Here is a 72,089-nt window from a genome sequence, read left to right on the forward strand (position 1 = left end):
GGCTCGAAGGAGCCCTGAGGAGGACGGGCTCGGGCCCTTCCCCTGCCGGCCGGCGTCTCGGGGGAAATACCAGCGAGGAAACAGAACGAAGCACCCCGTGGCCAAACCGGCACCTGAACACCCGGAGCTGAGCTTCACAGCAGAGGGAGCCGGGGCCCTCCTCTCTCGCCTCCTCTCCCCTCTGCCTTCGTGTCCCCTCCGTTGCTTTGCTTCTAAGGGTTCTTTGATTCTTGAACTCAGGTCTCTCCCTCTCGGGCAGGTGCTCGCTGTGCTGTGACAGCCGTGGCCGTCATCCCGCCTCACCTGCCAGCACTCGGTGGCCAGCGGCTTCGGGCAGAGCCCCCACCACCCGCCCACTTTTCAGCTGCATCTTCCTTACCCCCCACCCCCCCACCCCACCCCCAAGCTCCAGGGCTTGGCTTTCCTATTCTATCGTTCTTTGTTGGTTTCATTTTGTCTTGTACACTCATTTCCCCTCTTCCCCCTTCTAATTCCATTTGCCAGAACAACTGGAGTAATTGGAGAATAATAGGACTCACCTAATTAAAAAAAAAGAAAGTCTAGGCAATGGGATCCTAAACTATTATCTGGGACGCCACAGGTGCATTTATGATCTTGTTCCTAGACGGCTCCGCAGTTCTGATGCTTGTGTAGGGCGGGAAGTTCGTCCTCAGCTTGTCCTAAGGCCCGTGGGCAGTAAGCCGGGAGGGGGTAGCTCTCCGCCGTGACAGTTCCTACCTGTACCCGCTAGCCCACAGCCCCTTGTTCAAGCAAGAGCGAGTCCCCGGGAGATGCTAGTGACCCCGAGAGAGGGTGAAACGGGCCACGCCGAGTCAAGTCACAGTGAAGACAGGGCACAGGCGGAACAGAGCAGCGTGATGCACAGAGGGGTCCGAGCCTGACTCCTCTGGGAAGCAGAGGTGGGGGGTCTGGCTTTGCCTTGGCAGGAGACAGAGGTTCTGGAGCCCAGGAGAGATGCTGCTGTCACCTTTCGTGGCTCACAGCGGGTCAGCCACTCAAGCTCAAGAAAGGAAATCACTTCTCCATGGCCACCAGGAGGAGGAGGTGCCTGGCCTGGAACCCGCCTTAATCTGCTTCTCAGGGCAACTTCCTTCCAAATATATGACTTCAGGCTTCTCTTGGTTTGGAGGGGCTGGCGAGGGCTCCTAAGCAGTGCTCACGGAGGCCCCCTGGGCCAGTGCCCACCATATCCAGCCAGCCTGGCGGGTCAGGCCAATGCTCAGAGCGATGTCCTTGTGCCTGGCAGTGCTGAGGACCACCGACGACGTACTTGGGTGTTCAAGTGATGCTGGGGGCCAAGTCGGGAACCTTGCCCTGCGGGGCGTGTGCTCCAGCCCTCGGAGCTGTCTCCCTGGTCCTCTCTGCGCCTCGTTCAGGCCACCTGCAGGGGCGTCCGTTTCTGCTTCCTGCAGAAGGAAGCTGTGTGTGTCAGTTCTGCTTCCTCCACGCATTTGGGAAACATCGACTCAAGCCTGCTGTGTACCCGCGATTGCTTTGTGGGGGAAGCCGAAGGGGAACACGAGGTCTCTACTCTCAGGAAGCGTGTAGACACGCTGTCAAGAGAAGACAGGCGAGGGCTGGAGCAATAGCACAGTGGGGAGGGCGTTTGCCTTGCACGCGGCCGACCCGGGTTCGATTCCCAGCATCCCATATGGTCCCCTGAGCACGACCAGGGGTGATTCCTGAGTGCAGAGCCAGGAGTGACCCCTGAGCGTTGCTGGGTGTGACCCAAAAAGAAAAAAAAAAAAGAGAAGACAGGCGTGTCTGCAGATCACTGTCCCCTCATTCCTGCTTCGGATGGGGGGGAGCTGGTCCTTGTTTCACGGTGACCCCTGACAAAGTGGCTCTTTCCTTTGCAAGAACAGCCTCATCCGAGGACCAGACGCAGATGAAACAGGGGGGGGTGGTCCCGCTTTGACTTGTGGATTTTGACTTTCAGCTTGACGATTCTGTTGAGTGCCTTAAAAGATGGCTCCCTCTTTCCTCCACCGTAAGCTCTGCAAGCCCAACCTATGCGCAGAAAATCCAGCTGTGGCCTCCCGATTTCTCGCTTCATTGCTGGGAGTAAAGACTCAGCAATCTCTTGCTCAGCTGACAGCCCAGCCGGTGGCACCTGAGGCCACTTCCAGGCCAGCTCAGCGATTCTGCAGCTGCAGTGGCCGCCTCGCATTAGTCAAAGTCAGAGGCTTCCTGGGCACCCTCCTCCTCTTCCTCCTCCTCCTCTTTCTCCTCCTCCTCTTCCTCCTCCTCCTCCTCCTCCTCCTCCTCCTCTTCCTCCTCCTGTTACTCCTCCTCCTCCTCTCCCCCCTCCTCCTCCTCCTCCTCTTCCTCCTCCTGTTACTCCTCCTCCTCCTCTCCCCCCTCCTCCTCCTCCTCCTTCTCCTCTTACTCCTCCTCCTCCTCCTTCTCCTCTCCCCCCTTCTCCTCCTCCTCCTTCTCCTCTTACTCCTCCTCCTCCTCCTCCTCCCTTCCCGTGCTGCTGGGAAAAGGATCTTCTGTGCAGCAGGATAGAACAATTCTCTCTGGCTCCTGCCCCTATAGCTTTGATTCGGTGGTGTTACAAGGCTAAGCCCATCTGCGTGGAATCCAGACACGATTCTTTGGCTCCCGGTTACACTCTCAGCAGTTTTTAGGAGCCTGGTCCATCTGTCATGCCCCTAGCTGACACTCACGAAGGCGTCATGTTCTAGGGGCACCAGCACCGAGTGCTTCTGTAGAAGAAGACGAAGATGAAGAGGATTGCCTGAAGATGGATCCCACGTCCTCACGCCTGGGAAGCGGGTGCCCTACCTGCTCCCGTGCTGACCTGCCACTCTGGAGATGGGCGGAGACGGAGAACAGGAGGGGTCGAGGGGTGCCTTTCCTGCAACCTGCGCCAGCCCCAGGAAGCGGCTCGCAAACCCCTCAAAGTGTCTGAGGAGGACACGCCCGGTGGGTTTGCATCTCGCAGATTCTACAATGGCAAGTGAACAGGCGACCCCTGGGCTCCGGAGCTCTTAAAATATCCCAGTGCAGGAAACCCGTCTAGATTCTGCCCGAGTCTGCCTCCGTGCTTTAGGCGGGCACGCTCCGTCCGGCTCCCTGTCTGTACAGATTCCAGTAACCCTGCGGCCCCTCTTGGAAATAAACAATGGCCTCCCTGTCCCTGACTTGCTCTCACACAACGAGGTCCGGAGAGTGGGGGGTCTCCACACGGCCGCTGACGCAGTTCTCTGTGTCCTGTAATCCGGGAGCTCTTATCCTTTCGCTTATCACAGCTTTTTCTCCCAGGGTGCTGTAAGTCAGTCATTCATCCACCCGCCTATTCATTCACTGCTATGAATAAATGCTTATTAAAAGCCCTTGACATGCCAGGGGCTATGCATCCCAGCATCCATCCTGTTTTGAAAGGCGGATGGTTCAGGGGATTAATTTTTATGCCTTTTGATTTCCTATTCGAGTGACTTAGCTGTGATAAAGTTCACAAAGGAGGAAGCTTTCCAGGAAAGGTGGTTTCTTTCCTGTTCATGGTCCTAGACCTTAAACTGTCTTCTGAGCTACAGTGTCAGACACCACTGTTGGAGAAACCTGGTTTATTTGTATGGAAAAATCTCCTTCTTCACCACTTACCAAGGAACAAAAAGGACAGAAATGATTCTAAGAAAGATAAAGTCTAATTTCTATCTTAAGTCATGTATCTAGGCACATTCCTCTGGGCTACAAAACCATAAACAATGTTGCTGTCAGTTTCTGGAATAAGATCGAGGTTGTGGCTGTTACATTAACTAGCAGGAAATTTCTATGTAGATTAAAATATATTTGAAGCGTGTAGAATAGAGTCTGCCAAATAATTTGCATCGATGATGAAAAAATGAGAACTTTTATATGTAGCAATTGAATTTAAATATGGATCTATCAAAGCCTGTATTAGCACAAAAATACTCAGTGTTTTTTTCCTCTATGACTTTACTTCGTTAAGATATATTTTTACTGCAAATTTCTATTGAATCTATATTTCCAATGTGCAAAATGCACATTGCAATGAAAGTGATAGAGTAGGTTATGACTCCGATGTCAGGACATGGGATGAAGGAGCCAGCGGACAGTGACCGTCTGAGACCTCTTCCAAGGAGAGGAATATGAGTTCTCGCCCACACCCCTCTTCCCTTTCCCAATTCCCATCTGATCCCTCTGTGAGGGCACTGACAGTGGACTCAAGGTAGAAGGAAGAGCAGGGCAGAGTTAAATGCATGGAGGGTCAAAATGTTATCCTGGGGCTGGAGCGATAGCACAGCTGGGAGGACATTTACTTTGTGCACGGCTGACCCAGATTCAATCCTTGGCATCCCATATGGTCTCCCTAGCATCGCCAGGAGTAATTCCTGAGTGCAGAGCCAGGAGTAACCCCTGAGCATTGTCAGGTGTGACCCAAAAAAAAAGCAAAAAAAGTTCTACCACGTAATATCTAAGATATATAGGATATATAAAGTGGGTAGATCTTTTTAAAAAATAATAACCCAACACTAAAAAAATAGGGAGAATCAATAAATAAAAACCTCCTCAGAAAAGAAATACAAATGGTCAAAAGGTATAGGAAAAAAGGCTCTATATCATAATAGTGCAAGCCATCAGGAAAATCAAATAAAAAACAATAATGAGATATCATTTAACACCAGTGGTACTCATCAAAAATAACAACCAGTGTTGACATGGATGGGAAGGGGTGAGGAAAGAGATCCTCATTTACTTCTGGTGGGAATGTTGACTTGTTCTGTCTTTTTGGAAGACAGTATGGTTATTTCTCAAAAAAAAAAATAAAAAGGAAGTGAGCTTCCTTCACTGTATCACTGTCGTCCTGTTGTTCGTCAATTTACTTGAGCAGGCACCAGTAACGTCTCTATTACACTCAGCCCTGAGATTTTAGCAGCCCCTCCTTACTCGTCTTTCCCAACGATTCCACTCCTGGGAATATAACTCAAGGACCCAAAAACACAATGCAGAAAAGACGTCTGCACCCCTATGTTCATTGCACGACAAGTCACAATCATCAGAATCTGGAAACACCTGTGTCCTCAAATAGATGATTGGATAAAGAAGCTGTGGTATAATGGAATACTACTCAGTGATAAGGAAAGATGAAGTCATACAATTGGGAGGTACACGGGTGGATCTGGAGAGTATCACGCTGAGTGAAATGAGTCAGAGAGAGAGGATCAGTCACAGAATGATCTCACTAATCTGTGTGAAATAAAACAGTAGGGGAATAGCTAACGACTGAAGGCAATGAAACTGGACAGCAGAACTGGTCCTCAGTGGGGAGTCCCTTGGGTGGAGGGCTGGGGGAGGTGGATAGGTCAGGGAAAGGACCTCGACGACAATGACCATGGGGAAGTGGTCACTCTGGACAAGGACTAACTGCTTGAAGGAGATAAAGTGACCTGTGTGCGAGCTATTAGGAGCAGTATAGTGAATCCTAGTGCCTAAAGCGGGGGCTGGGCTGGGGGAACAAAAAGAATATACTGACTGCCAGGGATGCAGGCCAGGAGTAGCAGGGAAACTGGTGGAGGGAAGAAGACATTGCTGAACAAATGGGTGTTGGAACATTCACTGTATCACTGTCATCCCGTTCTTCATCCATTTGTTTGAGTGGGCGCCATTCATCCCTGTCACATGCTAGTGTAGCCAGATAGCATATTTGGTGCTCTTTCAGGGTCAGGGGAATGATACCCATCATTGTTACTGTTTTTGGCATATCGAATATGCCATGGGGAGCTTGCCAGGCTCTGCCATGCGGGCAGGATACTCTCAGTAGCTTGCCGTGTTCACTGAGAGGGAGAACTAGACAATAAGAGGTCTCCCGGGAGCTTTGTTTTATAGTCTCTGGATCTTGGCTGTTGATGGGATTACACAGCGCTGGGGGGGGGCGTGGGGAGCAGTTTGTGGGTGTGGCTGCCAAGCTACTGGAAAATGGGGGATCTGGGTGGAGGAGGCCCAGTCCCTATCTGAGCAGGCTTGGAGATCTCAGCCCCGGGTCCCGCACACCTGGGTTCCTCTGCTGGTTCCTTCATGCGTGAGGCTCATCCAATTGTGGAGAGTGACCTTGAGCATGGCTGTGGCTGGGTTCTGGAGGTCTTCAGCTGCTGGGGCTCTGCTTGGGGTGGGAAACTCAACCTGCCTGGCTCCGAGGGGCCCAGGTGAAGATAGCCTGGCATGGGGGCAGGAGACTCTGCGTCGCTCTCTTCCAGGAGCTTTTTTTTTTTTTGCCTAAAATAAAAATTAAAAATAAGTAGAATAAAATACATTTTGCATATAGGTCCTAAAGTAACCCCAAATATCTGTGTATGTGGTCACTCACATACGATCCACTCACGGCCTCTGTATTGAACAGCAAGTCACAAGTACCCACACCCACAGATGTTTCCAAGTTCTGATAGCTCTGAAGGCCTTGGGGTTCCTGTGCTCAAGCATTCGGAGGATTTCCAGATAAGATGAGCCCTGAGCAGTTGGTGGGTCCTAGGAGCACTTGACAGTGAGAAGAGATAGCAGATGTCCCCAAATAAAGGGACAATACCACCTCTGGGTCTTTAGGTTGCCTCCTCCAGAAAAGTATATTTTTGCAGGGCAGGGGGTGTCTCTGCTGGGACAGAGCTGACATCCTGCAGTGCTGGCACCGTGTTTACAAAGTGTCGGGCGATGTCCAGTGCCCTGAGTGTGGCTTTCTTTGCCTGTCCGGCTAGAGCTCATGAGCTGGGAGGGGCACGTGAGCCCGGCACCTCCCGATCCGGGCCCTCACCTGGCTGTTCACCCCTGATGCTGCTTCCTGTGGCAAAGCTTTGGCCTGGGCACACGTGAGGCTGTTCCTAGCAGGGCTGGTCTGAAGAAGCTGCAGCCGGCGCCCATACAGATTAGAGTCTGAGCAAGTCTCCTCAGTCTTTTCAGAAAACCATTACTTGGCTCACTGCAAGCTAATTGCATTTGTTCAGTCATTGTGAAAATGGATGCAGATGGGGCGAGGGAGTGCAGAAACACCCCACTGTTAAATCAGAAATAAAGCCTCTTGCTCAGGAGACACCGGGGCCCGGGATGAGCTTTCCTCCAAGAAGTAGGAAATTGCTCAGTAAATTTCTCTTTTCTGCTTAAGTGACTCTTTTAATTAATTTTTACTGACCTACACCTTCGTTCACACAACAGGTGTGAGCATAGAGAGGCCTGGGCTTGCTGGAAGCACCTTGCACAGCCACACAGAGGAGACCAGGGAGGCAATTTGCTCGTCTTATCGTCCAGGACAGAGTTTTGTCACTTGGGGACAATCTGAAAGTGGGGCAATGAGACACAGAGACCATCTACCCCTTGTTTTTTTTAAAATTTTTTTTATCTGCTCTTGTGATAAAGGCTGCATTGGGCAGGGTCGGGGAGTGGGGTGGGATGTCTGTGTGTGCTATGTTCATACCCGGCGATACCCAGGGCTTACTCCTGGCAGTGTCTGGGGACCATATGGCAGTGCTGGGCATCAAATCTGGGCCTCTTGAATGCAAAGTACTTCACTGAGATAGCCCTTCAGCTCCCAGTAGTTTAATTTTTATTTATTTTATTTTCTGATTTAAATGAGTGCATTATTTTATGCTTTAATGTCAGCGGCCAGGATTTATGTTACTGTTAATAAAAGGGTTTGATACCTACATGGTTCTAACAGAGCATCTCTCCACCCTACCCCTCAATCGACCAATAGCTTTCCTTTAAAATAAAAGACCACAATTACTCTTTTATTTGTAATTAAATTTTTTTTTTTTGGTCTGGAGGCCACCTCTGGAAGTGCTCAGAACTTACCCCTGGTTTTGGGCTCAGGGCTCAGCAATGTTTGGAGATGAACCAGGACCCAGCACGTCCAAGCCAAACTCCTTCACCCTGTACTATCTCTCTGTTCCACAGCACTGGATTTAATAGCCAAGGAATGAAAGCAACTTGTAGAGAGAAGTGAATGGTGGACTGAATGGGGGTGGGGCAATGGAGAGATGCTGGCCAAAGGGTATAACCTTGCCACCAGGAGGGGAGTTCTGAGTGTCGGATGCAGTTCAGTGGAGTAGTTAACAGCCCTGTAAAGTTGACTTGAAGGCTAGAACACAGTCGCTCTTGTATCTTGAATGTGTGTGTGTTTCACAGCTGTAGAATGAAAAAACCAGAGAATAGACATTATCTGGTGATGACAAACCCTTAGTCCTGGATGACAGATCTCAGATTATCAAGACGTGGGAGGGATGATGAGGTGGATGCAGGGACCGGGCTGGAGAGCCTTAGGCACTTTGGCCACGGTGCATACAGCAGTTGCACGTCAAACCCATTACATGAATACTAGTGTAAGTTTTCTACCCAAACTAAAATTTTAAAGGAGGTCACCATAAAAAAAACGGGAATTATGTGACTTGATATAGGTGTTCTTCATCAGTGACAGGATGATAATCATATTGCATTGTAGATGTTTATAAGATCAACACAGCATGCGTTGTACTCAGCAAAGTGACACCATGTTTTATATTAATTTTATCATAATGGAGTCTTCTGTAACTGCCCATAGCAGAAGAGAATATTTGGACTATGATGTGTGTAGGGGCAATTAGTGATTGATTGAGAAAATCCACACTTTCCAGTGCTAATACTAGACATATTAAAATGAATTGCTCTCTCTCTCTCTCTCTCTCTCTCTCCCAGCACCAAGAAAAGCTGTACATGGCATGGCAGACACATGTGCCCATGTACACATGCACATGTCACATGCATGAGCCTATTTGATTGATAGGCTTGGTCTTGAACTGTTAACCAATGGTCAGCATCACAGATACTCAAGACCAAAACATCATTGAAAGACTCAGGCCAAATTCTCTCTTGAGATGGGCAGATCTGAAAATGTCTGTTGTGTATCATAATTTGAAAACGATGGGTTTTGTCCTGTTGGCCATCTGAGACAGAGAGCCCCGAAGTTTCTGGAATGAAATGGAGATTTCTCTCATTATTTATGCTTTTCAGAATTTTAATGTTCTGTGAGGGTGATGACAGACTCCCAATCACAGCGCCTCTAAAAATTCTCATTCTTGCCGGGTAGCAAGGCCCATCTGCTTCCAGACTGCGAGGGCGCTGCTGACACTTTATTAAGCTGTTGTTTTACTAAGATTGCAGTTATCTAAAGTGACACTTCCCCTCCACGCCAGCTTCCCCGGCACAGTCACCGTAACTACTTCTTATTGGGAAATGGCGTGTGGCAGTTCCTTTGCTCGATGAATACCGGAGTCAATATTTTTGCTTTATTTTAAAGCATCACAGCACGTGGCTGCGTATCTTGGATGCTCGGATTTTCTTCCTCTCTCAGGGCTTTTCTCCCCCGCCGGGAGAGGGACTGCAGCGTGCGTTTCTACTTCTTACAGGAGAGAGAAGGGAGGAAATCCTTCTGAGGGTTGATGGAAAGACCTCTGTTGATGGTGACCTGCATCCTCCTGTATGGGGACCCCCCAACACAGGAGTCTGGACCCCACCTCTGGACTTCAGTGGAGAAAACTCGCTCCCGAGGGAGTCAGTTCCCAGAGTGACTCAGGTGCTTCTCTGTACATTATTTTTAAGGTTTGTGGAACTATGTTAATTGATTTTAATAGCAATTAAACTTTTTTCAAGGGTGTTATAATAACATTGTGTTTTAAAAAAATTTATGTATACATATATATTTTAATGAATCACTGTGGGGTACAGTTACAGACTTACAAACTTTCGTGTTTATGTTTCGGTCATACAATGACCGAGTACCCATCCCTCTACCAGTGCCCATTCTCCACCACCAATGATCTCGGTATCCCTCCCACCCCTCCACTCCATCCCTCCACCCACCCCGCCTCTGTGGCAGGGCATTCCCTTTTGCTCTCTCTCTCCTTGTGGGTGTTGTGGTTTACAGTACATTATTAACATTGAACAGTATGAGAGTGAGAGAGAGTGTCCAAAGGAGAAGCCTGAGAGAATGTGGCACACTCCGGCATGGATTCAGCAAAACCAACAGGTCTATTGAGAATGGATTATCCTGAAGCCCAAATAGCTCCTAGGCAGAGAGTTCATATCTAACTGGGCGCGAGGTTTACATGGCGGCACTGGAACGTTTTTGCGTCAGCCCAGTGCCTGCAGGTTGGAGAGGCAGAGTCTTCCCGAGGTGGTGACCCTTGGTGTTGAGCCTGCAGGCTCAGGCTTCAAGGGCCAGAAGATTTCCGATACCCGCATCCCTACCCATGTGCTCCAGTTCTCCCGGGCCTCTCTTGGGGGGAGGGAATTAAAAGAAGGTTAGAGGACACGAGCAGGGAAGGTGGAAGGATGGACCTACAATTGCTCTTTGTTTTTTTTTTTTCTGTTTTGTTTTTGGGCCAACCCAATGGTTCTCAGGGATTACTCGTGGTTCTGTGCTCAGTCCTGGCGATGCTTGGGGGCCGTGTGCAGTGCTGGGGATTGAACCACGGTCTGTCCTGTGCAAGGCAGTGCCTCAGCAAACCTCAGTACATTTGCCTTTTTGACCCAGTTCCACAGGCTCCGAAGTCGCTCCAGGTCAGCCACAGGACAAGATGTATTTTTTTTTAATTTACATTTATTTCTTTATTTTGGTTTGGGGACCATACCTGGAAGTGCTCAGGATTTACATCCAGCCTTGTGCTCTGAGATCCCTCCTGGAAATGTTGGGGAACTACAGGTGGTGTCGGGCCTTAGAACCGGGGGTGACCTCATGCAAGGCATGTGCCTGACCTTCACAGCACAAGACTTCAGAGGAGTGAAAGGTCTTTCTTTCTGCACACCTGGTACCTGCATTTATTTTGGCTGGAGCCATTTAATTTAGACTCATGCAGACTTAAAAGCTTGAGATCTGGTTTTACTGAGATCTGGGGTTTATTAAGAAGTAAACTATCCCGTTTCAAGGGAGGGAAACAAAGGCTGTCCAGAGAGAAAGGGGAAATAGGAAAGATTTCAGGTTTGGAGGGATTTCAGTTAAACATGGGGATTTAACCAAATTTCCTTAATCCGGCTCTTTTATTGAGGCTCACAGTGAAAATGTCTTGCATAGAGAGTTCCGTGCAGATATTTCACCAGAATGGGTCACGACCAATGCCTCCTGGCGGGTCACAGAGCTGCTTAGCAGAGAAAGTGGGTCTTGGACCAGCTTTCTTGATTGGCAGCCCCTTAAACCACCTCCTTTCTGATGTCCACCAGGAAAATAAAGACAAAGGCTTATTTTTGCCAACTTCTGCAAGAGGACAGTTCAATGGGGATGGGGCAGGGGGCTTGAGGCACTGGGGACCCTCACCAACGGACTGGGGCCAACCCTCGCCGCTTCTTCCTACAGATTCCTTCCCGCCTGAAGATTCTGAGCCAGCGACTCCTCTGGGAATTCATGCCACCCTATTTGCAAAATTTCAAGTCTCCAGTGCCTTTTAACTCTGATCTAAAGTTGATGGATTTGGGGATAGGCTATCTGGGTTCTGTTTTTTGTTTCTTTTTTTTTTTTTAGGGATATTTGTCTCCTATTTGTCTTTTCCCCCTTGCAATCCTTGCTTTCTTTGCCCCCCCTTTTTACTTAAGCACCATAGTTTACAAACTTGTTCATGATGCATTTGTTACAATATTCACTATTCTAATACCAATCCCACCACCAGTGTAACCTACCCCCCACCACTGTCCCCATGTCCCCAACCACCCCCTATGCCTCACCCTTAGCAGGTACAAAATAATTTATATTGTTACAACTTAAATGGCGAATGCAATTATCAAAAAATACTTCAGCAGAAGAAAATCTGTGTAAATTCTTTTATCTCACCGTAGGAACGCTTTCTGAGGCTTCCCTAGGCTGTCACTGCTAGCTGAGCCTTCTGTGTTGGCGTTTCTGAGCCTTCTGTGTCCATGCTTTTGTGTATTGAGCTCAGTCGGCTTTGGCGTTACCTTCCCATCTAGTTTGCTGTGCTCCTACTGGGATGGGGAGGACGGAGGAGTCGGGCAGCCGCACATGAGGCCATGCGTGCCAGAAACTCCGGAATATTGAACTGGGCAGTGAGTTTAATGGCAGCAGTTGTGGCTGCCTGGGCTTCTGGAAGTATGCGGGGGGGGGGGGGGGGAGGTGGGGGAGGCTCCTCCCCTCTATCCCGAGAAGACCCCAGAGTTCTCAGACCTGCATCTCTGAGGTTTGCAGCTGCTCGGCAGCTCTGCAGAGCTCGGTTGCGAGGCAGTGGAGTCAGGCCGTTGGCACGGCAGCAGCTGTGAGGGTGTGAGCACAGCTGTGGGATCCAGCAGGGCGGGCACTTGGCCCACCCCCCTCCCGAGGGCACCCCAGAGCCTCAGCCCGGAGCCCTCCATATATCTGGGAATTTTTGCGGCTAGTTGATCTCTCCCGAGATTTAATCATGTGCCTGTACAGCTGGTCTGAGAAATGAGCTTACACGGCAGCAGTTTTGGGACGTTGGTGTGGCTGGCAGGGGGCTTACCTTCTTTATCCTTGTCTCTAAGGTTTGTCTGTTGAGTTCCAGTTTTCACAGTCAGGTGGAATCTATCGCCTTTGAACGTTCCCCGCTGGTCTCCTTTGAGCAGTAAAAGACATCCGATAAAATAGTCATCAAAAGAAGACATCGTCATGAAAGAAGACATCAAACAAAATAGTGGAGACTCCTCGCCAGTGCCACAGAAGGAGAGCCCTAGCTGCCCCCCGTGGAGGGTAATGAGAGGGCCAGGTGGGCATCTCTCTCTCAGCCATCACGGTGACGAGAGGCCCTTCACTCCAGTCTCTCCACCTCCCAATGGCAAGAGCTCCAATAAGTAACTCCCTCGGTCATGAAAGTAAAATAAATAGCCCAAATGGGGCCTCAGGGTTAAAAGTGCTCTTCGCCGTTCCCTATCAGGCTACCGGACTGTACATTTTCATTCTCTGCATATCTCAAAGGTCTGCTGGAAAAAAGAAAGATGAAATCTAACATGGGTTTAATTTTAGAAAACAAATTAATTCTTTTAGAACTCATGTTCTTAAAAAACTGAGATAGCTAATCCTTTCAAGCATGGGAGAACGGTCCTGTTTCTGCATACCTGGGTTGCTCACTGCCCGCTTCGAGTGCTACTGTAAAAAAAAATTTTTTTTAAATTTTTTAACTAGTGAGTCACAGTGAGGGTACAGTTACAGATTCAAATATTTCGTGCTTGTTTTTCCCTCATGCAGTGTTCGGGAGCCCATCCCTCCACCAGTGTCCATTCTCCACCACCAATGAACCCAGTATCCCTCCTGCCCCCCAATCCCATCCCCCCACCCCACCCCGCCTCTGTAGGTAGGGCATTCCAATTTGTTCTCTCTCTCTCTCCTTTTGGGTGTTGTGGTCTGCAATAGGGGTATTGAGTGGCCATCATGTTCGGTCACTAGTCCACTTTCAGTGAGCATTTCCCTTACCATGCGGGATCTCCACTCACAATATACTTGGTGTTTCCTTCTCCATTTGGTATGACTTTCCCCCAGCGTGTGAGGCCAACTTCCAAGCTATGGAGTCAACCTCCTGGTATTGTATACTACTATTCTTGGGTACTAGTCTCCTACTCTGTTAGCCCCTGGCCCTTTGATGGCCGCCGTGCATTGAGAAAACGGATAGTGCTGGGAGATGGACAGTCAATTATGAGGACAACAAGTCAGAGGACAGACAAGTTGTTTTTTGTCCTTACTGACTTTTTTTTTCAGGGCTCCCAGGATAGGATGGATCAATGAGTCCCTCAAACCAGGAGTGTGGTGGGGTAGGCAGCTGCAGTGCCTGACCCAGAAACACACCAAAAATGTGTTCACCTTGCATCTAAATTGCTAGAATCCTCCTATTATGTCCCGCCCCTTTTCATTTTATTTTATTTCATTTTATTTTTGTTTTTATTTTATTGAATCACGGTGAAAAAAAATACAAAGCTTTCAGGTTTAAGTCTAAGTCATATACTGATTAAACCCCTATCCCTTCACCAGTGCACATGTTTCACCACCAAGAACCCCAATATACCCCCTCCCACTCACCCCCCACCTAAGTAGCTAATGATCTTCACTTTATTTCTCCCTATGCTTTGAATACATTCAGTATTTCAATAGAGAACTCACTATTATTGTTTGGAATTTTCCCCCAACAATCAGGCCTGCTGAAAAGGCATCATTTAATAATTTCTTTTCATTGCTGAGAGTGAAGACTCTACGAGGGTTCTGGATTTTGGATTTTGGATTTCTGGGTTTTGTATTTCTGATATTTTAGCTCAGTTCACAGTCTAGATGCATGTCTGTAAGAAGCCGCTCTGGGTGCCAAAATGGGTTAGAAGACCTCTCGGATCATAGTCTTTAGGAGCAGAGGGTCCGTTTTGCTCGCGGCAGCTCCAGATCTTATCTGGGCGGAGGGCGTGCCAATAACGCCCCCCATCCCATGATCACCTATGAGCCATGTCACTGCAAACTCATACCTCTGGGTTGGGGGGTCTTAGAAGGTGGCTCTTGCCACGTGGATGTTGTTGCCGCCACCATTTTCCCAGCAGAAAAACAGGGCAGAGAGGGAAAATCCCTCCCCGGGCGGCACAAGGTTGTAGCACAGCTCACAGTCTAGATGCATTTCTGTAAGAAGCCGCTGTGGGTGCCAAAATGGGCTAGAAGACCTCTCAGATCATAGTCTCTAGGAGCAGAGGGTCCCCCTTTTCATTTTAGAGCTGAGGCCACTGAGATGCAAGTTGGTTCGGATCCTGGGGGCCTGACTCCACCCCACCGTCTCCTGGGCAGGGTTATGACTCTGGTTTGGGCTCTGAGAGGCTTTGTGGTGCTGTGACCTTCAACCAGGGGAAGGGTGTTGCCCTTTTCCACCTTCCGTAGCCACTTGGCAATGTCTAGAGATATTTTTATTATGGCTGACTTTGTTCAAGGCCAGGGAGGTTATTGAACGGCACAAGCAGTACAGCAGAAGAGCTAAGAGCTGCCCTGCTCCAAAGGCCTGCAGGGCTGAGCCCTAGAAACCCCACTCTAGAAGACTTGCTAGCTTTTCAACTGGCAAGACTTGGATTCACGGCCTAGACCTCGTATTCTCCGGCTTTCCAGGCAGGTTAATGAAACTCTGGGAGCCTCAGTTTTCTCTTCTGTAAAAAGTGCTTCATAATGGTGCCCCTGGCTCTCGATTAAATAAGACATAGCACACAAAGAGACAGAGAAGAATTGCAGACCCAGGCTGGAGGCAGCTCTGAACTAGGCTCGCAAGTTGCAAGGACCTAATTCCTGAAATTAAGGTGAGATGATGGGTGGGAGTGTCTGCAAGTTCATCTCCCCACCACATCCCACAAGAACCAGAAATTCGCCTATTAAGCGGAGTTCTCACTGGGGCAGCCTGGCCACCCCAACCACATTAGGCCAATAGCCCAGTACCCCCTACTCCGGCTAACACTACACCCAAACACAAAAGCAACGGTGGATGCTAGAATCCAAAGTGCAAAGGTTACAATGATAAAGCAACAGAGAAACCCACCGGGCTTAGAGAGTGAAGTTGCTAGCCCACCGGACCCCACCAGTAATGATGAGCTCTAACACCTCTTTGATAAGGAATCTAGAATGGAGCTGTTAAAGATGCATAAGGAGATCAAAGGAAACAAGGGAACACACTGTCAATCAAATACAAGGGGACATGAGACAGAAATGAGGAGAAGGCAAAGACAGCACAGAAAGCAGAGGGATGCTCAAGCAGCCGGTGTGCAGGGTGTCAGCCACAGCCGCTGACACAATCTGCAACAAGGACGTGGATGTCCAGATGCATCACTGTGTGTGTATCAGTCAGTTCAGATTAGAGCGGGAACATCCGTGTGGTAGGTAGGCAGTTCCGCTTCCGGTACTTGAACAGGGACAGCCAAAATGACTTGGAAATCCCTTGAAGACATTCATTGTCTCTTTTTCCATCCTGTTCTCAGGATCTATCACAGGATCCTCCTAAATGATGAGTGAATAAGTGATTGAATGGGGGAAATCAGAGGAATTTCTAGAAACTTCTAGAGAGGGCGCTCCTTAAATCAGAACAATGGTAACATAACAATAATTAATGGCATGACTATTTAAAGAATAAGCACAGGGTCTTTGTGTATGAATGGTCTGAGTGAGATTCATGACTGATTTACATAACTAGTAGATTCCATTTGGTTTCTAACTGCCAGGATGAGGCTTCTGGGGTAAAAAGTGGTCCAACACAACACCTTAAACACACACTCTGATTTCTTCTTATCAAGGTTATAGAAGATTACTGACATCCTATTATTCTAAAGAAAAACTCTAGAGACTAATAGTAGACTAATGAATACCGGATTAGTAAATACGGACACTACCACTGATGCAGCAATCTTACTCCTGGGCATCAACTCGAAGAATACAAAGACACTGATTTGAAAACATTCGCACACCTGTTGCAGGATTAGTCACAGTTGACAGGCTCTAGAAACATCCCAAGTGCCTGAGGACAGCTGGGTGGACAAAGCAATTGTGATATACTTATTCATTAAGGATTACTACTTGAAATGAGAAAAGATGAAATCTTGCTTTTCTGCGACAACAGACTTAGGACAAGCTAAGTGAAATAAGTAAAAAGGAGAACTATACATGCCGGATGGTCTCGCTTATGTAGGGATCATTGAGTGGGGGAAAGAAACAAAGCAGAAGAGTAATAACACAAAGGAAACAAAGCCGTGGGCTCTGAGGACAGCAAGGGTCCTTTGGCGAGTGGTTGGGGTTATCGTCACTTTGGGGGTGGATACTGTAGGGTGACATCAGAGCCCTGAACATTGTCAACATTTGCACTTTTGTAAATCAACGCTGCTTCACCAAAAACCAGTGACTTGTGTTCTAAAAAATACAGATAAGGAAGACTCAAGAAGGTCATCTCTGCTGACCTTTATACCAGCTATCCACACGTCACTTGCACCAGATCATCTAAACAGTCCTAACACAAGAGCTAAGCTTGGGTAGACCTGGCCCCTGCCCTGCCCTGCCCTGCCCTGCCCTCCCCTCCCCTCCCCTCCCCTCCCCTCCCCTCCCCTCCCGTCCCCTCCCCTCCCCTCCCCTCCCCTCCCCTCCCCTCCCCTCCCGTCCCCTCCCCTCCCCTCCCCTCCCCTCCCCTCCCCTCCCCTCCCCTCCCCTTCCCTTCCCTTCCCTTCCCTTTCCTTCCCTTCCCTTTCCTCCTCTTTCATTGGTTCTTATTGTTTTGGGGGCCACACTTGGTGATGCTCAGGGCTTATTCCCAGCTCTGCACTCAAGAATATCTCTGGCGGTGCCCAGGGGACCACTGTGCTATCGCTCCAGCCCTAGTGTCACCTACTTTTTAAAATTTCTCTTTTTGTTTCTTGAAAACACTAGAAACCTGCCTTGAGGCGTGGTGCCCACGTTGAAGCTGCAGTGTGAGATCTCTGATGTTATTCGTGGAGATGTGTGTGGAGCTTCTTAAGCCGTTTTGTTCTTGCCTTTGTCCCAACATGAAGATTCGCTTTCTGCAGTGTGCAGCTGAGCTGGGGGCACTCAGAGCCGGCCCCTGCAGTGTGGGCAGTGGCGTCCAGGAGCAAGCCAGAGCTGCGTCCACCCAAAGCCTCTCCTCTTCCTATGAGCCACGCTCAGGACCCAAGATTCCTTCTTGTATTATTAAATAGACAAAGATATCCAAAGCCACCTTGAAACACACCTTAGAAGACTCACTGAATTCTTCAAATAATTCAGTGCCTATTTTCATAGGTATGAATATAAATTATACACATTGTGCATATAATGATATATCAATATATTGCATGCTCTATATTTATAAAACACGTAACACTGGTGTATAGAGTGCAACTCTAAGCTTATGCTATTAAATAGCTGCCTCTAAAGCATGCAACTAGATTATAGCAAAATAGCTATGTCATTTTCCATTTTTTAAGTATAAAATTGGTGTAAACTAATATTTCCTTTGTACCATTTAAATACATCTGGTTTTGGTAAAGGAACCAAGCATAAAACATTTACCCCATTATAACTGTTTTCAGAAAGTATTTTTAATTTCAGCAAGTTTTGTTACTTGTTGCAAGACTATTAACACAGCTGACCTTTTGTGTCTGTGCAATATAGTTTTTTGGGTCCTCTTATTAACTTGTAAGCCCTGATAATGGTCAATTATTTGCACAGCAACAGAAGAAAATTGAAGATACGGGCTAAGACTGGATTGATTGTGGACTGTTGTACTAGATTGCAACTATCCAATACCTGTTCTTTGGAGGTTATATACAAGGCCCAAGGAATTACTACCTAGTGTGCAATCTGTGATCACTGAATGCTCGCTGTATATCTGTCTCTGCTGCCAAGTCATGTTTACAGTACTCGATTACATGCAAAAAAAAAAAGTAAAAAGGGGCTGGAGAAATAGCACAGTGGGTAGGGCGTTTGCCTTGCACGCGGCCAACCTGGGTTCGATTCCCAGCATCCCATATGGTCCCCTGAGCACCGCCAGGGGTAATTTCTGAGTGCAGAGCCAGGAGTGACCCTTGTGCATCAGCCAAGTGTGACCCAAAAAGCAAAAAAAAAAAAAAGTTAAAAAATTGTGTAATGCTTTCTGTACCTTGAATTTTTTTCCTAGTTCCATGTATTGAACACTGCAAGCTTTTTATGTAGCTCATGGCCAACTTCCAGCCCACATCTCCTTTTTCTTTTGGGGGTGGTGGTGATCATACCCAGCGATGCACAGGGGTTACTCCTTCTGGCTCTGCATTCAGGAGTTATCCCTGGCGGTGCTCAGGGGACCATATGGGATGCTGGGAATCTAATTCAGGTTGGCCGAGTGCAAGGCAAATGCCCTCCCCGCTGTGCTATTGCTCCAGTCCCACCACCTTTCCTTTTTATTTATCTATTTCTTTGAAATTCCAATCATACTTTTTAATTATTTTTGCTTTTAAATGAACTTTAGGAATTGAATGATGGGTGAGTATTTGGGATGCATGCCAAGTGCGTACCTGACCTGGCTTCTATCCCTGGCACCACACGGTCCCCTGAGCATCACCAGAGTCAGCCCTCCAGACCTGTCTGTCCCACAAAATTTTAGGTCCCAGGCATCAGCCCAGCCGCAGCCACTTGCACTAAACTGTCTCTGGGGTTGCCTGGGAATGGCGGGGCGACCCCTGGGGTCTCTGAGCACTGCCTGGAGGAAAGGCCTCTGAAAATATGTTATTTTTTAAAGTTTTAATTTTTTAATATATATATTTAATGAATCACCGTGAGATACAGTTACAAATTTACAACCTTTCGTGGTTATGTTTCAGTCCTACAATGATCGAGTGTCTGTCCTCCACCAGTGCCTGTTCTCCACCACCAACGTTCCCAGCATCCCTCCCACAACCCTCCCTTCCCCCCATCCCGCACCTCTGTGGCAGGCACATTTCTTTTTACTCTCTCTCTCTCTCTCTCTTTGGGTGTTCGCAATACGGGTACTAAGTGGCCATCATGTTTGGTTCATAGTCTACTTTCAGCACACATCCCCCACACTGAGAGCACCCTCCAAGCATCATTCACTTAGTGGTCCCTTCTCCATCTGAGCTGTCCCTTCTCCATCTTTTCCACCAACATGTGAGTGTGAGGCCAGCTTCCAAGCCGTGGAGCGACCCTCCTGGCCCTTATCTCTACTATCCTTGGGTGTTAGTCTCCCATTCTGTTACTTTATATTCCACAAATGAGTGCAGTCATTCTATGTCTGTCTCTCTCTTTCTTTGACTCATTTCATTAGACAGGATACTCTCCATGTTGATCCACTTATATGCAAATTTCATGACTTCATCTTTTCTAACAGCTGCATCGTATTTCATTGTATAGATGTACCAGAGTTTCTTTAGCCAGTCATCTGTTCTCAGGCACTCAGGTTTTGAAAATATGTTTTTAAACATTTCTAATTTTATTCACTGCCTTACAATGCTGTTCACACTGTCCTCCTCGGTGTCCACTTTGGGAGTGGCCCAAAAACAAAGGCATCCTTTATTCTACTGGACGTCTCTACTTTTCATATTAGTTAGTTGTACTTTTTAAGAACATGGCTAGGCAGGATGCTTTAATGACTGCCCGGATGTGGCAATGGATGAAGGCTCAGCTTTGAGCTGTGTTTCTCCGCCTCTTGACCTCATTTGCTTCCTGTGTCCACCTGCTTGTCCTACCAGTTGGCCCCAAGTCCCCTGCCAGGGCCCCTCACTTATGTGATCTTCACCCGTGACCCCCTTGGGATCCCCTGGGCCATGCTGGTCTGGACCTATGCAGTGGATGGAGCACATTCCATGGGCCGAGAGCAGGAGGAGAGCGACTTGAGGGTGGGATGGGCAGGAGAGGTGGCACGCAAGGTGGCCGGGCGATGACGCCATGCAGTCTGCTCACTGCGTGCAGAGACGTCCCAGGGGAGACATCGCTGGAGAGCCCTGGAGGGACATTTTGTTTCAGGAGGCAGCGGCAGAAAGCTCTTGTCAGAGCTGTGAGCTTGATGGAAATTCCCTCCTGAGAGCAGTGGATCCTTGACACAGCGTAGTCAAGGGACCAGGAGTCCTGGGAAGGAGAATTCTGGGATGGAGAGTGAAGAAAGGTGCAGAGTGGACAGGGCAGCTCCTGAATCTGTGGAGGGGAGAGTGAAGTGGATACCAACACCACTGAATAGATAGGAGACAGGAGAGAAGGAAGGAAGGAAGGAAGGAAGGAAGGAAGGAAGGAAGGAAGGAAGGAAGGAAGGAAGGAAGGAAGGAAGGAAGGGAGGGAGGGAGGAAGAAAGGACTATGGACTTTTAAACATCTTATGACATCAGTCCAGGCTCTCATTGAGTTGGGAGATAGATGGTCATTCCCAAGAGCCCAGTCCTCCCAATGGCGGCCCCAGGTCCAAGTTGGACAAAAGCCGTTTGGATCTTTATATACAAAAGCACTAAGTTTCTGAATTTTAAGCCTTAATATTTAAACAGACTGATCTTTCCTAGTTGTTAAAACACAAGCTCTAGTTCATAACATGAATGATCTCTCAGGATGAATGCCATTAGGGCAATATGGCGGTTTAATTTGCTTCCTCCCTGATGATTTATGACTTAGAACAGATAGGAAAGTAGGGTATCATAACAAACACTTGAAGGCCAAGGATAAAATGTGTTAATAATTAGTAACAGCCAGGAGCAAAGTTAATTCTCAGTGGGCTCATAATGCCAGCTATTTAATGCAAATTAACAAATGGTATTTTTATGCAAAGGATTTGAAAGCTAATATTCTAATTTCCCAAGTAAGATCAATAATTCAACAAACAATAATGTGTTGGTGGAAGGGAATTTAGAACTAGAGTGATAACTTTATTTTGGAGATAAGTGAAGTTTATATTTGTGAATCCGAAATTAGACTCAATAAGCATTAGGTGCCACGTGTATTGGAAGGAAGACCTCATAAAAATGAAAGGTGCAAGTGATCACTGATCACAACGCGATAAAATTGTCTTACAACAGGAGATAATGAGGCAATCTCTTCCATTTCTTTGAAGGATTATGAAGGATAATTCTGAATTAAAATGGTGTTGTTCTGAATCCTCGGATCGTGTGCTTTATAGTCTGATAAATGGAAAATAAAGCAGCATTTCAATTTCTGGCACCCAGTCGCTCTGGGTGAATAATGTAATTGGGAAGGACAAAGGCACTATCCTTAAATTCAGACGGTGACCTCACTGTGACCAGAAGTGACTTTTTCGGGGGGGGGGCACGAGCAGTGCTCAGGAGCCCACCCTAGCTCTATTGTTAGGAACCAGCCTGGTAGTGTTTGGTGATGGGGGGCGTCGCTTAGGCAATGTTGGGATTTAAACTCTGTTCAGAGCCACAGCCACGTGCTAATCAAGCACTGTAAGCTTTGTGCCCTCTCTCTCTGACCCCGTGATTTTCTTGTTGTGGCTGGTGTGTATGAGGTGGTAGAACGTAAACAAAAATGCCAATCTAAGAACGTTGATCTGTACGGGCTTTTTGAAGAAGACAGCTATTTCTCTGCTTTCTTTGTTTCTTAAACCTCTCACGTAGGGCGGTTCCCTTAGCCCCACCGGGTAGATGAGGGAACGGGGGTGGGGGGGAAACAAAGATTGCGCAGGGCGGTATAATTCACCAGGACAACACCCCTTTGGAGACCCCATGAGCATTGCTGTATGTGGAGTAATTCTGTCACCCCCTTTCGTTGCTCCCTCGGGAGGCGGGGGGTCTGCATCCTGACCCCTGTCACGGCTGCTACAGACAAATGAGCAGCGTTCCAGTTCATGCTTCAGTGTTCCAAAGTGGGTTTGGATCCCCTGGCTGTCTGAGCATCTGTTCGCAGTCTCGGGTTCTGAATTTGTTCTTCAGCAGACAGACTTTCAAATTCTTCAACAAACTTGGTCTCCCTCCTTCCTTTGTGACGAGCTCTCTGCTCGTACCCACATTCTTCCTTCTCTTACCCGGGTATTTGTTTCTCTCTCGTGCAGAGACCTAGGTTCTTCGATGCCCAGGAAAGAGAAATGTGTAGGAGCCGAACTCTTCTTCCCACACTAGATTGAGGGAAGGAGCTAGAGGGGTGAGGGGAGAAGGGTGCCATGGCTGAGAACAAGGGAGGCTGCCCGGGACTCCTGAATGACTCACCAAAGAGAACAACGACAGGTTTTAAAAATATGTATTTCTAATTATTTTTTTAATGAAGTCACCATGAGATACAGTTACAAGCTTTCATGTTTGAATTACAATCATACAGTGATCAGACACCCATCCCTCCACCAGCGCACACTCCCCACCACCCATGTCCGCAGTATATTCCCCCTCTTCCCCACCCTCCCCCTGCCTCCATGGCAGACAATTTTCCCCATACCCTCTCTCTACTTTTGGGCATTATGGTTTGCAACACAGATACTGAGAGGTTATCGTGTTTGGTTCTTTATCTACTTTCAGCACACATCTCCCATCCCGAGCGATCCCTCCAACCATCATTGACTTAGTGATCCCTTCTCTATCCCAGCTGCCTTCTCCCCCAGCACATGAGACAGGCTGCCAGCTATGGGGCAATCGTCCTGGCCCTGTAACAATGACAGTTCTCGAAGGCCCAGAGGCTCATGGGAGCATGTACAGTCTCTGCAGCCCAGTTCAATGTGACTGCATCCTTGTGGGTGTCTGGCGATGCAGCTATGCACAGCCCCAAAGAGATGGGGTACATGTGGCTCACTGTCACGGGGGTTTTGTTAGCGTCTGACCCCAAGGATGTTCCTGGTTAAGGATGAGAGGTGGGGGTGGCCTTGCTGATACACTAAAAGCAGGATACAGGACTGGAGTGATAGTACAGCGGGCAGGGCATCTGCCTTATAATTCCCTAGCATCCCATATGGTCCCCCAAGCACCAGGAGTAATTCCTGAATTACTCCAGGAGCAACCCCTGAATATCGCTGGGTGTGACCCAAAAAGCAAAAAAAAATAATTCAAAGTAGGATACAGTAGTCATCAGTTTTCGTGTAAGCAGGCAGCTGCTTCCTCAGGGTTCAGCTCGAGAGAGTAGCTGTATCTGCACAAGGGAATGTTTTCTCATGGGGACGGGGAGTGGTAGATCTCTTGGTCTCTGTTCTATCTCAATTCCAGTTAAAGAGAAAAGCACTGACACTTAAAAAAATTCAAATTGTTGTTTAGGTAGTGTGACACACATTTTTCTGAAAGGAAACATGCATATGTAGAAAAATTCTGTAGAACAAAATGTCAACACTGAAACTTCAGCATCCATGTAAAACCTGCCCCTGTCACAAGACAGGAAGTCACCAAGTCTCAGCATTTGGTCATCCCTCATAGACTCTTTTAGTCACCATTTCCACGAGAGGCAATTTCTGATCTGGCCTTTATGATCTGGCCCGTGAACAAAATACTCTTGCTCAACAATAAGTTTGGAAATTTAATTTATGTTGTAGGACATCATTCAAATTCACTGGTTCCTCATTATGACAATGATAGTTGGAAATTATCATTCTGGGCAAGACCTGAGTACTGAAAGGAGGTAAAGTGATATGCACGATACTCTTTCAGTAACAGTATTGCAAACCACAGTTCCTAAAATGAAAATAAAGAGAGAGATAAAAGAAAAGTCTGCCATAGGGACCAGAGTGATAGCGCAGTGGGTAGGGCGTTTGCCTGGCACGCGGCCCACCTGGGTTCAATTCCCAGCATCCCATATGGTCCCCTGAACACTGCCAGGAGTACTTCCTGAGTGAAAAGCCAGGAGGAACCCCTGTGCATCGCCGGGTGTGGCCCAAAAAGCAAAAAAAAAAAAGTTTGCCATAGATGTGAGCTTTGGGGCTTCGGCAGGGGGAGGAGGAGGTAGGCAGGTGATTGGGAGGAAAACTGGGACATTGGTGGTAGGAAATGAACGCCAATGAACATTATATGACTGAAACCTAATCACGAACAACTTTTTAACTGTATATCTCATGGTGATTCAATAAAAAAGAAAAAAAATTCACTGGTTCCTAATATGCCGTCATGAGAACTTTATTATTCTATCATCATATCACTATTACATAGCACTGTATCACTGTCATCCCATTGTTCATCAATTTGCTCAAGTGGGCACCAGTAACGTCTCCATTGTGAGACTTGTTGTTACTGTGTTTGGCATATCGAATATGCCACAGGTAGCTTGCCAGGCTCTGTTGTGCAGGTGGGATACTCTCGATAGCTTGCCGGGCTCTCTGAGAGGGATGGAGAGTCAGCCACATGCAAGGCAAACACGCTACCTGCTGTGCTATTGCTTCAGCTATCACTGTTACATACAAAGCAACATTTCATTATGTTATCACATATAGAATAGATGCTCTTCAGTAATTATCTAATCTACAAAGAATGGGCATTCGGGTGATTTCCAGATTTTGACTCTTACTAACAGGCTTAATCTGAGTATCTTATTAGTTGTTTTGGCAAATACAAATCTCAAGTTTCTATTGAGTAATGTGACCTAATTTTTATATCTTGACATCGTTCTACTGTCAGATATGAAAATACAAAATAATGTAATGCTCCATTTATATATCATGTTAACAATCTAATATCATAATTCCAAGACAATCTAGCTCTCTAAGAGCAAATGTACTTGGTTTTAATTCATAAATTTAAAATTGGTCATCACTCGGATTGGAGCTCAACTTAAGTCATGTTTAGCAAATATTTTCTTTTTTTTTCTTTTTCTTTTTATTTATTTTTAATTTTATTATTATTTTTTATCTTATTATTGAATCACCATGAGACAAAGTTACAGACTTACAGGTTTTCATGCTTACGTTTCAGTCATACAATGATCGAGTGCCCATCCCTCCACCAGTGCCCATTCTCCACCACCAATGGTCCCAGCATCCCTCCCACAACCCCCACCCTGTCCCCTTCACCCCACCCTGCCTCTGTGGCAGGGCATTCCCATTTGCTCTCTCTCTCCTTTTGGGTGTTGTGGTTTGTTACAGAGGTATTAAGTTGGCATCTTGTTTGGTCTATAGTCTATTTTCAGCCTGTATCTCCCATCCCTAGTGGGCCCGCCTAGCACCCTTTGCTTGGTGATCACTTCTCTATCAGAGCTGCTTCTTCACCTAGCATGTGAAGTCAGCTTCCAAGCTGTGGAGTACTCCTCTTGATTCTTATTTCTACTATTCTTGGGTGTTAGTCTCCCATTCTGTTACTTCATATTCCACAAATGAGTGCAGTCTTCCTATGTCTGTCCCTCTCTTTCTGACTCATTTGACTTAACATGATACTTTCCATGTTGATCCACCTCTACATGCAGATTCCATGACTTCATCTTTTCTAACAGCTGCATAGTATTCCATTGTGTAGATGTACCAAAGTTTCTTTAGCCAGTCATCTGTTCTCGGGCACTTGGATTTTTTCCAGATTCTGGCTATTGTGAACAGTGCTGCAATGAACATGTAGGTGCAGATGTCACTTTTACTATACTTTTTTGCATCTCCGGGATATATTCCCAGAAGTGGTATTGCTGGGTCAAATGGGAGCTCAATTTCTAATTTTTTGAGAAGCGTCTATACTGTTTTCCAAAAGGGCTGAACCAGTCAGCATTCCCACCAGCAGTGAAGGAGAGTCCCTTTCTCCCCACATCCGTGCCAACACCGGTCACTTTTGTTCTTTTGGATCTGGGCCAGTCTCTGTGGTGTGAGATGGTAGCTCACTGTTGTTTTGATCTACATCTCCCTGATGATTAGTGATGAGGAGCGTTTTTTCATGTGTCTTTTAGCCATTCAGATTTCTTCCTTAGCAAATATTTTCTTAAAATGTAACAATTATTAATATTTCATTATGTGAAATACATTTCTTTTCTTTCATTTGTTGGTTAGTTTATTTGGGGGCACACACACAACAGTGTTCAGAGATTATTCCTGACTCTGTGCTCAGGAATCACTCTTGGCAGACTCAGGGGACCACATGAGGTGCTAGGGATAAAATCCTGATGGGCTGTATGCAAGGCACGTGCCCTGCCTATTGTATTCTCTCTCCACCCCACATTTCTTTACCTTTTTTAAAATTAATTTTTGTTTTGGTTTACAATACTATTAGTAATGTTTTCTCACAGACATAATTCTTTTTTTTTGAAGTAAACAGATTTTATTTAGAGGCTTTTTGAGGGGAGGAGGAAGGGATTAGAGAGAGGGAAAAGTAATAGTAACGCGCTCAAGAGAGAACGTGGGCTTCTCCAAGGGTGGAGAGAGCTCTACACACACCCTAGCACTAGACCCCAAAGCATGAAAGTACACATCTCAAGAGGGAGATGCGGGCAACACATGTGCTCGGGCACCGCATGTGCTTGGCCACGAGGGTGCAAGCAGCACATGGGCTCAGGCAGCATATGCGCTCACAGACATAATTCTAACACCATACCCAACACTAATGCACCCGTCTCTCTCCCCAAGAACTCAAGGCCTCCTCCCTCTTAACCTCCACCCTCCAGCTCTGGGGAGCATCACTACCAGCTGTGTGGATCAGTTCTCCCCTTATGTTGCCTTTGGATTTTTATTGCTACATCACCATGTGTCTTTAAGTCCCACACATGCAAGAGATGACCCTGTATCTGTCCCTTTTATTCTGTCTGACTTCACTCAGCCCCAGGTCCTCTAGTTACAGGTAGTCATTGTAAATTGTTGTTGTAAATCCAATCTCTACTGCTGTACATTGCACGGTTTCGTTCTTTATTAGAGCTGCATAGTATTCCGATGTGTGTGTGTATATATGTATACATTGATATCACAGCAATATATATTATATAGTGATATATACATATATAATAATACTTATAATGATATATATATGAAAAATATATTTCAAATTCAATGTATAGTCATCAAACCCTGTAGGAGCTACATTTACTTATACAAATCAAAAGGTCATGAAAATTTGGCAAATGTGTCTTTCATGTTCGTGTCTTTTTTATTGTTTATTTGTGATTTGGCAATGTTCAGGACTAGTTCCTGGATCTTGGTGATTCATAAGTGGTGCCAGGGATACAAGCTGAGTTGGGGCTATACAAGGTAAACATCTAACCTGCTATATTATTCTCTTAGCCCATAAATGGGCAGAATTATCTAGACAAAAAAATTCCCAAAGAACGATCCTCTACAATAACAAACTTTGTTATCAGGTCTGAGTTTGTGATACTTTGATACAATGTGCGATTTGTTTCAGAAGTAATTTTTGACTCTGTGATTTCAAATGATCTAATTTACATGTGTCACTGGCTAGATGACTATCCCTAGTTACAGATAAATGCAGGCTATAGAAGTTCCCCCCCCCCAATTATTAAAACAAAAAGGTGCAGACAGTGAGGTATGTTCAAACACTTAAGCAATCATGCTCAAAGACTCCTGAGCAGTTGGCACGTGGAGGCCGTGACACGGGCCTTAGAGAGCAGTACTAGGATTCGTTGTTCACCACAGGACAGTCCGTCTTCTGCTCCCTCCCACCCTCAGCCCCATCCTCTGCTACAGAACATCACGCAGATTTACAGCCTTGAACATCACGCAGATTTACAGCCTTGAATTTCATCGTTTCTGACCCTTCCCACTGAACATCTGTTTTATGTATTCTGATGTTGTCATCATCCCGACAGATTGAATTTTATTTGCAGTGATATCATAATGACCCCACTGATGCAAAGAGGGAGCAGTAGTGGAGTAACTTATGTCATCGATATCTGAGAACATGTGAAAAGCAAGAACAGAAGGCATGGCTCTGTAGGGGAACCTGCTGAAGTTGAAATTGACAGTTGTGATAACACAACTCTAAAATATGGCATAAATTTGGGCATCGAGTAGTATTCCACTGTGTACATGTACTATGTATATACCGTTGTTTTTTTTTTTCATCCAGTCATATGTTCAACCATTGGGTTGTTTCCAGATTTTGGCCATTGTGAATAGTGCTGCAATGAACATGAGAGAGCAAATGTCTGAACAGAGGTTTGGGATCCTCGGGGCAGATGTCAAGAAGTGAACTTGATGGGTCATAATAAACCATACTGAGCTCTAAGAAAAGATAAAATCATGGAATATTCTGCTACGTAGCTGATCTGACACTCCATGGGGAGTCTCATAGAGTGTCAGCGGGAGTGTCTGATAGTAGTTGAGTGCAGTTGGAATGAGAGGGGCAGAGAATGGTCTCTCACATGCCGGGTATAAAGAAACACCGTCGGGGAATAACAAATGCCCAAAGGCAGCAGAAACTGAAAAGTGGTCTTCAGTGGGAAGTTTACCATGGTGGTGGTGGTAGGAGTATGGGGGGTGGTGGATGGTGGGACACGGGGACAGTGGCGGGGGGGGGGCAGGGGGCAGGCATCCTGGGGGAGGATGTGGTGCTTATGCAGGAAACCAAACCACTCACAGCATTTCAACCACAGTTTCTAAAATCTAATGAGGGGCTGGAGCGATAACACAGCAGGTAGGGCGTTTGCCTTGCACGCGGCTGACCTGGGTTCGATTCCCAGCATCCCATATGGTCCCCTGAGCACCGCCAGGAGTGATTCCTGAGTGCAGAGCCAGGAGTAACCCCTGGGCATCGCGGGATGTGACCCAAAAAGCAAAAAAATAAAATAAAATAAAAAATAAAATAAAATCTAATGAAGTTTTTAAAATGTCTAATTGGGCCAGGTACTAAGGTGGATTCTGGATTCCACCTGCTCCGAATCCTTCTTCAGAGGGAGCTGTCAGGGACTTCTCACTCAGGAAAACAGATGCCCGTCTCTCTGGAAAGAGAGAGCCGTGGGGGCCGGAGCGACAGTACAGCAGGTAGGGCATCTGCCTTGCATCAGCCGACCCGGGTTCGATTCCTGGGATCGTCCCATATGGCCCCCTGAACACCGCCAGGAGTAATTCCTGAGTGCAGAGGCAGGAGTAACCCCTGAGCATTGCCATGTGTGACCCCAAAAATACAAAAAGAAGCAACAAAAAGAGAGAGCTGCGGAGGAATTCCCTGGACCTTTGCCAGTGGTCCATCTCCTGAGCCCCCTTCCCGAGCGCCTCCACCCCCCCACCCGTCCTGTGCCGCTACCTGCGCTGTAGGCGTGTGCTGTGGCGGGAACTCCTTCCAGCAAAGTCGTGCTGTCCTTGTCTGCAACGGCTTCGGAATAAAGTGAAACCTCTCCCCGTAAAAGGCGGCAGCTTGCACTCTGCGACGGGACCCGACGGCACAGCTGTCCTCCTTGGGATGCCCTCTCTCCACCCTATCCTCTGGCCCCTGAGCTTCACAGAGTTTCTTTTGGCTTGGCCAGACTCTTCAAGGCAATTCGTGTGCCATCTCTTATAAACAACATTCTCCATCTTCTATCGGTAAATGGCAGAAGTGACAGTTGGACAGTTGTGCAGAATATCCCAGTCCCTGGGAGCACTGGAGAGAGGAGGAAGGCTACTCTGGGAGCTGCAGGGGAAGGAACAAGGAGACTCGGGAACAAGACAGCCGGGAAGACATTTCCAGACGATGGGTGCAAGAACCAAGAACCCCAAGAGTGGGGGTGTGTGAGGAGGTGTTGGACCCCACGCCAGATGGTCTGTTGAGGCAGGAAGGGCTGTGTTGGGGGAAACTGAGGTAAGCCTGGCACTGTTTCTCCCCTTTGGCTGCAGGGGTGAAACCCTGTGATGCAGTGATTTCTTCGCTCTTCCTCAGTATACTTTTCCCCAGAGTTCATTGAAGAATTGTACTTTAGGACTATAGAGATAATACTTTTACAATCTATTAAAATTCATGATGGGAATTTTATGCCTTCTTTTATCAACATAATAATCTGGGTGGTAAACAAAGATGAGAACTTTGAGGTTCAGAAATGCCGAAAGTCTCACACAAGGTTATTCCGCTAATAGAGAGCACAGATGGGATTCCTCTCCTGGCTGGATTATAAGCGTGCTCCAGATGTTCAAATTGGAAATTTAGCGAGAAAGATCCCAGAAAGGAACATAATGATTTTCCCTTCAAAATTCTGTGTAGAGGAACATGGGGAGTAGGATCAGACGACTCGGCTCCTACCCCGACAGATGCCCCGAGGGGCTACAGAAGCTCAGAGGAGATAATGCATGCAGGATCGCTTTCTAGATGGCAACTTTGCACATATTAGTTGGTACAACGAAGTCCCATTTCTATTGAAAGAATTGTCGCCTACAGATCTGAAATGGCTCTGGAGCAACTTTTTATTTGGGGGCCACACCTGGGGGTGCTTGTTGCTGGCTTGTTCCTAGCTCTGCACTCAGGCATCACTCCTGGTGGAGCTCAGGGGAACACATGGGGTGCTGGGAATTAAAATCGGGCCAGCCACATGCACGGAAAGTATCCTACCCACTGAAGTTATTACCTGGGCTCTCTAGAACAATGTTTTTATTTTCAGGTTTTTGAGTCACACCCGATGTGATGCTCAGGGCTTACTCCTGGCTCTGCACTCAGGAATTACTCCTGGTGGTGTTCGGGGACCATATGGGATACCAGGATTGAACCCAGGTCTGCCATGTACAAGGCAAATGCCCTTCCCTCTATACTATTGCTCTGGCCCTCCTGGAACAACTTTTAACTCCTTAGAAGATTGGTATTTTCAAATAAAAAATAAAAGGTAGACTTTACTGATGGTTTAAGTCAATACACATTTGGGGAAAGATCTTGTGGCTCAGTGTGGGCTAACCATGACCAAGGGGTCCTCCGTGAACACACTTCATGCACTTGGAGGCTGGGCTCAGGGTAGGAATTCATCAAGACACAGTTGATGGAAGGTTTCTTTCCCAAAACACTGATAGAGTTAGTGTGGATTCAGGTGTGTGTGTGTGTGTGTGTGTGTATGTGCATTTGCGTGTGTGTTGTGAGGATGTGTGTGTATGTGCATTTGTGTGTGCGCGCGCGAGGATGTGTGTGTGTGTGTGTGTGTATGTGTGTAACTCTGTGTGTGTACCTGTGCGAGGGCAGGTGAAACTGTCCTATTCACTGATCTCAGAAGCCCAAGTGCTAATCCACAGAGGCTAAAAGTTCTTTTCTCTAACCCCAGTCAAACCTTGGCAGGTTCCTGATTTGCCTTATTAAGAGAGTGGATTCCAGTTTTCAAGGTATTAAAAAATGATCTTGCTTCCTATCAAACTAAATAGTGTAGGTCCCTGCATTTCCCTCGTTCTTGAATTCTAACCTCCTTGACGTGAGTGCTTCAGCTCTGCCGACTCTGTCTCATCTCCCCTCTCCTCTCTCACTGGTGGGGGCCTTTTCTTCCTGCCAATCCACACCATTCCCCAGAAGAACGACCTTCCTGGCCTTTACTGCCAACATCTGATAGTTGACCTCTGTGCTCTGTCCTCTAAAGAGTAACCACTATTATAGCCTTTGGTACTGAGAAAGCACTTACTCAGAGCTCATTCAATCCCCAGAACATTCCACTAGTGGAAAATGATTTGTAGATGGAAACGTTTTTAGTCTTCAATAATAATAATAATAATAATAATAATAATAATAATAATAATAACAATAGTCACTGTCATCCCATTGCTCATCGATTTGTTCGAGCGGGCACCAGTAACATCTCTCATTGAGAGACTTATTGTTACTGTTTTTGGCATATCCAATATGCACGGGTAGCTTGCCAGGCTCTGCTGTGCGGGCGGGATACTCTTGGTAACTTGCCGGACTCTCCAAGAGGGACAGAGGAATCGAACCCGGGTTGGCTGCGTGCAAGGCAAATGTCCTACCAACTGTGCTATCAATAGTAATAATATGCAAAGGACTTTCAGCCCTAGTGTGTTCCTCTGAGGAATTGGACAGGAAAGTGAGGGGCTGAACTTGGAATGTGGTAGACACAGATCAATCTTTTTTTTTTTTTAATTTATTTATTTTTAATTAGTGAATCACCGTGAGGGTACAGTTACAGATTTACACATTTTCGTGCTCGTATTTCCCTCATACAATGTTCGAGAACCCATCCCTTCACCAGTGCCCATTCTCCACCACCAATAAACCCAGCATCCCTCCCACCCTCCCCAATCCCATCTCCCCCCCCCCCCTCTGTGGCAGGGTATTCCCTTTTGTTCTCTCTCTCCAATTGGGTGTTGTGGTTTGCAATAGGGGTGTTGAGTAGCCATTGTGTTAAGTCTCTAGTCTACCTTCAGCACGCATCACCCTTTCCCCGAGTGGCCTCCAACCACATTTTACTTGGTGTTCCCTTCTCTATCTGAGCTGCCTTTTCCCCAGAAGACACAGATAAATCTTAACTGACCTGCAGAAGCTCAGCAGAAGAAAACTTTCCTCAACATCCTCGACCTCTTTCTTTTTTAAATATTTTATTGCAATAAAATATTATTATAATGTTTTTCAAATATTATCTCAGAGGGATGGGAGTTAGCGCAAGAGTCAGGGGTGCCAGCTCTGCATGTGGGGGATGTTGGTTTAATCCCTGGCACTCTATGGTTCCTTGTGCACCATTGGGGGTGGCTCTCATGGTGCCCAGCACCAAAGGGCCGGAGTAGAGCTGGACTTTGAAGTCATGATATTGAACCACCCTGCCTGGTTGGCAGAATATTGCTGGGAGTGGCCCCCAGGCCCTTTATGTACTCCCCCTTAAGTATATCATGAGAAGACTATCAATGCAATACAGCCAAGTTCAACAAATGCTGTGAAAACATTTTAAAGTGAGTTGCTACTATCTTGACATTTCATCCCCAAGGACGACAGCAGGCATCTCTCTCACCAAGGCCATCCCTGACGGAAGCACAGAACTGTGATTGTTCCTAGAAAACCCACAGAGAAACTATGGCTCATTCCTCCAACCCCATTTGGTGATAACAGAGAAAAGATTTTAAAAAATTAAATTTTAACTGACATTACCTGTCCTCTCGCTACCTACAAATTACTTAGTCTTCCTACGTGGAAAACCTTTGTCACTGAAATGGGGAAAGAGACCATTTTTGAAATATTTTGAAAATTGGAATTCACTCTCTTAATAAAGTGGATATGGATGTGACCATGGTTTTGGAAAATTAAGGTGGGAAATTAGAGACAAAGAGTTCCAGCATTTATGGATGATTACTCTGGGTACCCCCCAACCTCCCTGCCCTGCTTCCAAATTCAGTTAAGTTTAGAGATAATCAATAATCCCCAGGGGCAACCGCTTACCAAGGGATTTAACAGTTTAATGAACAAGAAATTGTACACATGTCCGAAATGGACAGTTAATAGATGAACTTCAGTCTCCGTTTCCAAGTGTGCACTAGCCAGGGACCCAATTACATGAATAAACTTGTGACAGATTATGGTTTTCTTCTCCTATTTATAAAAAATATCACCGATTTTTGCTGACTCCAGGAAAAGGGGACTTAAAAAATCTTGGAAAAATAACATGTAAACTTGGTTCATATTTATTTACCAGAATGCTTTAAAATGTTTCATCTTGCTATAGTGCTCTAAAAATTTTTAAATTTTTCTCTGATTAAATTTAAGTTGCCCAACAATTTTGCTGTTCATGGCAGGGCATGTTCTGTTTCTTTAACAATAATAATTATGATTAGTTTGTTTCTTTTTTTGTTTGTTTTGGGTCACACCTGGCCATGCTCAGGGGTTACTCTTAGTTCTGCACTCAGGAATCATTCCTGGCAGTGCTCAGGAGACCATATGGAGTGCCAGAGATCGAACCCAGGTCCACTATGTGCAAGGCAAACACCCTACCCGCTGTACTATTGCTCAGGCCTCTATTAGTTTGTTTATGACAGATAATATCTAACTTCTTCTGTTTGAGAGTTTGTAAACCTTGGTTATTCCTAGGAAAATAACATCCAATGGTCCAAAGGAGATTATCCAAATAAGCAAGAAATAACAATCATAGGTGTTTACACTGGGGAAAGCACTTGCCTTTGTTTTCATGGAAAACTGGAATTATTCAGAATATCAGAGGTATTTCTAAAGTAAATAATGTATTCTGCTCAGGTGATGTCCTAAAACATGAATTTTAGGGAACAGCAACTAGATTTTAAGTGTACTATTCTAATCCTGAATTAAGATCACGCTATAACGTGCTTCCCACATTGCTACTGAGTCCAGAACTCCTACCTCAGAGTGTGGTCCCTTTTGCTAATCAAGTGGAAATGACTAGGGTAAATCCTAGAACCTAAAAGTGGCCTTTTACTAAAATAAAAAGAGGAAATTGACATTATGCATGCATGAGCAGGCACATGAATACCAGGTGAAGATAAATGCAGAGAATGGGGTGACGCTTCTATATGCCAAGGAAACACAAATAATTGCCATCAACTACTGAGGCTCAGGCAGCAGTAGGGAGCAGGCACCCTCTCATACCACCAGAAGCACCTGTCCTGGCTGGCATCTGGCTTCTCCGCCTGCCAGCCGACCTTTATAGCTTCCAGTCTTCAGCCTCAAATGCTGGACAACAGCACTGCAAAATATCATCCCAAGATTGTGCAAGGCCAAATAATATAAGATATCATTGTATCGCTGTATCGCTGTATCACTGTCATCCTGTTGTTCATCGATTTGCTCTAGCGGGCACCAGTAATGTCTCCATTTGTCCCAGCCCTGAGATTTTAGCAGCCATCCTTCCAAATGGTGCTGTATTGGAGGCTCTATCAGGGTCAGGAGAATGAGACCTGTTATTGTTACTGTATTTGGCATATTGAATACGCCATGGGGAGCTTGCCAGGCTCTGCTGTGTGGGCAGGATACTCTTGGTAGCTTTTCAGGCTTTCCGAGAGAGATGGAGATTGTAACTATCTCACGGTGATTCAATAAAATTTTAAAAATTAAAAAAAATAAAAAAGAGAATACAAGCAAGTATGTTAGAGAATATAAGCAAGTATGTTAGAGAATACAAGCAAGTATATAAAATATATTTTATATAAATAAAATCATATCAAATATCATATCCAATGGCATAATATGACACTTTACGGAAGAGGTATATGATATGATATGTAACATATACTATTTGCAATCAAAACATATACACACACGAGTCATGTGTGTCTGTGAGGTGGATGAAGCCCAACTGATACTTAGTAATCAGCTCCCGGTCCACAGTACTCAATCCATGGCCTTGTACCTCTTTCACTTTATATCTCCCTTGCATTTATCACTCAGCGCTGGGCAGCCACTTGCTTCTGGTTATTGCTCTCAGCATCCTGCACCTGTTCCCTGTTTACATTAGAGCCGCTGCAGTCCTCACTGATTTGCAAGTCTGAATACATTCTGATGATGTAAATAACCTTTGAATGCAAGCTGTGTCTGAGAGAAGCTCTCCCAAGTATGTAAGAATAGATTTACATCCACATGGGACATGGCAAATATTCACATTAGGAAACAGCTTTGCTTCTTCCACTCTATTCTTGGGAGAACTTTTCATCCAACATTTTAGTTCAAGCTGTATTTAGTTATCCTGAGTGTGCTCAGGTAGCTCTAACCAAATACTGTAGACTGGGGGAGCATAAACCCTGGATATATATTTATCATAGCTTGGGGGCCTTGGAAGTCCAAGGCTAAGATGTCAGCATGGTCATTACTAGAGGGTCTGTTCTTCCTGTTTATAGCTGGTCATCTCTCTGTCCTGATAGAACAACAAGCCCCCATGAATAACTAAAGAAATTCCTGGGAAAAAGAAAATGGGAAGAATCAACCTCCCTAACTTCAAACTCTACTACAAAGTGGTAATAATTAAAACAGCATGGTACTGGAACAAAGGCAGAGCCACAGACCAATGGAACAGGGTTGAATATTCAGACACCCCCTCCCCTAAATATATGATCATCTAATCTTTGATAAGGGAGCAAGAAATGTGAAGTGGAGCAAGGAAAGCATGTTTAACAAATTGTGCTGGCAAAACTGGACAGCTACATGCAAAAAAATGGACTCAGTTCTCCACCTATTACCATGTACAAAAGTCAGATCCAAATGGAGTAAAGACCTCAACATCAGACCAGAATCTCTAAGGTACATTGAAGATAAGGTCAGCAAAACCCTCCACAACATTGAAGCCAAAGGTATCTTCAAAGATGACACGCCACTGGCCAACCAAGTTAAAACAGAGATAAATAAATGGGACTATCTTAAACTAAGAAGCTTCTGCACCTCAAAAGAAACAGTGACAAAAGTACAAAGAGAGTCTACAGAATGGGAAAGGATATTCACCCAATACCCATCCGATAAGGGGTTGATATCAAGGATATACAAGGCACTGGTTGAATTCCACAAGAAGAAAACTGCCAACCCGATCAAAAAATGGGGTGATGAAATGGACAGAAACTTTCTCAGAGAAGAAATCTGAATGTCGTGATGGAGAGAGAGGGCTACAATCCCCTCTCTCCTTGTAGGCTCTAACCCCATCAGAGGAACTCCCTTTATTGTCTAAACACGATTATCTCCCAGGGCCACCATCTTTAAGCACCAGAACATGAGGGCCAGGGCTTCGACTTGGACATTTGGGCAGGGTGTGGGCACATATAAATATTCAATTCCTAGCCCAAGATAAGAAATCCATCCAAGGAGCAGAGAGATACAGAAGCAGGCAGGGCACTTGCCTTGCATGTGGTCAACCAAGGTTCAATCCCTGGCCCCAGATGGTCCCCTGAGCTCTGCCAGGAGTGATTCCTGAGCCACAGAGCCAGGAGTGAGCCCTGAGATCACTCATATATATGGGTGTGACCCCCCAAAAAACCAAGCAAAACCTAAAAGATCCATCCAAGTACTAGAGAGATTGTAGCTTGTGTAAGATGCTTAACTGGCATTTGACTGACTCTGGTTTAATTCCCAACACCACATAAGATCCTTTGCATATCATGCCACCAGGAGAGATCCATAAGTGCAGAACCAGAAGTAAGCTCTGATCACTGCTAGAACATCCCAGTCACACTCCCACCTAAAGAAGTCCATTCAATAAACTTCTGAGGATTTTGGCTAAAGAATTTCCATGTTCAGTTGTGGTTGAGTGTGCTTAGAATTTGACTTGTGAAAGTAGCACACCAGCAATGTCTTAGAGAGACAGGTTTGAGGGACACTAGCCACATACCAGTAGCATACTGGTGCAAAAAATTGGGCTCTAACAGAATTCAGTGCCATCACTGAATTGCTTCCTCACTGGCTAGACCCTAAGAAGCCAGGGATGCAGAGAAAACACGGCAGTCCTTCCAAGAAAGACCACCCCATTTTCTTCCAGTTCCTTTAAGATAGCTGTCCTTACACAACCCCATATCTGATGTTCTTGGTCCTACACACAGCAAGGTTCATCAATATACTAAGAAAGTAAATCAAGTCTGTAGGATTCTTCTTTTCCCAGGTGCAGGAGAGGCCAGGAGGTATCTATGTGGCCTCACACGGAGGTAAATTGCAGGTAGGCTTCTTGCAAGGTTTCTGTAGGAATTGCCCAGACCTATGAAGATATTACAAAATTCTCTGTCAACCTTTGTATAGGCTAGGTATAATTTTTTTCCTGGGTGTTTGGATTTTTACCAAGAGATAGTCAATCGATGTGTGTTATTAGAAGAGTATGATGGGCTGAATTCTGCACCCCAACCCAATTCATACCATAACTTTCTAAGTCTGTTTTGATGGTAGTTGAAGATAAGGCCTTTCAAGAAGTGATTCAGATGAAATGAGGTCACAAGGGCGAGGCACTAATCTGATAGGGCTGGTATCCTTAGAAGAAGAGAAAAGGATGCCAGCGGTATCTTTCTTTGCTTGTACAGGGAAAAGGAAATAACAGAAAAGTACCATTCTAAAGGCCAAAAGAGAAGGAACTGAAACCACAATACCAACCTGCTGACCCCTCGGTCCTGAATTTCCAACTTCCAGAGATAAACGGTTCCTGCGAAAGTCACCCAGCCCGTGGTATTTACTCACAGCAGAGATGAACAAACGAATACAAACTGCATTATCTGGAGACAGGGTAGGAGATTTATTTCAAGTCGGAGGGACTGGAATCTAGGCAGAAACTGAACCAAGGAGTCCAAAAGTAAGTCTCAGTAAAAGTTTAGCTTGCTAGAGGCTCCAGATTGTCCTATTCCCGGTTTCCTTGGTCTCCAAGGTTGCTCACTTCCACGCGCAAGTTCTTAGAGATGTTCTCAGGGATGCGCGCCCTGAGGGTGAGCGCCCTGAACTGGGTCCCTGGAGGTTCAAGGCCTCTCATTGGGTCCTCTTGAATCACGTGCCTGGAGTTGAGCCAATGGCCAGGAGGCGCCGCTCAGGATTTAGGAAAAGAGTTTGGAAAGCAAAAGCAGGGACCACCCTTCGTGAATCCGAGGTCTGGACACATTCCCCCCGGCAGAGCACAGGAAAACCCGATGGGCTGGCAGGAAGACAACAGAGGCGCAGCGCCCGGGTTCCCGCGGGGCTCCAGGGCCTGCTCTCTCTTCCCAAGCCAGGCGCAAACCTTTCCTTTCTTTTTCTTTTTTCTTTTTGGGTCACACCCGTCGATGCACAGGGTTACTTCTGGCTCTGCACTCAGGAATCACTCCTGGCGGTGCTCAGGGGTATGCTGGGAATTGAACCCCGGTTGGCCCCGCTTGTGCAAGGCAAACGCTCTACCCACTGTGCTATTGCTCCAGCCCCTCCTTTCCTTTCTAATGCAATTCATTGGCCACTGGTTTAAGCATTAGGTACATGCTGGGGGTCCAGGCTCACACCACAGCGTGTGTATGAGCCTCACCGCAGCCACCCGCAATGTTTCAGGGTACTGCTGGCCATGGGCTGGACCCCTCTATGCCTTCTGGCCTCTTGGTCATCCTCTTATTTTTCTTAATCTGTTATGTGGGAGAGCCGATGGGGATTCTTCCGTTCTCTCTCTCTCTCTCTCTCTCTCTCTCTCTCTCTCTCTCTCTGTCACAGCAGGATCATAACAGGGTTTGAAGAAAGGTGTCAGGTAATCTATAAGATGGAGTGTCCGCATGAAAAACAGAGACAGGTTCTAAAACTCCAGCAGATATGCTGTCTCCATTGTTTAATACCGTATAACAGTAAGCTCCAGGAGCTGATAAAGCATGTACCGCATATTCCCTGGCTCTGCAATTACAGTTCTCATGTGGTGGGGACAAATTTCACAACCATAAAACTCCCGTGTGCAGAAATGTAACTTTCTTTATTGTTTCATAATTGAGCTTAATTTAGCTCCCAAGCCTTTGTTTCTACGGAGGGTGAGAAACTTCATCTTGCTTATTCCAGGCAGTGCTGTCGGTCTGGGTTTGAGATTTAGCACCTTTGGTGGGAAGTCGAGTCCCCCACACCGTCCACCTTCTCCGTGGGAGCGGTCTGTGCTCTGGCAAGCGTGGCCAGGAGTCACACCGTGCTGGGGGGGTGGGTGGCTCACTCGGACCTGGGCAGGGACTATGACCTAGAGGAGCTGCAGAGCCATCGCTTTAGTCTCTGATCAGGCAGCTCGTGGGGCTCTGAAACCTCAGCCCCACGCTCCACCTAGTTCCCCAAACTGCGGGGGGAGCCACAGAATCTCTGTTCCCGTGCAGAACCAGCCCCCCTTCATGAACGCCACACGGGTGGAGAAGCTCCGGATGCAGTTCCTCGTCACATCCTACCCCAGCCAAAGGGACCGGGGGCTCTTCCCACATGCATCCCGCAGGAGTGGGGCTGGCCAGAGAGCAGCACTCTTGAGCCTTCTCTCCCCATTCCCGCTTCCATTCCCGCTGCACGAGAACTGCCACATGCAGGTCAAGGAGTCGGCTCCCAGGCTCAGACCTACGGGAGAAGGAAGGTTTGAAAGCCAGGAAGCTTCAGAGCCCCCTCACCCCCGCAACCTTTAGCGACTCATGTCCTGTCTGTCTGGGAGGGTGGCGGCTTGTGCCCAGGAAGGATTCCGCGTCCTCGGCATCTCCCAGGCTGGGAGCATCCAGGGCCTGAGTGAGCAGAGCAGAAGCTGCAGGAAAAGGACACGGAAGCACAATTACCGGAGGCAAAAGTACTGTGGGACCAGTGCACGGTACGACCTAGCCAAGGGCATCCTGACTCTTATGGGAAAGTGTCCCTCGGGCTGCCTGGGTGAGGGGGAGCAGTCATTGGCTGCCTGGGGGTGAGGGAGAGCAGTCATTGGCTGCCTGGGGGTGAGGGAGAGCAGTCATTGGCTGCCTGGGTGAGGGGGAGCAGTCATTGGCTGCCTGGGGGTGAGGGGAAGCAGTCATTGGCTGCCTGGGGAGCAGTCATTGGCTGTCTGGGGGTGAGGGGGAGCAGTCATTGGCTGCCTGGAGGTGAGGGGGTAAGAGTCATTGACTGTCTGGGAGTGAGCAGTCAACAATCATTGGCTGCCTGAGGATGAGGGGGAAGAGTCATTGGCTGCCTGGGGGTGAGCAGGGACTAGTCATTGGCTGCCAGAGGGAGCAGTCATTGGCTGCCTGGGGTGAACAGGGAACAGTCACTAGCTGTCTTGGGTGAATGAGTAACAGTCATTGGCTGCCGGAGGATGAGTGGTGAAGAGTCATCGGCTGCCTGGGGGTAAGGAGGAGCAGTCATTGGCTGCCAAGGATGAGGGGGAGCAGTCATTGGCTGCCTGGGAGTGAGCAGGAAACAGTCATTGGCTGCCTGGGGGTTAGTGGTGAAGAGTCATTGGCTGCCTGGGGGTGAGCAGGGAACAATCATTGGCTGCCTGAGGATGAAGGGGAAGAGTTATTGGCTGCTTGGCGGTGAGCAGGGATCAGTCATTGGCTGCCTGGGGGTGAGGGGGAGCAGTCATTGGCTGCCTGGGAGTGAGCAGGAAACAGTCATTGGCTGCCTGGGGGTTAGTGGTGAAAAGTCATTGGCTGCCTGGGGTTGAGGGGGAGCAGTCATTGGCGGCCTCTTTGGCGGGGTTTTGACACCCTTCAGGGGCAGACTCCAAACCCTCCAAGATGCACAGTCTTCGGGCCTGATGGCTCAGCCTCAAGGAAGGGTGTTTGCGGCCCCGAGACACAGCACAGCGGGGAAGGCACTTGCACACGTTGGACCAGGGTTCAGTCCCCAGTACCCTATAGGGTCCCCTGAGCGCTGTCAGGAGTGGTCCCTGAGCACAGAGTCAGGAGTAAGCCCCGAACCCCGCTGGGTGTGGCCCTCAAACCAGAACATCTAAATGAAAGAGAAAGAGCATTTGCATTGCCACCAGGTTCCTGCAGCAAGAGCCGCTGGCTTCGCCTCCACGGGACAGCTCGGGAGCCGCCGGGGGCCTGTGGGCGCGCATCAGGGTCACCGCCTCTCCCTCTCGCCCCTCCCCTCCTTCGTTCAGCCCAGTCTGGCCTCCGGGGACGCCGCCCCAGCGTGGACTGTCTCTGGGGCACCGTCCCCATTGTCCTGGGTCAGGCACGGCCCATGGCGGCGACTCCCAGCTCTCCGTGCCCTCTGGGAGACCCCCTGAGACGCCCTCGTGAGCCCCCCTCGGCCCGCCGGCGCCGGTGCCGGGAGGGGAACCGGCCCATCCTCCCGGGCTGCAGGTGCGCCGCCCTTGCAGGGAGCAGTTTCCAGACTCGCCTGCTCCGCCTGGACAAGGGCCCGACACGGCAAGAGCGCCGAGAGTCGTGCAAAGGTCACTGCAGGCAGGGGTCTCCCGAGGGTGGGGAGAGGGGGGAAGAGGGTGCATGATGGTTTGGGGGAGGGTGGAGGCACCAACTTGGTGGCTTCGTGGGCCCAAGTCCTGGGCCCCTCTCTAAGCTCAGGGGAGCCAGCAGTGTTGGCAGAAGCCCGAGGAACCGTAGCTTGGGGTGGTGGTTGGGTCCTGAGCCCGAGCAAGGCCCCCGGCTGATTCTGCTGAGCGGAAGGCGCAGAGCTTGACTCAGAGAGGAGCAGCTGCGCATTCCGTGTCCGCCCCTCCAAGCGCACCTACACGAGGACGGGTGTGTGTGATCTATGTGTACACACACCTACATGAACGCATACAGGCACACACAGACTTGAGTGCATGCACGCAGGCCTATGTGAGTTCAGGCATGTGCAGACACGTGTCATCTGCCCACATGCAGAACCTAGATGCAGGTCCACCGATAGGTGTGCACCCCTGCATGAATGCACACATCACACGCACATGGTACCACCTACCTGAGTGCATGTGTGCACGTGCACACACACGTGCAGCCCAGGGAGGCACATCGTTGCCAAGAGTGTGCACCCACGCAAAGCATGAACACACATGTGCAACCTGTATGTGCATGTCTGCACGTGTGTGCCGCCTTGGAAGTGTGGATGAAACACTTGTGCCAGGTGTGGTGCACCAGCAAAGGGCATAAATGGGTGAGGTCTCCACGTGTGTGTGTGTGTGTGTGTGTGTGTTTGTGTGTGTGTGTCGGTGGGCATGGTGCAGTCTAGGCTTGCGGGGGGTCTTTCTGCTTTCCCTGGGGGAGACAGCCAGCCAGCCAGTAGCAGCAGCCTCCCAGCGCCTCGCCCGACCTCAGTGGTGTCTGTTCGAATCCTTCCTCTCCTGGACAGTGATTTGTGTTTGCTTGCCAGCCCGTGCCGTCTCCGTTGTGGGTCCTGGCAATTTGGGATGAGCCAATCCTGACGTACAGCGTCCAGCCTCAGCGCTCTCTTCCCTGCTTTCCTCGCGAGGCTCGCCCAGAGGGGAGCTTGGCGGTTCCTCTGCCCTGGCGATTTCACAGAGCGGGTCTTTGCCTTCCCAGGTCCTTTGTTCCCGCAGACCCGGGGGTCCGACCTCCCCGCCCTGCAGCCTGGCCCATTGCTGGAGCGGCCGTTGGCCAGCAGGGGGCAGGATGCGCACAGCCTGGGTTTCAGCAGCTCGTCCCGGCGTGCGCGGTGGGGGCTGCGAGCGCAGGGGCTTATGTAAGTCAGAGGAGGGGCTTACGTGCCGGTGGGAGGGTCAGTCCGGATCTATTTCGGGCACCGTCTCCCCAGCGCTGTCTGAGACGCTGCCCTCCCCGCGCTCCGTCAGCGCTGCCCCCATCCCCTGTGCGTGGACGCGGGCGCGCCCCTTCCCGGGATGCAGGGGACCACTCCCACAGCGATGCTCCTGCTGGGGTGGGGGTGGGGGGCTGGCTGGAGTGGGGGCCCCCGCCAACGGCTCTTTGAGGAAGGCTCCCGGGAGCCAGCGCCCTTCGCTGGGGTGGGCCTGGAGACCCCGAGGATCCTTTTAGAGAATTTTGGCTCCCCCCCACCCCACCCCCTCATCTTTGCCGAGCTTTCCCCCCCCTCCCCCGCCCTGCCCACTTCCTCGCCTTCCTGAAAGTCCTTTCTCAGAGCGTCAGTCACCTCCACCTGACGCTTAACTCTCTGGGGTTCTGTTCCCAGGGGCCTCGGGGTAAACGGGGCGCAGGCCTTGAGAGTGTCAGCTTCTAGTTTGACCGCGCCCCCCCCCCACCCCCGCCCCCAGTTCTCCGAGCAGGCCCAGGGGTCTCTCCTGAGCAGAGAGCAGCGAATCGCCCCCGAGCGTGGCCTGTTCTGTCCAGGACCCCCCCCCCCCCCAGAAGAACTCCTGGCACCTAGAACGCCCCACCCCCCGTGCCCTTCGGAGCCCGCGGGCTCTGGTGCTGTGCCCTGCTCTATGATCCCGAGGCTCCCGCCCTGTCGCCCTGCAGCCCTGTCCCTAAGCGCCCTCCCACAGGTGCATTCGGTGGCAGGTGCCACTTCGTGGTTCACATGGCGTGGCCACACGCACACCTGTATAATCACTATGGGGGTAGCGGTGCTCTATCTCTCCCGCTGCTTGTGATTGGTAGTCTCAGCGCTTCCCCCACCCCCGGGAGGCCGACGGCGATGGGCAGGCGAAGGAAGGAAGGAAGGAGGGCCAGGCTGGTTGGTCTCCATTGCAGTTTATTCCCATCTCGTCTCTCTTCACTTCTCAGTCTCCTCCTTCTTCCTCCCCCAGGCTACTTCATTCTCTTTCTGGATCCCTCTAAGTTCTCCTTCCAGCTCCTCCAGCCCCCTCTTACAGCCCAGTTAAATCCCGGAGCATGAGGGGTTGGGGCTTACCCGTGGGTGTGGTCATACAATCAACAGAGGTAGTCTTTCCTGCAGGGGAAGCTGCTTCTAGGACAGATCCTCATTCAGCAGGACGACCCACCCAAGAGCAGAATCTCATGGGTGTGCTTCTCCGCTTCTTGTACAACTGACATGAACATTCATAATAGTAATCATTTTGTATGGACACAGTAAGAGATACATTAAGCTTATAGAATTGCTCTCCTGGGGTCATCTCAATCTCAGACTACAGTGCTCAGGCCAGATTAGTCTTTCCTATCCCTAGCTGGATCCTAATCTCACCATTACTTTTGGATCATGACAACATTTATCCATGACCATGCTCTCAACTTATAGTTGAGTATCATGGCACTTTGGTGTGGCCCATTTCGATGCCAGGGTAGCTCACAGCTTGCCCTGGGTCCATTCAGTCCCTCATTGGGACCCTGCTTTTGGGGTGCTAGGAACTAAAGGGAAACTGAGGCTTAAGTCGAGAAAGCAGATGCCTGGGAGTGAATGATATTCAAAGTCAATTAAATCACAAGTTACAGAAGCATAATATTAGCTGTCTTCCTGTGTCGATACAAAAAGGACATAGCTTTAAAGTAAACTATTCAAAAAGACATAAGGAGAGGAGAAAGGCAACATTTTACTCATACATGTAAAATCATAGATTTCTGAGGAATCTGACCTTACAAGTTAACAGAGTCTGATTAGGGGGAAAAGGTGATAGACAGGTTGGGGAAGAAAGCATGGAGAGGAGTTTACAGATAAACACAGTGGAATGGAAGTGCCTCAGGAGCACTGTGTTAAACCTGAGCACCTTGTGGCAAGGGGAACAGGACACACCAATGTTGTCCTAAAATGTTTAGAGCTACATTCCAATAAACAGAGGAATGGAGGTGCTTCTGGAGCACTGTGATGGGGATCAGATCACCTGAAAAACCTAAGCTCCCTATAGCAAGGGAGAAAGGACAAACCTATGTTATCCTGCATCTCCCCCTTTTCTGTTTGCAGAATCATAAAAATTTGAAATAGAGGAACAATTCCAAACACAAAAGTCTCGTTTGTTGTACTGAAACTTCAGTCTGCCCCTGAACTCAGAGCAGTGCTTGTTGTAAAGTGTCCAATTGTCCTGCTCTGTCCAGGGGAGATCAGAGTCATTTAGTCACATTTTGAGGAAATGAAGTGTCCGGATCAAAATTTGAAGAGCTGTTTCTGCAACAGGAGCAGTAGTGGTAACAGCAATGAGTCCCAGGGGAGCAGTTATTAGGAGTCCGATGAATTGCAGGAAGCACTGAATCAGGCAGGGAGCACTGGATCAGGAGCATCACAACTTCTGTCAGGAGTCCTTCAGCAGGGGAATGCAGTCATTCTCTGATCAGCTTCACTGGCAGCCACAGATGTGCAACCTAGCTTATGTTTGGAAAAACCACTTTTTAAAAGTTATTAGAGGCTTTGAGCATTGGGGTTTGGTACGTCTCCATGCCTGGGGGTAGAGAAAGAGACCGAGGGAAGCTCCAATGCAAATGGATATCTGAGAGAGAAAAGAAAAGGTGTTCCTATTAGAAGTCATTTCTTCCTCCTTCAGGAACTGAGGCACCTGTGAATTCCAAGAAAGGGTCAACATAAAGAACTGTTAATCTAAAATATGGGGTCCCTGAGTTGTCCAATCCACAATCTGTAAAAGAGGGTATAAGGAAAGCTCTTAATGTGACCTCCTGATATGTTAAAGGAGCCGGAGGCCCTTACTGCAGGCCCTCTGATGCAGGCTCCTCTGATTTCCTTGTGACTTCCAGCCGAAATCAGCTTGTCGATGTCTTGGGGCTGGAATTTGGAGGGTCGTGAGTCTCTGATGGTCTGAGAGCCAAGTCAGGTGGAGGAATTAGACTCCTGATGAGACCTAATGGAACCCAAAGTTTCTTAGTGGGGTTATCATCTGTTGAAACAAAAGTATAGCTTTTCCCTCTTATGAGGAGTTTCCCTGCTACCCATTCTTTGTTAATTTTAATCCAAATAGGAGAATTAATAATTTTCTGACCCCGTGCATCTTCCTGAAAATGTTTTTCAGCTTCTGTCTATAGTTCTCCTTGAGGTAAATTTAAAAGTTTCAAAGAAAATCATGTCATATCTTGGAAGCCGGCCTCACATGCTGGGGAAAAGGCAGCTCAGAGAGAGAAGGGAACACCAAGTAAAATGTGGTTGGAGAACCTGCTCGGGAAGGGAGATGCGTGCTGAAAGTAGACTAGAGACTGAACACGGTGGCCACCCAATACCCTTGTTGCAAACCACAACACCTAAAAGGAGAGAGAGAACAACAGGGAATGCCCTGCCACAGAGGCGGGGTGGGGTGGGGGGATGGGATAGGGGTGGGAGGGATACTGGAATCATCGGTGGTGGAGAATGGGCACTGGTAGAGGAATGGGTACTCGAACATTGAATGAGGGAAACACAAGCATGAAAATGTGTAAATCTGTAACTGTACCCTCATGGTGATTCACAATTAAAAACAAAACAAAACATGTCAAGGACAAGGAGCCAAGTGGGGACATACCTCCCTTTCATATTTAAACACACGCCCTTGCACTTCCCCTGGGCATGGGTGATGGGGCTTGATGGAGATGGAGCCTTGGCCTGAGGGGGTCACACCCTCCAAAGGAGCCCCCCCAAACCTCTTCTGCAACAGGCTGGCTTCCCTCCAAGGGGGGAAGGGGTCTTCCCATCTTCCCAGCCAAGCGTCAGATAACTGAGGTGGGTTTCCCTTCCTGGCTTCCACTTCCTCTCCCTTGCTAGCCACCTTTAGAGTCACTGCCTGGTGGACCACCTAGGAGCCTTGCCTTTTTTTTTTTTTTATGGGCAGGACTTTGTTGCGTCTAGCCATCAATGCCGGGCTGCTGGTGCAGTGAAGCTCCCTTCCTAGAGGGCCATCTGTCTCTCTGCCTGGCTCACGGCGGCCTTCTTGAGTGCGGATCCTCTAGCTCTGCCACTTCCGATCCTCCTCCTCCTCATCGTATGCAGATTTTCACGGAGTCCCTGGCTTGTTTCTCACTTGGCCTTGAGCTGCAGCATCCCTGGCGGGGACCAGACCTCAGGCCCCAGCTGGAGGGCTCATAGGATGCAGAGGGCATTTGCACCCAAAGTCCCGTTTGCTTCCTTGCCACCCCGTTCACCAGCCCCTGCACCCACCCAGCCCTCTCGCCTGTGCGGGAGACTGGGCCCCAGTGCCGCATCTTTGCGATCCCCCATGCTTGGAGTGCTGGCGGGCTGCCCTCGGCACCCTCGGGACACGGGCCCCCTGGGAGGCCCGGAAACGTGTTCTCCTGCTGAGCTGAGTCCCTGCACCGTGACGGCAGCACCGCACATCTGATTTCTCCTGAGAGAACCTCTTGTCTTTGCTCATCTCTGGGGTCCCCAGTCTCCTGGCTGCCTTCTGGGCCGACACCTGGGAGGCTGTACTCGCCGGGCGGCGGGGTTTGTAGTCGTCAGGCTGGGAAGGGCAGGGTTTTCTCTCAGGGGTCCTGGGGGCTCCGGGTGGACTTGGGGACTCTCCGCAGGTGGTGGGGGCCACTAGTGGAGGAGGCTTGGGGGCGGGGGGATGAGGGATGGCCCGGGGCTCCCGTCGGAAGGGGTGTGAGATGCCTGCTCGGGAGTCCTCAGGGGGGTGGGCACAGATTCAGATATGGGGGGTTCCTCCTGTTCTGAGAGGGTCATTCTCCCAAGACTTGGACCTTGGCAGGACTCCTCGATGTTCCTGAGCTCTTCCCTCATGAGTTATAGGTTGTAGGAAGAGGGTATGTGGATTCTTAGAGGGATGGACTTGTGGTCAGTCTGGACTGAAATGGTCAGTAAGTTCTGAGCACGTGGGGAAAAATAAGGTTTTTTCTGTCACTAGTGTTTCTGGGTCACATGCTCAATCTCCAACCAACCCCGATTCCAACGGGCTACTCCCCAGTTTGCTTGGTGACTATGTCCCTTCTCAAGGGATGTTTCTTTCTTTCTTTCTTTCTTTCTTTCTTTCTTTCTTTCTTTCTTTCTTTCTTTCTTTCTTTCTTTCTTTCTTTCTTTCTTTCTTTCTTTCTTTCTTTCTTTCTTTCTTTCTTCCTTCCTTCCTTCCTTCCTTCCTTCCTTCCTTCCTTCCTTCCTTCCTTCCTTCCTTCCTTCCTTCCTTCCTTCCTTCCTTTCCTTTCTTTCTTTCTTTCTTTCTTTCTTTCTTTCTTTCTTTCTTTCTTTCTTTCTTTCTTTCTTTCTTTCTTTCTTTCTTTCTTGGTTTTTGGGTCACACCTGGCGATGCACAGGGGTTACTCCTGGCTCTGCACTCAGGAATTACTCCTGGCAGTGCTCAGGGGACCATATGGGATGCTGGGATTTGAACCCGGGTCGGCCGCGTGCAAGGCAAACGCCCTATGCTATCACTGCAGCACCAAGGGATGTTTCTTTAAATGGAGGCAGGAGCTCGTCTATTCCAGGAGGTTGGGGTGATCCTGGGAAGGGCCCCAGCTCCTGGCGGCTCGGGCTCATCTGGAATGTTCTCCGCACGGACTACTGAGCTCACAGAGCACAGTGTTCCAGAAAAGTGCTCAGGAGCCCACTCATTGCGAGGCGTGTTTTATGGGCCTCTCGATGAGGGGGAGAATGTCCACCCACCCCCCCCCCCGACGCTGCTCGCCTCAGGGTCGTCCAGGCTGCCTTTCTGTGCCCTCAGAGTGGGCACGGGGTAGCCCCTTCACAGCCTCTTGGGCTGGGATTTTCTTGTTTCATTGTCTCAGGTTTGTGGGTAAGGATCCTTCCTGCCAGCTGCCAGCGTTCAGGCGTAGGGAAGTCGGGGAACCGGCACTGCCAACAGCCACACCGCCCGCCAGGTGTGCCCGGGGTGGAGAAGAGCCCGGGGCCTCTCTGGAGGGCATGGACGGAGCCTGCGAAGGGAGAGAGGAGGAGGAAGACAAGCACTGTTGGTTGTTGTCGTACGCAGGGTGTAAAGGAACGAGCCCAGGTGGACACTGTCCCGTGAGAACAAACCCCTAGAGGCTGATCAGGAAGAACCTTCCCCGCGGCATGAAGAGCGAACCCCGGCTTCCTGCCCGCTGGGGGCGGGTCGGGGCCCTCGGGCAGAATCTTTCCTGACACCCAGAAGCAGAAGGAACAACTCAAGGCTCCCCAGAGGCCCAGTCGGGGCAAGGACGGGGCCGCAGCCCATCAGGAAGAGGCTGTCTGTGGAAGAGTTGCTTCACTGCTGTTTCCTCCCCCTCCCCCTCAGTACCAGGGATGGACCCAGGCCTCAGACACGGAAGACCTGTGCTCTACCCCCTGGGCCACATCCTTGGTCCCTGAGCATCTTCTTCACTTTGTTTGTTTGTTTGGGCCATGCCCAAGGGTGTTCAGGCTGACTCCTGGCTCTGTGCTCAGGGGTCACTGCTGAGACTCTGGGGCTCGAACGTGGTGCAGGGGATGGAACCCAGGCCAGCTGCATGGAAAACATGTATTTGACCCGATGGACTGCCTCTCTGGTCCCCTCACACTTACTCTCATGTATGGATTTATTATCTGGAGGGGATTTTTTGCCACACCCAGCAGTGAGGGGAGTAATTTTCTCCTGGTGGTGCTTGGCGGTTCTTACAATGCTGGGGACTGTTCAAACAGGCTGGCCACAAGCAAGGCCAGCACTGACTCTCCCTGGACTCTCTCTCTCTCTCTGTTCCTTCATCCTGAGTTGTACAGGAATTGCATTAAGATGTGATTTTTATCTTGAAGGCTGAACTGGGGGTGCACGTCTATATGTTTTGTACCCGAGTGCCGTCCTTGCTGCAAAATGAGAGAGGACAAAAATATGGCAGGTTTTGATTGAGGGTTTTTATTTCTTTCTTCACGTTGGAGCCCAGATGGAGGCAGTGTTTAGATACAGATGGGATTGTCCGAGGCGCTGCCTCAGCACCAAGAGGAGAAGCAGACACAGGCTGCAGGGAAGGAGGAGACACGAGGAGGCCTGAGGTCCGTCCTTCGGCTGCGGCTGGCCCACTTCCTCGTCTTGTCAGTGCAGATAGAAAACCTTTTGTATTCAGTTCCTCCTCTGACCTTCCAAATACATTACAAGGCAATTAAAACCCATGTCCCAGAGACACGCAATTTGGGCTAAGGCCGATCAGCAAGAATGAAACAAATGAACTTGTTCATCTGTGATCCTGATGAGCCAAAATGGAAATGTAACCACAGTGCATGCATGCGTGCATGTGTGTTTGTGTGTGTGTGTGTGCGCGCATGCGCGCATGTGTCTTCCTCACTAATTTCTTTATTAAAAACATAAAACAACACTGTGATTGCCCAAATTGTTCATCATACAGTTGTTTCAGGCATTATCTCAACACCAGTCCCACCACCAGTGTGACCTTCCCCCTACCAGTGTCCCCAGTTTCCCACCCACTACCCCAGCCTCCCTGCCGTGCAGGCACAAATATATTTCACACTGTCCGTCACAACACAGAGGCAAATGGGATCTTCCAAACTTGGATAATAAAAGTCAATTTCTGATGATCACGACATCTCAGCGTGTGACTGCTAAAGCATTTCGGTTGAGTGAGCTGACTGGTGCTAGCTCGGTGTCCCTGTTCCGGTTCGGTGTACTTGGTGGGCTTCAATGCAACTTTCCCATCAGGTGAGCGAGGACCCTACGAGGCTGTCAGAACGGTGGCATTGGGAGGTGTCCCCAGCTGCACACGTGGCTGTGCGGTGCGAGAGCTATGGAACGGGGGTGCTCGGGTGGCTTGGCAGCATGCTGAGGGTCCGGTGTGGAGCCGGGCTGTTTCTCCGTGGGGGGTGTTGGGTAGAGCCCGGGGCGGCTGTGCCTTCAGACAGAAAGGGGGAGGAGGCTGCCCACCCCTACTCTAAGAAGGCAGCCTGGACCAGTCTCCCGGGGGAGGCTTGGTGGCCTCATGTTCTTTTTTTTTTCTTTTTGGGTCACACCTGGTGATGCACAGGGGTTACTCCTGGCTCTGAACTCAGAAATTATCCCTGGCAGTGCTCAGGGGACCATATGGGATGCTGGGATTTGAACCCGGGTCGGCCGCATGCAAGGCAAACGCCCTACCTGCTGTGCTATTGCTCCAGCCCCGCCTCATGTTCTTTTTGAGGTTAGCTGTGGAGCTGGGCTCCTTCTCTGCAAGCAAACTGGTGGTGTGGGTGGGGGCTGTGTGCTGCTGGCGTTTCCTGGGGCCGTGGGGTTGGGGATGACAGTGGGGAAACCGCCCGCCCCCGTTTTGAAAACACTCAGAGTTTTCAACCTATAGAATGGCCCCACCTGAGAACGTTAGGTTGGTCCTCGTTCTTGTTGAGGTTCCTGATGGAACTGGGCCGTTTTTTCTGTCCGAAGGTGTTGGGTGTGGTGTCTTCAGGCAGAAAGGGAATCGGCTGAGCCCCATTCCAAGAAGGATGCGTCCCCAGTCCTGACTGGAGAACACCACCGGGTAAGGTTCCTGCAAGGGCAGCTTGAATCCCACAAAAGCTTCTTTGAGACGCCAGCCATTGATTGGGGTAAAGGCGTAGGATATTTTCCATCTGTGGTACTGTAAACATAGAGCAATTTGACTTATTTTGATAGTCGGGATGCTTTTTCTTTTAACAAGGGCTTGAAATTTTGTACCTAGGTGGATTTCCTGTGGATGTGAATCTATAAAATTGACCCAAATTTTTTTTCTCAGCAGTAGAATTGATTTTTTTATTTCTATTTTCTCTCTTTTATTTTCTATGTGCCTTGTAAAAACACATCTATGAATCTGGCTGATGACATGGAAAAGAGAATTTTCCATTCCAGGACCCGAGTTATTTGTTACACGTGTTTGCCCTTTGAACTTCCTTGGAATGTGCCCATTGTTGGGGAGTAAAGTTGAGAGAGTCTCTTTGGTCAAGGGTAGCTTTCGTCTTTGAGGATTCACATTATTTAAAAGCCCAAAGCATCTCTCGATCACCCCACAATGGACATGTCCCCTAAGTAATTATCTGAAAATGAGAGAAGCAAGTTTTGAACCTGCCCGGTGATTCTCTCCCGTGCTTTCTTGGCCAATAAACGTGACGTGCGTTGAAAGTCAGTTGGTCTTTAATTGGTAAACCACACTGGGTGGCCTCACTCTCCCCCCTGCCTCCCTGGTGGTAATTAGGGTCCTCCATTCACATCCGTGCTTCAGGAACAAACCTACTAGCAGGGAATTCTTACGGATTTGGGGGAAGGAATCATGAAAACGGTAATACAAAGATAAATGATGCTCATAGAAGGATATGCTGGGGGAAGGAAGGACATGAAAGAGCTTCCCCACCTGGGTTGCTTCTTCAGAGAGTGTGTTTTGAGGGATGAGTAGGAGTTCTTTAGGAGGGAGGTTGGGCCAAACCCTGTGGTGCTTAGGCCTTACTCCTGGCTCTGTGCTCAGGGATCACTACGGGCAGTGCTCGAGGGAGCAAACAGGGGTGTTGGCAGGCATGAAGGAAAACTCTTTTCCAGTTCTAGAGCGGACCTTAGTTCTCTGCAACCTTGAGTTTCACAATGATGTATTTTCTTTCATTCTTTCTTTCTTTCTTTCTTTCTTTCTTTCTTTCTTTCTTTCTTTCTTTCTTTCTTTCTTTCTTTCTTTCTTTCTTTCTTTCTTTCTTTCTTTCTTTCTTTCTTTCTTTCTTTCTTTCTTTCTTTCTTTCTTTCTTTCTTTCTTTCTTTCTTTCTTTCTTTCTTTCTTTCTTTCTTTCTTTCTTTCTTTCTTTCTTTCTTTCTTTCTTTCTTTCTTTCTTTCTTTTCCTTCCTTCCTTCCTTCCTTCCCCCTTCCTTCCTCCCTCCCTCCCTTCCTCCCTTCCTTCCTTCCTTCCCTCCTTCCTTCCTTCCTCCGTCCTTCCCTCCCTCCCTCCCTCCCTCCCTCCCTCCCTCCCTCCCTCCTTCCTTCCTTCCTTCCTTCCTTCCTTCCTTCCTTCCTTCCTTCCTTCCTTCCTTCCTTCCTTCCTCCTTCCTTCCTTCCTTCCTTCCTTCCTTCCTTCCTTCCTTCCTTCCTTCCTTCCTTCCTTCCTTCCTTCCTTCCTTCCTTCCTTCCTTCCTTCCTTCCTTCCTTCCTTCCTACCTCGCTTTCTCTCTGACTTCCTTCCTTTCTCACTCCCTTACCCCCTTTCTTGAATTTTACCGTGACTTTGACATTTGAATGATGCTTAGTGTGGACTCAGAAGTAAACTTACACGAGTTGTCAGTACAACTCTCCAAATTCCTCCATGCACGCTGTCCTGCGTTTCTGCTGCTCTTAACAGGCAAGGGTCGTTAAGATCCTCATTTCTGGTGAGTAATGGATGGCAGCCCACTTATAAAATGCTTGACTCTGGACACATTTCATTCCGGGTATCTTAGTTTTCTCAGAAAAAGACTAGGAGAAGAGGAGAGCAAAGAGAAGTTCCAGCTTCCTAGCATGGAACCGGGCACGTGATAGAGCTTAAACTGCCATATACAGGGAGGGTAGGAGCCCCTGACATTTGAAGAAGAGAATTTCAGGAGGAGACCCATTAGGATATAAAGCTATTTTTTCCTCAAGATTATGGGGAGGTGAAAAAGAGAGGCAGTGTTTGGGAGAGAACATGGGGTCCTTCAGAAGGGCTGAGTTGACAGTCCACAATTGAAGCGGAGGTGTAGGGGACCCCCGAGGTGACTTGCTCTACTTTGCAAAGATGCTTTTTGTAAGCTTTTCCTAAAATGCCCTCACCTGGGAGCTTCCGATGTAGATAAAAGTCTATTGCCGAGACTTTGTTAAGGGAAGAGTCTGAGCTTTGGTGGTCTTCTTTATGCACCTGGCATGGCCCTCTGTTTCTTCCGAGCTGTCTCCTTTCCTGAGAGGGGGCAGCCTTCTCCAGGGCCAGCACTGGCACCAGGTAGGGTCTTACTGACCCCAGTTCTGTGCTCACAAAGGGAATCCCGCCCTCATTAGTGCTAGTGGCAGTCACTTCTTGAAATCACATCCTGGGTTCATTGCTCCCCAGGGCCCCACTGCCAGGGCATCCCCGCTCCCCATCAGCCACTCCGTCTCAAACACAGCCCCCTCCCCAGTCCAGTACCCCTTCTTCCCAGTCACTCCTCCCTTCCCTCCTTGTTCCTCCCCTCCTTCTCCTTTTCTTTTCTTTTTTTTTTAAATTCTTTTTTCTTTTTGGGTCACACCTGGCGATGCACAGGGGTTACTCCTGGCTCATGCACTCAGGAATCACTCCTACTCCTGGCGGTGCTCAGGGGACCATATGGGATGCTGGGAATCGAACCCGGGTCGACCACTGTGGCAAACACCCTACCCGCTGTGCTATTACTCCAGTTCCCGCCCCCACTTCTCCTTTTCTTCGTCCTCCTTCGAACCACTCTCGAGTGTGGGGAATTACTAAAATGCCGTCGAAGTCGAGCCAAGAAGAGCAAACCCGACGCAGTCTCCTTGGTACTGGGGCAGCCGTGGCCCGCAGGGGTGGTTCTCGGGGCCCCGGGGACAGTCCTTTGCAGTGGGCATTCCTATTTGCTGCCTGCTGGCCCCATGTCAGGCTCCAAACAGGGTGGCTGGCGGGAGGCCAGGAAAGGCTCAGGACATGGTGGCCGAGGGTGACGGTGGCCGAGTCGTTATGTCCACCTGCACCAAACTGCAGAACAAGGAGCCCGAGAGGCTCTGCCCTGGGCCACGTTTAAGTTCTCTGGTCACCAGAAGACCCACAGCTTCAAGAGGGGGAGCGATACCAAGTTTACTGCAGCAGTTTGGACACACGGGGCCGAGAAGGGCGCTGCCCAGAGAGCTGCAGGGTCAAATAGGCCCCGAATCGGGGGCCTCTGGACAAAGGGTGGGCACTGTCTGGCCGGGGAGCTGTCTCCCCGAGTCCTTCCCCACCCCCCCCAGCCCTCCCCACCCCATTCTGCCCAACCACAACAAGTACTCCCCCAAACCACACAAAATACATCCCACCCCATCAAAATAAATCCTTCTCGTTCTTCTCCTCCCTACCCTGCTCCTTCTCCTCTTTTTCCTTTTCCACTTCCCTTTCCCCCTTTCACTTCCCCTTCCCCTTCATCTTCCCATTCCCCTTCCTTTCTCCCTTCCCCTTCCCTCCTTTCCTCTTCCCCTTCTTTTTCTACTTCCCTTCCCCTTCCCTTTCCTTTCCTTCTTCCCTTCCATTTTCCCTTTTCCCTTCCATTTTCCCGTTTCCCTTCCATTTTCCCTTTTCCCTTCCCTTTCTCCATTTTCCTTCTCATACCCATCCTTCTCCTCTTCTACCTCCTCCTCCTCCTTCTCTTCCTCCTCCTCCTCCTCCTCCCCTCCCCTCCTTCTCCCCCTCCTTACCCTCTCCTCCTCCCCCTCCCCTTCCTTCAATTTTGGTCCATACTGGGTGGTGCTGGGAGATCAGTTCTGTGCTCAGGGATCATTCTACTCACTTCATTCAGTATGGTGCTCAGGGGTTCTGATGGGGTGCTGGGGATCGAATCGAGTTGTCTACATGCAACATAAACACCCTAGCTCCTCTAGCTTCTGTACTATCTCTCCAGGACCAGTAAATTCTGCTTCTTAGCAAAAAGAAGATGAAGAAGATAAGCTCATTGGGCCGGATGCAGCAGGCAGCTTTCTCAAAGACAGGCTCACATGTCTTGTGGTTGGAATCTTTTTTTAGAAGGATCTTGTTCCATCTTCTTGGCGATCTAGGATGAGGATTTGAAAATGGAGATGGATTCACGTGGCCTATATGAGGATTTCAGTGGAAATCTTGTGTAAGGAGCTATTCTTCTCATTGTTTGTTTTTATTTGGGGGCACACCTAGCGGTACTCAGGGGTTACTCCTGACTTTGTGTTCAGGGATCACGCCAGGCAGAACTCGGGGGACCGTGTGTGATGCTGGGGATCAAGCCTGGGTCAGCCATGTGTAAGGTAAGTGCCACACCCACTGTGTTATCCTTCCAGTCCCTGACAGACATTCTTAAATATTCAAGGATAGAGGAGGAAAAAAAAAGGGAGTGGGAGAGAGCAGCAATTTGTACATTAGTCAATGAAAAAAGCAGTGAACATTCCCCATTAGAAAGCCTGGCTTTTAAAGCCATTTCCCCGTCTATGTTCATCTTTTGAAAAAGAGGACTTAGGAAATCATGAAATCATGGTAACAGTGTAAAAAGGAACCTCTTATAAACTTTTCCCCTACCAACTTAACTAGTGCTGGGCTCAAAGTGTGGTGTTTCACTGTTGGCTCATTACTGGGGATGAGACCACGCCCAGTGGTTGCTCCCAGCAGTGGGGAGGGACCCGCCTCCTGCGTGCAAAGCTGTGCTCAGCTCTGTCCCCCCACCCCCATCCCACTGCCCGGGCATTCTACAAAGTAAATTGTAGGAGATTCTCGGGGGTCTGTGTCTGCCCTCACTGCACCTGAGCACTGTTGCTGCTGCATCTCCGGGCGAGCTTTCGGTTAGGGCAAAGCAAAGGATCAGCTTGAGCTAGCATCACAAATCAGACAATTATTTGCCCTCAAATTGGTCTATTCTATCAAATCAGAGAATAATTTGGAATGTCTAACAGTTCAATTCACACATATTTAAAATTTTTGCCACTAACTTCTCATGAATAAAATGGGTAATAAACCAAGATCTTGGTCTGAACACGGAGGTGTGTTAGTTGGTATTTAAATGGCCTTGGCGAAGGCCCACATGTGTTAATTATGTCCTTATTCTGCCACAGACTTTTGACCCTAAGTCATCATGTATATGCAGTTGACTTATGAGCCAACACTGTATTATTTCTCAATGGAGAAATTGCATTCTGCAGGCGAATTCAATCTTCATATTCCCACATTTCCTGCCCAGAGTCTGGTAAATGTCAGCGGTGAAGGTAACGGGTCAGTGTCATAAGATTCTGTTACGGAAAATATGGGCTGGTGACCTCGAAGTGGCCCGGACCCTGAGCTGCTTCAATGCTCTGAGCGCAAAGACCTGTGATAGCACGTGATGAATATCCAAAGACAGGGAAACAGGGCGGGAGGACTGGGCCACAGCAGAAAGTTGGTTGCCAAGAGGTGTGGGGTGTGGGGGTGCAGGTAGCACAGAGAAGGGGCCGTTGTGACAATGATGGTTGAAAAATATCTCTCAGGACACAAACTGAGTGCTGAAAGGAGGGAAAGGGATATTCATGGCACCCTTCCATGCAAGCCACAGTGCCTTAAAGGAAAATGAGAGAGAGAGAGGGAGGGGGAGGGAAGCAGACAGATAGAGAGAGACAGAGACAGAGACAGACAGAGAGAGAAAGAGAGAGAGACAGACAGAGAGAGAAAGAGAGACAGAGACAGAGAAAATGAGAGAAAGAGAGAGGAAGAGAGAACGGGAGAGAAGTTTCGGGCATAGCCGCAGGCTGGGGGAAGGATGGCGGGGTGGGGAGAACTGGCACAGGCTCACTCTTGGGTAGAGTCAGAGACTGTGGTGGGCTTCCACCGGCTGAAGTCCAGAGGTGGGAGGGACTCCACCCCCTGCAGAGATCCATGCAAGAATCCTTCCTTTGCGTTTTCTTTTGGCGATCCCCTGCATTCCATCTGCAGTGGTTGGGGCCCCTCCTCCATCTTCCACGCAGGCGGAAAGGGCCCCCCTGCCTTCCAGCCTTCTGCCACGCCCTGGCCTTCTCCTCTTCCTCGGGGCTCCCTCTGCCCGCCTCCTCCCAGGGCTCCCTCAGAGCTCACCCAGGCAGCCCAGCATGGCGCCCCTCTCCAGATGTCTCACATCATTGCCTCTGCCAAACCCTTTTTGCCAGGAAAAGTTACATGATGAGGTTGCAGAGATTAGGATATTTGGGGGACACTATTATTCCATTGATGACGTTTTACATGAAAAATAATTAGATTTCCCCAGGATCGTCACTGTGTCCTTTTTAAAAAGCAAGCAATTGTAAAGTATGGGATATTTTATGTAATTAAATCTCCTAAATTCAGAAAATTCGAGTGAGAGAAGGAATCCGGAGTTCCGACCTCCGTCGATGGTCAAGAATCAGGGACACTTTCTCGTTTGCCAAGACATCAAAAATCAGATGGGCCCTACACGTAATGTGATTCAGAGATGACCACTGGACTAGAGCTGTTACCAGCTGGATTCTGCAGGACGTCAAAAGACCATGTGGCCTCCCACCAACGAGATGGTCAGACTTCTTCATCAAAACCCTGAATGAATGATTTGAGGCTCTTCCTGTTCCTGGAGCAAGCAAATATCACTGGGCTACACTAACACACAACAGGGACAAATGGAGACGTTACTGGCACCTGCTAGAGCAAATCAAAGATCAACAGGAAGACAAGTGATACAAGTGCAATTCGGAAAATAATACTCTTGTGATAAAAACTCCAACTGTACAAAATGTGTGAAATGAAGAGTGGCCACTGATCTGGATGGCCAGGCCTGGCCTTGTAAGAATGCGAGTACCAATGCCAGGACACCGTGGGTCTCAGCCAGGAGACAGAAGCTGCCCTGCTCCAGATGTAGGCCCGTCTGGGGTCTAAACATAGTTATCTTCTCCTGGAATTCCTTCCAGAAAGTTTCCACAGAGAGAATAGAGACTTCCACAGAGGTGTAAAATGCTGTACATGTTCTACTATGCTTTTACAGTGGCTCTTAACTTGAGACTCTTTCCTTATGGATAGATCCAGTTTTACCCTATTCTTTTCAACTATTGTGTACTAGTTTGCTGAAAGGATGTGCCAGATTTCTACAAGCAATAATTTTCTAAGTTTTCCCCTTCATAATTAATTTAGGAAACAATAGACTATTAAGGCATAGCTTCCTACATCTAGAAAGGTACGGGATTCTCTGCACCAGCCAGCCAAGTCCCAGGGCCAAGCCATTTCCATTATAATTCCTCCATCCACTCCTTCAGTTTTCCCTGAGTCTAGGGTTATGAATGTTTTATTTATTTATATTACTTATTGCGTTACCAGGATTGACAATACAGGTAGCCATACTTTTTATGCAGACATTGCTCAGATGTCATACCCACTACCAGTTCTTCCCTGCATCAGGGTCCCGAGGACCCCTCTCAGCCAATCCCCTCCACCCCCAGGTAAACTTAGCTCTATAGACAAAATCTCTAGTTTCATTGACTTTGGCCATTTGTTGTTCCCCTACTATGTCTCTTTGTACCTATATATGAGACATTATTTAAAAATTAATAGTGAAAATATACTTTTTGTGGAGGTGGTGACATCTATATATACACATACATAGATAATTAGAGCTAAATTCCTGAATAAACATTCCTTTTTATTTATTTAGTTTTGGTTTTGGGGCCACACCCGGTTGTGCTCAGAGCTTACTCCTAACTCCAGAGGCTCATGTGTAGTGCCTGGGTCAGCTGCGTGCAAAGCAAGTGCCTTACCATACCCCTAAACATTCCTTATTAAAGAATATAAAGATGTAGATTCTTTACAGGACTTTAAAAAATTTTTTGCCATGACAATGTAATGTACACCATCATATGGTCAATTATTTGTTGCTGAGTTTCACTCCAAGGTATCACTATATAGAATTGGCTTATTTTTTTGGTTCTACTACTAATGGATATTTGATTGTTCCTGTTGCAGGCTGATGGGGCTGAAGCGATAGTACCCGGCTGTGATGAGTGAAATTTCGTGCATAATCATTTGTGTATATTTGATACAAATCTTTGTACAATCTTTGTTTTTACTTCTCCTGGGTCAATACAAGGAGTGGAATTGTTAGGCCACGGAGGGTGCATATGGCCAGCTTTGGTAGATCCTGTCCAATAGCTTTCAAACGTGTCTGCATAATGTTTTCAATTTTCAGCTCTGGACGAGAGTTCCAATTTTCCTCATTCTTGTCCACACATAGCATTGTGCCATTTCCAAATGACCCTCTCTGGTGGGTGTATAATAACATTTCACTATCCTCTCAATGAGCTTTTCCCAAAGAACTAATGAGTTTTGCATTCATACGTTTACTCTTCATATGTGCATTGGTTGTTTGTAACTCCCAGTGAATGAACGGCCTCTCCCCACCTCCCCCTACTCACTCTGCTGATTTCCCCCGACCCCCGTCCTTATCATTTGCATGACTTGGGCTTTATCAGAGTCCCTTGAAGTCTTCCCTCTCTTGTCTTCCCCTTGTTGAGAAACAGTTCTTTATATCATTAACTGCTTCCCACCCCCCCTTTTTTTTAAGTTTGACTATTTTATTTTTCCCAGTTTTTAAAATTAAAGCACTGTGATTTTCAAAGTTAGCATTGCACTATATGGCACTGTCATCCTGTTGTTCATCAATTTGCTCGAGCAGGCACCAGTAATGTCTCCATTGTGAACTTGTTACTGTTTTTGGCATATCAAATATGCCATGGATAGCTTGCCAGGCTCTGCTGTGAGGTCAGGATACTCTTGGTAGCTTGCTGAGCTCTCAAGATGGATGGAGAAATCGATCCTGGGTCAGCTGTGTGCAAGGCAAATGCCCTACCCACTGTGCTATCGCTCCAGTCCATTTTCAAAGTTACTCATAGTTAAGTTTTAGACAAACAATATTGTAGCACCCATCCCACCACCCGTGTCATCTTCCCTCCACCAATGTTCCCAGGTTCCCTCCCATTATCCCCTCACCCCGCCCGCCCTCTCGGCAGGCACCTTTCTTAGTTCAGTTGTTAGAGTTTGGGTCTCTTGAGTTCAGTGTAGTTGACTCTGTGACTTGGATATTTGGCTCCGTCATTCCTTCACACCACCACGTACTGACTCCCCTGACCCATCCCCTGTTGCTTCTCATCCATCCCTTCTCCCCCACCCCTCCACTCTTTCTTCCTTTCTCCTCCATAAACTTGGATGCCCTGATCAACTGTCATTCTTTAAAAAATATTTTTATTATAATACAGTGAGTTACCACGTTGTTTAGTTATTTCAGGCATTAAATGCTCCAACACCAATCACTCCGCCACTGTTCCAGCTCCCCCTCCCCCCACCTGGCCCCTGGTTAAACTGTCTTTTTTTGGGGGGGGGTCACACCCGGAAATGCTCAGGAGTTACTCCTGACTTTGCACCCAGGAATTACTCCTGGCGGTGTTTTGGAGACCATATGTAATGCTGACAGTGGAACCTGGGTCGGCGGTGTGCAAGGCAAATGCCTACCCACGGTACTATCCTCCAGTCCCTTAACTGTCCTTCCTGACCCGATCAATGAGTGTGTTTGTACTGCTATGAAATATTTGTTGGTCCCAAGGTCAGATGGACGTCTCTCTTACCTGATCCTTCTAGGTCATAGAACCAGCTGGAGTTGTTAGGTATGTTTGGTGTGAGGGGCTTATATTCCTTAAAGCAAATCGAATGACTCCTCAACTGAATTAGCCCCGTTTACAGAAGAACCACTGCGTCCACATCACACCCCCTGAGCACCCACCACTCACGTTGTAAGTCCTCTGGACCACCTGTCAGAGCTCTGAGCTCCTTCTGGACCCGATCCTCTTTCACGCCCTGAAGTCTGACTTAAGACAGAGGACTGTGACTTCTCTCGCATCGAGGGCCTTTGAGTAGGTTTGCAGCATTCCGCTAAAGCCGCTTTGGTGAGTGCGCGCCTGAGGGTATTGTGTGCACTTGAACTTGTTCCCTTCAGTAAGATAAAGTGTCTAAATTAATCCTAATTAGGCCTGTCTCCTTTTTCGGGGGCCTGGGTGGGAGAAAGCTCGGAGCCGCTGGAGGGGAGAGTGTTCTGCCGAGATTCTGTTGGAGAGAAATGAGATGGGGTTTATCTCCGCGTGGGGGCTCCTCGGGGGATCATTGTCTGCTTCCGTGCTATCCCTCTTCCTGCTCTATCCCACTGTAGGTTTCCTTGGCGCAAGATAAACTCAAGTGTTTCCCGGCTGCCTTCTGAGCTGCCTCTGCTCATTTCCAGCCCCGCTCACTCCGGACGCCCCTTGCTCTCGGCTGTGGCCGTGTAGCGCAGACTAAACTCCCCTGGAAAAGGTCTCCAACCCCACCCACCCTGACTGATCTTTTCTGAGCCCCTGCACTGTCATAGCTTCCGAAGCCCGTCCTTGTGCTCCTGCTGCTTTAGGGGATCTCTCGAAGGCGCTGGACTTCTCGCTCAAAAGCCCCCTTCATGGGAGAGTGAAGCCCCTCTGGGCTCAGGGCGGTTGCCTGGTCCATAGCTCACCCAAGGGGAAAGATTGGGGGTGCGTGGAGACCCTTTTGTGGGGCATAAGAATGGCTGCGTGGGCCGTCCAGATGCAGGGGAACGGCTCACCACCCCCACTTCCCCGCACTGGCCCCCAGAAACAGAAGGACGCTTTCTCTTTGGCAAAGCCCGAGGAATCGAGCAAGGAAGCACTGCCTGTCCAGTGTCCTCCACGGCTGATTTCTAACGGGCGTCAGACAGACAACAACTGCTGCCCCCAGCCTCACCCCTGCCTGCTCATCCGGTTGAGCTGGGATGAGCTGTGGTCCCCTTCCTGCTGCTAATGATGGTGTGTGTGTTGGGGCGGGGGCACACCCTGATGAGCACTGGGCTCACTCCTGCCTCTGGCTCAGGGGACCACTCACAGCCCCGGGGCTTGAACAGAGATCAGCCCCGGGCTATCTCTGTGCACTCTCTCCAGCCCCATCAAAGAGTTGTTCTTTGATGCAAGAATATTCCAAGGATTCCATTGCCCACTCGTTCCTGGATCCCCCGCAGAATGAAGAGAAATAACAAATTCCAGGGTATAACACACCTCGGATCACAACCCCCCAGAATGCAGTAGCCAGAGCCCCTTAAGTGTTCCTGCTCCCCTCTTTCTCTCAGCAGTGAGGCGTGTCGACCCACAGGACTCTTCCTGCTTTGTTGAGTTCATCATTTCCTTTAAATAGCACCTATGTGTGAAATTTTCCCAGTTGCTGTTCTGTGTCTGACATTTTAGAATTAAGACCAGGGGCCCGAGAGATAGCTCACCAGGCTGCTTTGTCTTCAGGAGTTTCCCAGCACCCCGCAGTCCACTGAGCTTCTCCAGGAAAGAACAACCTCCAAGTACTGAGCTAGAAGTAGTCCTTGAGCATGGCTGAATATGACCCCAAGCCCCCCCGCCCCCGAAACAAAGATCTGAGCAAACAACTAGTTGTAATGCCATTCAGACCTAGCCATCTTGCTACACATGGCAGGGCTTTCCCGATTATGTAGCTGAGGAATTTTCCGTTGTGTATGCGTAACAGATATTCTTTATCTGCTCAATTGCGCATGGGCACTAAGGTTGCTTCCGTGTCGTAGTTTCTGTGACTCATGCCACGGGGAACATGGGGATGCATATATCTCTTCAGAGTAATGTGGACTTCTTGTGTTTGTAAGTGGGGGGTGGGGAGGTCAATTTCAGAAGTAGTCTGGCTGAATTATATGGAGATTCTGATTTTTTTTGAGGAATCTGCATACTGCTTTTAATTTATTTATTGGGTTTTATTTGGGTCCACCCTGTGGTGCTCAGGGATTACTCATAATTTTTTACTCAGGGGTCACTTTTTCTTTTTTTTTTGGCCACACCCCGCAGTGCTCAGGGTTCACTCCTGGGTCTGTGCTCAGGGATCATTCCCAGTGGTACTCGGGGAGCCATATGAGATGCCGGGGATTGAGCCTGGGCCAGCTGTGTATAAGGCAAGAACCCCACTTGCTCTCGTATCTTGCCTGCTCTTGCGGGTAACTCTTAGTGGTGCTTGGGGGACCAGTGGGGTGCCACAACTCACGCCTGGGTCACCACATGCGAGCAGGTGCCTTAACTGCAGTCCTCTCTCTGGGGCCACACGGTTTTACCATGGCAGCTCCATTTTCCACTCCAGGTGGGTATTTCAATGCAGGGGAGAGGCTGATTGGGACCAGGAGAATCTGTGATGTCGGAGTCCAGCGTGGTGGACCCAGTCAGGAGAGAGTTCTGCAGCTGGGGCGGGGGGGGGGGAGGGAAGAGGTGTTCTGAAAGCCCAACAGAACCACTCACTGTTCTGAGAAATGGGCTTCTCACCTGGAGAGAGTTAGCTGAGGAGTCTAGTTCAGGCACCGAGATTTTCAGGAAGTTCCTGAAACAAACAATAAAGTGGATTAAAAGCTGATATTTCTGGGCAAGAATTTCTGAGAAAAGCAAAATCCTATAAACTCAGAGAGTGGATAGTGCAGACGAGTCCACAGAAGCAGGTCTCTGAGCTAGTTATCCTTCCAGGCCTCGTGCTCTTTGTTGCAATTCCCGGATCTGAGGGAGGGATGGGATATGTATCTGCTTCGTAGACGCCTAAGACACAAAACAAGAACTTTGCTTTTCCTTTTTCCTGTACTTTGTAAAAAAAGAATCACTGGGAGATGCAGTAATAAAGCTATCATGATTGAGTTTCAGTTATACAATGGTCGAACACCAATCCCTTTACCAGTGTACATTTTCCACCACCAATGTCCCCAGTGTCCCCCCTATCCCAACCCTCCCCCTGCCTCCATGGCCCCTCCATGCCCCCTCTCTCTACGTTTGGGCATTAGGGTTTGCAATACAGATACTGAGAGGCCATAACGTTTGGTCCTTTATCTACTTTCAGCACACATCTCCCATCCCGAACGATCCCTCTAACCATCATTGACTTAGTCCCTTCTCTTTCCAAACTGTCTTCTCCCCCAGCCCATAAGTCAGGCTTCCAACCACAGAGTAATCCTCCTAGCTCTTGTCTCTACTGTCCTTGGGTGTTGGTCTCATATTGCTTTGTTTTGGGTTTGGTTTGGGGACCACACCTAGAGGCATTAGGAAGCTGCTCCCTGCTTCATACTTAGGTCACTCCTGGCAGTTCTCAGAGGCCCACGTGGTCTGGGCTTCAAACCTGGGTCTCCCACATGAGAAGCATACACTCAGTACTTTGAGCTGTCTCCCAAGCCCAAGGAAGGACTTTATTTTTTTTAAAACTGAATCACTGTGAAATACAGTTACAAAGCTTTTATGCTTGAGTCTTAATCATACAATGATCAATCACCCATCCCCCCACCAGTGCACATTCTCCACCACCAATGTCCCCAGTATCCCCCCATTTCCAAACCTCCCCCTACCTCCAGGGCAGACAATTTCCACCATATTCTCTCTCTACTTTGGGGCATCATGGTTTGAAATACAGATACGGAGAGGTTATCACATTTGGTCCTTTATCTATTTCCAGCACACATCTCCCATCCCGAACAATCCCTCCAATCATCATTGACTTAGTGATCCCTTTTCTATCCCAGCTGAGAAGGACATTTATTAAATCTCAAGAGGAAGACCTGTGATTGTGAAGACTGATTGTCCCAAGGAGGGACAGAGGAAAGGGGCAGGAAAGTCTCTGGAACATACCATATGACCAGCATCTGTGGTTTGTTATTTTTTTTTTACTGGAATCCTCTTTGAAATCTCACAGAATAGATATTAATGTATTATTTCAATTATCTGATGGGGAAAAATGAGACTGAAACTCAAACCAGAAAATCAATTGCGGTTGAATGAGGACCCATGCTGTATGTACCAGAAAGCCAGGCACTGTTAAACCCGTTTTGCAAAAAGGGTAAAGCTTTATTGCAGTCTAGGATGTGGGGAAGGTGGGAGCAATGGCCAAAGATGTGTTTCCATCTCATATAGGTAGAAGGGAGGACTTGACATTTCAGTCTTGTCTGTTTCTCAAAAGCAGGAGGTGGATTTCAGGACAAAGAGGTGGAGATCTTGAGGAAAAGCAGGAAGTCTCAGGATAAGTAGGATGAGAAAGTGTTCTCTGAGCCTTTCCTGGAACATAACTCGTCACACCATTTTAGAATCTTTTGACTATTCTGAAGATCAAAGGCCAGAAGGTCTGAATGAGTTTATGTCAGTTCCTTCCTGCAGAAGTTGCTTACTGATTCTGCAAAGCCGTTTCTGTAAGACAAAGTATGAAGAAGTTATTTAATTAAAAATATTTTTGTTTGTAATTAGAGACTTCTTTTTATAGAGGTGACATTGGGTTTGTGCAAGTACCAATTTTGTGTATTTCAGTGATGATGTTAATTTTTGTCTAATGGGACTCGGCAATGTCAGGGAGCCCTGGCCCTAGCTACACAGTTTCCTGATGGGCTGAGGTGGGATACTAAGTCTACACGCATCAAATCCTGTGCTAGGGGTGTGCAGGCTAGCATAAAAGAGGCTGCCCACTTAGCTGAGCTCCTGGCCGGCCCCTCCCCACCATCTGCTGTGAGAGTCGGCCCTTAGCTTGGGTCCGTGTCTTGCTCTGATGGGCTCGCATCTTGCTGGTGTCTGCGCTGGTCTTGGACGATGCTTCTCAACAGTCATGCTGTTTGAAAGTCCTTCGGGAGCACTTCTCACCAGTATAATGAACTTAGGACAATTTTGGAATCGCAGCAGAAATGGACAAAGATACAGAAATAAAATAAACCAAAGCCCACCAGGGGAGACATAAAAATTACTTTCGAAAGAAACGTTTGTGTTATAGCAAATGCAGAAAGAAGTCTTGTGTAAATTCCTTTATTGGAGTAAATCACAGCTACTGGAGAATTTATCTGCCATAAATCCCCACGTGGAGGGAGTCTCCAGTCAGGGAGGCGACTGGTTTATCATGGCGCGACTCCAAGAAAACCGCGTTAATGAGCCTTGTTTGAAACTCCTTCCTTTGCCGGTGACATTGGAAGCCATAAATTCCTGGTCCCACTTGTTTCCTGTTCAGTTAGCGTATAAACTCTCCCCTCTGCTGGTTCGGCCGCCTCACACAGAGTATTCACACGTAAGTGTAGCTTAGACATAAAGTTGGATGTATTACTGGATATAGAATTTTTCTCCCAGCAGATGGAGATGCATAAACTACGGGGGATCTTATCACAATGATATGTGGTTGTGCTGACTTATAAGGGAAAAACAAACAAACAGACAGTTCCCACTCCCCCAGTCTCCTTATATTTCAAGCACTGATGGACCTAGCTCATAAATTCCTTTGACAAATCTGGACTGCCTTCTGTGATGAAATGGAGCCATCTTGGGGCCGGAGTGATAGTACAACGGGCAGGGCGTTTTGCTTTGCACGTGACTGACCTGGGTTCAATCCCCAGCATCCTAAACGGTCTGCTTAGCACCGCCAGGAGTAAATCCTGAGTAGAGGTAGGACTAACCCCTGAGCATTACTGGGTGTGACCGAAAAAGCAAAATAAATAATTAAGTAAATTTTAAAAAAGAAAGACAGAACAGTCTTGTCTGTGTTCCCTTAGCCAGTGTAACCAGCTAATTAGCCCACTTCCTGTCCGCACCATCATCATTCCTGTATGCTCCCCTTGCAAGCCGCCTCTCCATTCTTTCCTGGAGTGATGGGTCGATCCATTACTCACTTTCCATTTATCTACAGATTTATTTATTCCGCTCTTCTCCTGATAAGCCATGGAACGAATTGCTCTCTGATAAACCTATCCACACTCAATTCTGCATTTGGTTTTTATTTGCATTATACCGATTTCCTACTCTCGGCCAATTCTTGACTACGTGTGGGACTAAACACCAAGTTGGAGCTGATGTTGGATTCTTGCGTACCCCTAGGCATACTCCCCTCAGTACCTGTGCAGTTGCTTGTCCTCCTCGTGGGAGGTACGAGAGAAACATTCGGTATGAAATTTGGGTCTTGCTCCTTGGAAAGCAGTGAACATGCAGAAGAAGACTCAGGTATCTGTGATCAAAGCAAAAGCAGCGACATGAATCTGAGTTGCAGAATGTCCATAAAGGTGGACGTGTGCCTTTCACCACCAAACTGATTCAGTCGCCAACAGGGAGGAGGTGCTCGCCTTGAAAGCCACTGACCCGAGTTCTGTGCTTGGCACCGCTTATGGTCCCCCAGCAGTGCCAGGAGAAAGCCCTGAGTGCAGAGCCAGGAGCAGTAAGCCCTGGTCACAACTGCGGCCACAAAACAAGGAACCAAAAGTGCGAGTTGACAGCAATGGAAAACAAATTATCAAATGCTTCCTTTTCAGCAGATCCGACTTTAGGGGGGAGAACTCCAAACAATAATAGTGATATTTTTGTTGAAATATTGAATGTAATCAAAGTAAAAGTGAAATTTATCAGTTACACAGGCGGGGTGAGGGGCTGGAAAGGTGGGGAGGTGAGGTTTACTGTGATTCTTGGTGGTGGAATATGTGCACTGGTGAAGGGATGGGTGTTCGAGCATTGTATGACTGAGACTTAAACCTGAAAGATTTGTAACTTTCCACATGGTGATTCAATAAAAGAATAAATTTTAAAAAAAAGAACATAAATAAAAACCCTTCAGGGGGGGAAAAAGTGCGAGTTGAGAATCAGGAAATTTTAGAGAGTGACTCCAAGCCACTCTCTCAGTTGGATACAGAAAACAATAATAATCTGCTGCTTTGACCCTCCTACTTCATTTCTAGTCCCGTGTTTTCAGAGCTGCTTCCACCCTAGAGACGGAAAGAGGCCTGCCCTTGACTCCACGTTCAAATGTTCCTGGCAGGAACCAGCTCCATCTCCGACTCCAGAGAGGGCAGGTTGAGCAGCACATTCCTTGTACGAAACAATCACCCACTCCCCCAACACTTGGCAGACCCAAAGGCTCCCGAGTTAACTGCAGACGATTTCCTGCTCGGATCTATCTGCTGGTGGTAGTTGACGTCCCTGACCAGTAAGAATTCCAGGGTCCTTTCTTCAGAGCAACTGTTTCAGCCTGTTTTAACAGATCTCAACACTTTTCCTGAAAAATCACTATTTTTATTTGCTGAGAAACCAGGTCCTTTTCTCTGATGCCAGGACCCATTACCGGAGCCTGGGATTTGAGTGATGCACACCTCATTCTCTCTCCTTCACCAAGCTCACTGTCTGACGATTCCATTCATTAGATGGAGAGCGAGAAAGGCACACTTCATTTTCTTTGCAGCCACCACCTTATTTTCCCCCTTCGGGTCTGAAGAGAACCAATAAACCTTCTATCTTCAAATTTTCAGAGGAGTGCTTCCCGTCCAGCTCATTCTTGAATGCATTTAAGTAGAAAAAAGAAACTGCAGTCAGGCGGCTGGCGGGGTGATTTGCAAACTCTGAAATGACTGTTTTTCTGCTTCAAGGACTACGTGACTGACAGCACCTCCCCCTGTAGTCCACCAGCTGGCACTGACCAAGCTGCTGCTGTTCACGATGACTTGCTTTGAAAAAAAAATTCAGTTACTACCAAACGAAAACTAAAATTAATTTCTCAGGGGTGGTGGTATTGCATAGTAATGATGTACCTGCTTATTTTATGAACTGTGAATAACATTCATTCTCTTTCTTTTCCTCTCTTTCTCTCTCTCTCTCTCTCTTCTGCCATTCTTGGTCTCTCTAGAACTCTTCTTTTTCATGATTTTATCTTTTCCTCCTACCTGGCTCATTTTGGTAACAGGTCAACTGGTCAACCCGGAGTAGGAAAAAACTCCTGGCTAACAGGTGTACTTATCTTACTTAGTGACCAGAGCACTGAACTGGAGCCCAGTGCTAGATCTCTGTGCTCCCTGCCCCCTCCTTGGGCTCCGGGTGAGGACTCAGTGGTCTGAGGACACTGCAACACTTCATCTCTCCTCAACCTTGGTGTCAGTGGGCCTGGATAACTCTCAGTTGTAGAGCAGGGAGTGTCCCGTTCACCGTAGAGTGTTCAAACACAGCCCCAACGCCCTTAGGACATTGCCAGTGTTCCCTGAGCCTGGAGGGGTTATTCCCAGTTGGGAATCATGACCATAATTGTTCATCTTCTGTGGTTCTTGAATAAAATATCCCAGAAAAAATCAGGAAAAAGGGGGAGGTGAAGGAAACAGAGGAAGGATAAACCAGGAAGGAGATAAAGGCTGAAATGCTGGATACTTCATTCTCTGCTGAGAACCCGGACCAGAGAATTCTTCACCAGCCTGAACTGCATGCGGGCATCACCTGGACAGCTCTAATAAATAGTACCTAATGATGGGTCTCATTCCCCTGACCCTGAAAGAGCCTCCAATGCGGCACCGTTGGAAAGGATGAGTAGAGAGAGGCTTCTAAAATCTCAAGGCTAGGACGAATGGAGACGTTACTGAGACCGCTCAAGAAATTCGACAATCAACGGGATGATGATGATGATGATAATGATGATGATGATGAGTGTCTGAGCCCAGTCCCAAGATCCAGAATGAACGGGCTTGCGGATGTGCCCAGGCACCAGTAGCAGCTTCTTTAGTTCACAGGTGAGGAGTTTGCAGTTGGGTGTAGTCGCAGGTGCAGTGCACAGACACATGCCTCCATGGAGGTATTTGGGCCATCACACAGCACCCAGAGCACGGCAACTTCGCAAGCTGTGCTGTTGAGGCTCCCACACTATTTGCCTCTATAGATCTGGCACCAAGCATCCGCAGATGGGGAGCCTGAGGTTCCCACGTGCCTCTGATGCCCACCTCCATCTTCCCCCTTCCTTCCTCGCCTGGCACGGGAATCTCCCATTAGCTTAGACCTATGGACTTGCATTTCCCCGCCTGCCAAGAAAGCAAGGGACTTGGGGATGTGGAGAAAGCCCAGTGACCACGTGAGGGGCGGGCTGTTCTCATTGATTGAGGCATTCTGGGGCTTCATCCAGAGCAGTGCGGGAGCAGCCCAATTGTGGATGACTGGGGTCTCTTTGAGAACGAAGGGGTACTGATGAGAAATTAGGAGACGAGAAGAAGAACAAGGTCATAGGCTAAAGCATACACTTACTGGAAACAAAGAGTGGAGCAAGGTTCTAATGAGGGACAGGATGGACCCAGGGCAAGCGGTGAGTTGTGTGCTACCCTGGCATCGAGATGGGCCTGGCCAAAGTGCTTAATGCTTAACTATGAGTTAAGAGCTTGATCATGGATAAATGTTGTCATGCTCCAAACAGTGATAACTAGATTTGGACCCTGCTAGGGTTAGGAATGATTAATCTGGCCTGAGTGCTGTAGTCTGAGTCTGTGGCAAGATGTTGCCAGGAGGCCTTGCAAGCCTCAAGGTTTCTCTTGCTATGCCCATCCAAAAATAACTAGTATTAAGATGTTAATGAGTGTTTGGACTAAGGGAAAGAGGAAAACACCTTAAGAGTAGTCAGGAAGGGCTTTGGAATGCCCCTAGGTTGTGTTCCCTTTGAACCTGGCAGTCTTCAGGAAGGGCTTTCTTATGTTGATTTTGCTACCTGGCTGTGTATAGCCTAGAGGGCAAGGTGGGAGAGACAAGTAGGGGGAGAGACTAGTGAAGGAGAATCCAGATGGCAGTAGATCCAAAGAGAGGACAGAGCTAGGATGGCGGGAGAGGAGAAAGATGGAAGATTGAATAAACAGTAACTAATCAGCAACCAGCTTGGTCCGCTTCCTTCCGTCGCCTGCCCTTGACCAACAGCCACACACAGCAGTTCCAGAGCACCGAACACAGGTGGTGAGACAGAGCCGCTCGGAGAGCCCTCGAGTGCACACGCCTGTTGGCGTGCCTTAGTTTTTTACATCTACCTATCTATAAAAACATGCAAGGCCGAACCTTTAGCAACATATGAGTAATCCCTTAGAGAAGGACTTAATGGACCCTGGGTGAAACACAACAATCTTCACATACTCTCCCCTAAGTAAAGTTTTTTGGAGCATTTTCACCAGTTCATTCATAACAAACAATACAAAATAAATTATTTCGGTTCTGCTTTGGGGCAGTGGTTGGGGTTCAGGATGGAAACATCCGAATTATGGTGGTGAGAAGGTGTTTATGGTGGTGG

This window comes from Sorex araneus, chromosome 1 (genome assembly GCF_027595985.1).
Source record: "Sorex araneus isolate mSorAra2 chromosome 1, mSorAra2.pri, whole genome shotgun sequence".
Lineage (NCBI taxonomy): Eukaryota > Metazoa > Chordata > Mammalia > Eulipotyphla > Soricidae > Sorex > Sorex araneus.